At 39.9% G+C, this 72,089-nt stretch overlaps 1 protein-coding gene across 4 annotated transcripts; it reads left to right on the forward strand.

Moving 5' to 3' along the window:
* Nucleotides 1-1,219: 1,219 nt before the first annotated feature.
* GUCY1B1 (guanylate cyclase 1 soluble subunit beta 1) lies at nt 1,220-53,592 on the forward strand. 4 transcript variants are annotated; one of them, XM_043902271.1, is made up of 14 exons: nt 1,220-1,425; nt 2,045-2,118; nt 20,224-20,324; nt 22,078-22,196; nt 35,698-35,895; nt 39,778-40,008; nt 40,461-40,577; nt 41,304-41,437; nt 44,540-44,737; nt 47,699-47,936; nt 48,959-49,099; nt 50,480-50,634; nt 51,130-51,256; nt 52,393-53,592. In XM_043902271.1, exons 1-14 carry the CDS (start codon nt 1,423-1,425, stop codon nt 52,414-52,416), a joined length of 1,860 nt encoding a protein of 619 aa, XP_043758206.1. In that variant the 5' UTR covers nt 1,220-1,422; the 3' UTR covers nt 52,417-53,592. The 4 variants fall into 4 exon arrangements, with proteins under 4 accessions (XP_043758206.1, XP_043758210.1, XP_043758208.1 ...); XM_043902275.1 differs by lacking the exon at nt 1,220-1,425 and adding an exon at nt 1,716-1,802; XM_043902273.1 differs by lacking the exon at nt 1,220-1,425 and having other exon boundaries at nt 2,045-2,122.
* The last annotated feature ends 18,497 nt before the right edge of the window (nt 53,593-72,089 follow it).

Consider the following 72,089-nt stretch of genomic DNA (forward strand, 5'->3'; position numbering starts at 1 on the left):
CCTCTTTCTGTGTCATTATGTGTCTAGCTTTTTCATGATTGTATGCAGTAGTGGTCTATTCTAATGGTTAAAAATTAAGTTAATATTAAAAAATGGTTCAACATCTTAATAATTAAGTATGAAAGCTTATATGTATGAAAGCCTCTGATTTATAAAAATTCCACCACTAGTAATAGAAATGAGTATTCTACAGGTTATTCTTCGTCTTGTTTGCTGTTTAGTATTTCTGTATCAATTGTTTCAACGGAGGCCTCTGGTAACAGAAACCAGAACAACTTTTATTGTGTGACATTGTTCTCTTGTCTCTTCATAGAATCTCATCCTGGCTTCTTGGCTCCACTGACATTGGTGACTGGAAGCAAGCCTTGCCTTTCCTTCCCACTCTTGACCTAACCCCAGTCAACCGTGTCCATGCACTTCGGACACAGAGTTCTCATCAGCAGACAGTTCTTGCTGGCTCATCTTTTCCCTGTAGTGGGGCTCAGGGCATTAACTAACCCAAGTACCTGGTAGAAAGGAGACAGCGAGCTATATAGTTAAAAGTCTGTTCCTTCGGTACTGGGCCTTTTTCCAGTTCAGCAGTTCCCTCTGAGAAGCTTCAAGAGGCCAAATTATGTCTGGCCAACTTCCGACTCCCTGAGTCGCGGCTCCCCGCTGTGGAGTGGGGTCAGGTATTCCATCAGGATGGAGCCCCTGGACCTGGCAGGCAGTTGAGTGAGCGGCAGAGCTGACTTAGACAGGCGCTCACCCAAACAATAGTACTGAAAATTTTAGTTGGCTCACTCAGCTCGTCTCATTGACGAAAAGTGAAATGTGCTAAGGGGAGTATTATTAGCTTTCAGCTTGCCGTAAACTGTTGAGGGAACAAGCCACAAAGGAAATGTTCATCTGCAGCAAGATGATAAACAGGAGGAGGATGCCGACCACGAGGGCGTATTCCTTTTAAGGCTTGTGCGTTGCAAACGACACACTCGCGCACACACACACGTTGCAAACGACACACACACGTTACAAACGGCGCACACACGCACGCACACACCCCTCCTTAGTCTGTGCTTCCCCGAGGGCATATCTTTGCATAACAATACATTTGGTGAGACCACAGCAGCTGCGTTCTCCCCGCCCCAGAATCGGTGCCCGAGCCCGGCTGCGGCCTCTCCATCGTCACTGCTGCGGCCTCAATCCTCGTCACCGAGGCGGGGGCGGGGGCGGGCAGGCGCGGGAGCGCGGCGGCACCCGGAGCATCCGAATTCCCTCCGCGGCCGCCGATTGGTCAGGAGCCGGGAGGCGGTGGCAGCCCCTCGGCTCCGCTCGCGGTAGCTGCAGGGAGGTGGCCATCAGGGCGCGCCGGGCCGGGGGCGCGGGCTGGGTGCGGGGTCGCCGCCGCCGCCTGGGTCCCTCGGCCGAGCCGGCGCTGACACCATGGTGAGTGGGCTCGGCCGCTCGGACCGCGCCTCCCGCCAGCCGGGCCTGGCTGCCCGAAGGAACCGGCTGAGCGCCGAGGAAGCGCGCTGGGGGCCCGGGAAGCGCAGCGCTGGCCGCGGGGCGGCCTCGCGTTTCGCCTGCATCCAGAGCGGGGAGGCGGGAACGTCGGGGTTAGCTGCAGGGGCGGTTGGTCCCTGGCTTCCCGGGTGTCCGCACGGCGCGCGCCTTCCTGAGCTCGACGAGCTGCCTTGCGCAGGGGCGCCCGGCCAGGGCCGGCCCGCGTGTGTGGCTCTGGGCGCTGCGGCCGGAGAGGCGTCGGGCTCGCGTCCTCTCCGCCGGGCTCTCCTGGGGCGCAACCTGCCCTGGCGCGGGGACAGGTGAGCGTGGGAGGGGGTGGCCTGGGGATGGGGCGCACAGTGACGGAGAGGAGCTGCCCCAGAATGGGGCGGAGGTCGCGCCCTTGTACTACCCCTCCTTAGCACCCGGACCCCAAATAGAGCGGAAGCAGGGGGCAGGGTACCAGGTTCCCCAGCGCGGTGCCGGCAGCTGCCGAGGCCTGGCCCCCAATCCCCTTCCCACCGCAGCCGGTCCCTGACGCTCGGGTCTTCCTGTCCCGCAGTATGGATTCGTGAATCACGCGCTGGAGCTGCTGGTGATCCGCAACTACGGCCCTGAGGTGTGGGAAGACATCAAGTAAGTGTAGGGTCCCCGCGCCCCGCTGCGCCCCCACTTCCTGCCCGAGGCGCGCATCTTCGGCGCAGCCGCGCTCCCACGCTCCCGAGCCCAGCCAGGGGTGGCGGGGCGGGGCGGGGCGGCCCGGGGGGAAGGATCCCCAGGGTCACCGCGGCCTCTCAACCCGGCCGGGCGTGGGAACGCGCTGCCCGCGCCCTGGCGGCTCCCAGGCTCCGAGCCCGGGAGGCTCCCACGCGGAGGGGCCCCGGGGACCGCAGAGGCCTCCGCAGAAACGAATGAAGACGGCTCGCTGGTCGTTCACACACTTTGCAGACTTGTACGATAAATGGGGAAGCCTTTTGGGTCTGCTGAAACTCACTTTTGAGACTGCCTATCGAGCAACTGTGAGTCGACCTCGTGTATTCGTCTGAAATAAAGTGAATCCCCCGCCCCGTTTATTTTTGGTTTCTATTACTGTGGTGAGGCAGGAGGGTATCCTAGTTTTCGTCTGGATCTGTGAGCCCAGTGCTTGGGATGTGAACGGAAATAGCGCAGCCACTGGGGGTTTCAACCTGCTGCAGTGACGGTCACCAGCTCTCCGAACACCTTGAGCATTTCAGTCCAACAGAGATCTCTTTTTCTCTCTCTCGCTCTGGTAGAATTTGCCTTTCACTTGTACGGTTGATCACAACCAAGCAGCCACATCAGAAGCCACCATTATGTGGACTTGCATTTTGGGACAACACTGTAACTGTCACGTTCAATTAGAGGGACAGAGAGTGGTACCCGGATGGACAGAGAACACATTGTTATTATTTACTCTCATTTCCTGTGCTCACTGATTTCATTTTGTTGTATAAAGTAGGTGATGCTTTCATGCTGTTTGTTCCTAAATATATTACAGTTGCAGTGAATTCTAACAGGCTCTATTATGAAGTTCCACGACAGTGATTTCTTACACAGATCTGTTTCCATGGAAATTACCAGAATTAAATATAGAGCAGTAGACTGCAACGTTTCCTTCTCTTGGGTCAGTATCCTTGAGCATTATTTCGTGTTCCCTGAGCCGTTTATGTTAAGACGGAGTACATCCGCATGCTATAAAGAGAAGTAGGGGTTTTGTGATTATGGGGTTCAATTAAATAAGAATCTAGGCACTAAAGCTTACTTTGGGACTTGAATTCTCTATCTACCTTATTAATACCTTCATAATTTTTATTTTGCTTGGCAGACAGTTACAGAGAGGCAGGCATCAAGAGAAAGATTTTTAACAGTGTAACCTATGTATAAGACTATTTTAAAGCCATTTTCTTTGTGAATTTATGAAGGTATCATGTATACCAACCATGTGGTAATTTCTCATCCGTAAGATAGAAATTCCCAAATTTCCTAGTGGATGTGTGATGACAATGAATATATTCAGAATTTTCAGAGCACGGGATGGCTCTTGTGGTTAAACAGTCTTATGCATAATTGGGTTTAGAACATGTGTGTTCCCCATTATTGATTTCGATGATGTCAAATACAGAAATGAAAAATTGTACCTCATAGAGAGAAGTGTAGGAGATTTAGAAATGAAATTATCAAGTGCTTCATTTATACTGGCCATATTTTCCACAGAGAAAGTCAGAAATATCTAACGATTTACAAATTCCCTTGATGTGAAACCTTAACTCTGCCAAATCACACTAAGAATGTTATTGCATTCTTTTTACAAACATATTAATTTTAGTTAAATATCAATATCTTCTAACCATGAATTTATTTTTAAGTTGCATCTAAAAGTATTCTTCATCTGTTTAAGTGCTAATAATTTAAATCAGATGAAACTTTTTTTTTTTTTTTTGTAAAATGGAGCAAACCATAGGAATCTTTTTCAGGGATCATGTGCCCCTGCAAGAGAAATGCTATTAGTTTTACTAGTGTTTGCAATTCAGGTATTAAGTTTGACTTTTTTTTTTTTTTTAATTTCAGCATCCCTCCTGGTAGAGCCCATTTTGTCTTGGATACAATTTAGTATCTGGATGAGAGAACCTTGCTGAGTTTTTTGCATGGTGGGCCTTAGAATGGTTCACTGTTGGGACCCCTTAGAACCACAGAGATCCTCATTGCCTGGGCCCGGATGGGAGACTTTGGCAGGGTTTAATTTTGAAATGCTCCCTAGGAGATTCTGAGTTCTCCTCTGACCTGACCACCTACTCCAGGGAGGATCTCTGTAGTCAAAGGTCCAAGATACTTTCAGTTGTACCTTTTTATGAAAACTGAATATATGAAAAACATTTTTTTTTATCTCAGTAAATACCAAACTCCACTAGCTTCCTTTTTGCACTGTGAAAAGCTATCTAAATTGATTACAAAATTTCATATCATACTCTTTTGGTTTAGGAGGAAATGGCCATCCATCCTTCTTCAGAAAGGATGCCAAACATTTAATGACAAGTAAAATCCAAACAGGTTCCAGACAGAAAATCCTAAATGGTAAGAGCCAGAAATGCTTCATTGTAAACTCCCTATTCACTTACACTCTTACCAACAATGTAACCATTTCACAAGAGTTTTAAATTCCACTGTAAAGAAAAAGAAAGTTTGTCAAGACTGAGGGTCAGCAAACTTTCTCTTAAAAGGCTAGATAGTAAATATTATAGGTGTTGCAGGCCAAGAGTCAATTTTGAAGATATTGTGTGTATCATCTTTAAAATGTAACCATTAAAAAATGTAAAAGCCATTCTTAGATCCCAAAGTGGCAAAAACCAGCAGTGTGTGGTACTTGACTCACGGATTGTCTTTGTCCCTCTGATCTAGATCATAACTGCATGTAAAAAAGCCAAAGAAACTTCTGAATCTACCTCAGATCCTGTTTTGTTGCTTTCCTTTCAGTTTTGAGATGGCCCTTTCTGGAAGCCACGGTTCCTAAGTGATGAGAAATATCAATCATTATTTCAGGAAAACATGGAGCCAGGATATATGTGTGTATATATCTAATATATATATGTATATATTAGAAAAGCACCTCAATATGGAATTTAATAACCATTTCTGTCACCTTGCCATTGGCCCTGGCTAGACTAACTTTGATTCAAACTAGTGGGTTCAGAATCTTCGTATGAGATTTGGAAAGAAACTAATGGCTCTGTTAGTTGATAAATATTGAAGTGCATTCCTGTAGAAGACTGTCAGGAAGATGATTCCCTTGTGTAAAGAATGCATACGGATTTGGTATGTTTTTATGTGATTTACCTATACAGGGCAGCATGCTTTTTTCATTCATTGATTCAAGTCTTCTTTCATTCTCTAGTTAAGCTTATTTTTAAGGAGCATAGTCAAGTGTTTGAGTAGTGAGGATAGAAAGTTTCTGATATGTTAGTTTCTACTGTACAGCAAAGTGAATTAGCTATAATTATACATATATCCCCTCTTTTTTGGATTTCCTTTCCATTTAGGTCACCGCAGAGCGTTGAGTAGACTCCCCTGTGCTATACAGTAGGTTTTCATTAGTTATCTGTTTGATGCATATATCAATAGTGTATATATGTCAATCCCAATTATTTCCACCCTCCCTTTCCCCCTTGGTATTCATGCATTTGTTCTCTACACCTATCTATTTCTGCTTTGCAAACAAGAGCATTTATATTCCAATAAAAATTAATTAAAAAAAAAAAGACTGAATAGAATCACCTCCAAATAGCAATTGAGAACAAAGAGTGGCAGGACTTCATGTTTTATGTATTAGTTTTTGTTTATTTTGGTTTTTCTTTTCTTTTTTAGCATTTTTAAATTGAAGTATAGTTGATTTGCAGTGTCATGTTGATTTCAAGTGTATAGCACAGTGATTCATTTATACATACATATATGCATATGTATATATTCATTTTCAGATTCTTTTTCTCTTACAACTTATTACAAAATACTGAGTATAGTTTCCTGTGCTCTATCTTTCTTTTTATCTCCTTTTTTTTTTTTTTACAAAGTAAAACCATGTTGATTTGGAAAGCTTCCCCAAAAATGTGTATGATATAATCCTTGCTTTCAAATACAGTTTAGAGATATAAAACTGTTTCTAATCTTATTATATCTTGATTTTTTTTGCCTGTAGCTAAATGTGGAAACATTTGGCTGTTGGATAGTATATTCTGATCTTCCAGTTTTGAAAATAATGCTTCTTGGTGAATTTGCTCATCATGAATTAATCATTATGGTTCATGTAAGCAGATGCTTGGCTGTAGGCTAGTTATATGTGACTTTCCCAGTTGCATAAACTTCCGAAGACTAAACTCTATAAGGAAACGGATAATAACTACTTCATGGGGTTTTATACTGAATGATGCCTGCAAAGTGCTTAACACAGTTCTTGATAAATAAGTGCTTAGTAAATGGTAGCTGTTACTTGTGTTACTCTAGAACCAGAGTTTTCAGGTTTTCCCTTCCCAGCTCCCCTGAAAGATAAGAAGCACCCTCACATGACAATAATTGACTGATTCTGCACACTATACCTGTTTAAGTGTGCACTCATCGCGCTAGAACAGGTAGTGACTTCTTGTCATTTCCCTTTCTCTTTCCCTTTCTCCATCTCATGCAGCTGGTACCTGCCCTTTGGATTTGAGGTGCTCTGAAATGCTCATCTTCTCCTTCTCAGCTCTGAGCACTTTCCCTTCTTACCATGATGGCCCCCATCAAGTTTTCTGCGTCTGACTAGTCCCGCTTCTCCCACTCTGCACATTGTGGGAAGACTCACTCTCATGATGCTGTTTTTCTGCTGAAGTTTTACTTTGGAATCAATCCTACCTTATATTCTTCCACCTCCCAGTCTCTATCTGTTATTTGAAGATGCAGTGTATGTTCTTTTTCTTTTTATAAACTCATTAGTTTTTAATATTTTGGATCCCATGTGTAAATCATAACACAGTATTTGACTTTCTTTGTCTGACATTTCACTGAGCATAATACCGTCCAGTTCATCCATGTTATTGCAAATGGCAGAATTTTACTCATTTTTATGGCTAGTAATATCCCATTGTGTATATGTTGCATCTTCTTTATCCATTCATCTGTTGATGGACACTTAGGTTGCTTCCATATGTTCTCTTTTGGTTTTGTTTTGTATTTTAGGCTGTACCATGCAGCATGTAGGATTTTAGTTTCCCTCAGGAATTGAACCTGTGACCTTTGCATTGTGGGGTATGGAGTCTTAAACACTGGACTGCCAAGGAAGTCCTCGTATGCTCTTAATATTCATTTTATCAAAACAAAACCAAATCAAGTACCACATTTTGCCTTGTTTTAATCAGATTTTCATATTCCTGTGGCAGTATAATTAAATTTTTATACCTTCCTGTATTCTTGCTCAAGTGGGCTTTAAAACATTAAGTCCTTTTTATTATAAAAGCTGTTTAAAATTTCCGAAGTCCTTTCCTCACTAATTTCACATGAGTGCCACAATACCCATTTGAAGTAAGAAAGGCCTTCCTAGCTCATTTTTTCCAACTTTATTGAGATATAATTGGCACATAACATTGGGTAAGTTTAAGGTGTTTTATGTATGGTTTAGACACATTTGTAAATTGCAGAATGATTCCCACCATGATATTCACTAAAACTTCCATGCTGTGGCATAGTGACTGTTTTTTTGTGGTGAGAAGGTTTAAAACCTACTCTCTGAGCAGCGTTTCAGTCTGTGATACAGTGTGAGCTGTAATCACCAAGCTCTGCACTGATCCCCAGACCTGTTCATCTTGTAACGGTTGTCTGTACTCTCGGAGCAACACCTCCCCATTTCCCCACTTCCAACCCTACTGAGCACTCTACACTGCTTCTCTGTTTGTCTGTTTTACTTTCTACATAAATAAGTGAGCTCAGTGCTCTTTGTTTAATGATAAAGTTGAGTCTCAGGAGGTGGAATGACTGTCTAAGGAATGACGTCAGAAAGCTGTAGATTCAGACCAGACTCTGTTCTTCTGATGGCAGATCTGCAGCTCCTTTTAAGATAGAAAGTATGAAAGTTGTTAGTTGCTCAGTCGTGTTTGACTCTTTGTGACCCCATGGACTGTAGCCCACCAGTCTCTTCTGTCCATGGAATTCTCCAGGCAAGAATACTGGAGCAGGTTGCCATTTCTTTCTCCAGGGGATCTTCTTCTTAGCCCAGGGATCGAACCCAGGTCTCCTGCTTTGAAGGCAGATTCTTTACTGTCTGAGTCACGGGCATAATACCAAAGTAGGAGCTAATGAAGTGACATACAAACATGAAGCCATATTCATTTCATCCCCAGAAACTTTCTCAGTACAAATCAATGAATACATTGAATTAAAAAATAGGTGAACCAGATAATTGTTACAATCAGGGCCTTTTTCTTTAGAAAGACCTGCTGGTCAACCTGGAAGGTGGAGGGAGGCCCAATGTATCCACTGGAAGCCACCTGTGCCTGTGGAACTGGGTGCTCAGGGCAGACTCCTTCTCATGACCCCCTAAGGAACCCGAGGTCCTTAATTCAGGGCTTTTCTTTGGTGGTCTGAAGTATCCCCCAGCCAAACAACCTGGGTCTTTATTTTCCTTACATCTGTCATCTTTGCAAAATTAAAAAAAATCATAGATGCATATTACTTAATTACATGTCAGAGGAGGAGCTTTGTCCAATAACATGAGCAGCTGAGGAGTGGCCTGAGGATCTGTGTTCCCCTCTCATTCCCAGACTTGCATGGACGAATACTGACTGGACCTTGGACCTGGTCCCCACAAACAATGTTCTTCCTGCCCTCGCTGTTCTCCAGAGTGAGAACGTCTTGCAAATGTTTCTCGTCATTGTGTCAGAAAGTGATGGTCATCGTTGATACTGTGCAGACATCACCAGGAAAGCACACTTAAGGAAAACTCTAGAACCGGCCCCACTCAGAGGCTGATGACTGCCAGGACATAGGGCCGGGGGGCTTTTCCATCGTTGCTTTGTCTCTTTGCTGATTCAACAGAAAGCAGGGGAAACAGTGTTTATGTCTGGCCAAGTGGAGTGGCTTTTTTTATACTGATACCGAGATTAGAGGTGTCTACTATATGAAAAAGGGGAACATTTTTTTTAATGTGTAAGAAATTTTATTGTAATACAGAAATTTTTCTCATAGGAATGTAGCTTGAAGAGTAGTTTAAGGTATATAGAAGGATTTAACTAGAAGGATATTGATCACAGCCCCTTATAATAGCAAAGTAGTAAGAATAGTGAAACTAATCAAAGATAGAGAACTGTTTATTTGTATACTGGTTTTAAAAGGTGTTTCAGAGAAATATGACTTTATATATAAGTCTTATATATAAGGCTTATATAAGACTTATATAATTATATAAGAAATATAAGGAAGAGGTGATCTGACAAGCGTTTTAAAAGGAAATGGATCAGTATTTCTTGAGAGGTCCAACAGATTTTTTTCATTGAAGGTTTATTAATGAAATTAATTCAAAGTTGAAATTAATTCAAAGTTAATTTCATTGAAATTACTGAGATAATTATAGATGCAAATGCAGTACTAAGAACTGATGGACAGAAGCTGTGAACCTTGACCTTCTTTCCCCTAGTGTGTTTCAAACTGTAGTATAATGACATTAATACATCCATCTTATTCATATTTTTCAGTTTTACTTAAAATCCTTTCTGTGTATCTATTTGATTTTATCACATGCACAGGTTCACATATCCACAACCACAGTCAAGATACAGGACATTTCCATCACCACAAGGATCCCTCATGTTGTCCTTTATAACCTGGAAATGGAAACATTCTGACATGTTTATTATTCCTTTTTGTTACCGTGCCTTTGGTTGTGCTGGGGATTCTGATCTGTTGCCACTTATTGTTGAATCATGAAACACTACCGTGTTCCTCTGTTGAGATTCTTGGTGGTCAGTCTTCAGATCAGCCAAACATGGGAACGTTCAGCCCTCAAACCCCACTTGCTCTCAGCACCCTAGCCTCGTGGGCAGGTTTTCAAGCCAGTTTTCAAGTTCCTCAACCAGGCTGACCTTTGCCATCCAGGGAGGGTGACACCTGTGCTCAGAAGGGTCTCACTCCATGCTCCCCACTCCTGCCTCCCCATGAAAATATTTCCTAGCCTTAAGAAAGTGAGAAAAAATCTTACTTTTTTATTTTTTGCATTTTTATTTTTAAAATCGAGGTATAGTTGCTTTACAGTATTGTTTCTGCCGTACAACGAAGTGAGTCAGCCATGTGTATACATGTATCCCCTCCCTCTTGGGCCTCCTTCCCTCCCGGACCCCTGCCATCTCGTCACAGTGCCAGGCTGGGCTCCCTGTGTGGGCAGCAGCTTCCCACTGGCCGTGGTTTACATATATTGGTGTAGATATGTTAATCCTACTGTTTCAAGTCGTCCATCACCCCCAACCCGTGTTCCCGTGTCGGTTCTATATGTCTGTGTGTGTGCTCAGTCGTGTCTGACTCTTTTGCAACCCCATGGACTGTAGCCCGCCAGGCTTCTCTGTCCATGGGATTTTCCAGGCAAGAATACTGGAATCGGTTGCCATTTCCTACTTCAGGGGATCTTCCCAACCCAGGGGTTGAACCTGGGTCTCCCACATTGCAGGCAGATTCTTTACCACTAGCACCACCTCTACAAATCTTACTTAAGGTATGGCTTCTTTCACCTCCAAAAGTATACTTTTCCTTCATAGTACATGCACACGTTTATAATTACTTATTTGTACTGTCATTTGATTGCTCTCTGTCTTGTCTCGCTAAACTGTGGCATTGATAGCTAGCAGAAGGCCTCTATGTGTGTGTGTGTGTATAATATATGTGCATGAATTATCTTTCTGATTTTCAGAGAATAGAGCACGTCTGTATGTGTCACACATATTTCTTTCCTGTAACAAGGATTTATTATGTCAGAATGGTGACATCTTCAGCTTCTTTTTAATAAAATATAAGCTCTGTTGAAATGGGCATTTCTTATATAAGCAATGACAGAAGATATAGCAGTAAATTATAACATCTCTGTTTGGAAGGGTCAGAGTTCACACATGGATATAATAAAAGGATTAAGAACACTGCTTTTGGATTACCAGTTGCATAAACCCCCAAGACACTGGGTTGGATTCAGGACAAGACTGACTCCTTTAGCAAATGTCTCAAAGGCAGGCCTGTGCGGTGCTGTTTGAAGGCCATGTCTAGACTGTAGGTGGGCTTCCCTGGTGTCTCAGCTGGTAAAGAATCATCCTGCAGTGCAGGAGACCTGGGTTCGATCCCTGGGTTGGGAAGATCCCCTGGAGAAGGGAAAGGTTACCCACTCCAGTATTCTGGCCTATATAGTCCAGAATATAGGACTATATAGTCCATGGGGTTGCAGAGAGTCAGACAGACTGAGCTACTTTCACTTTCACTTTCAGACTGTAGGTAGATGTTTATGATGCCGAAAGTAAAATTTGAAACCAGATGAGGATGTTCCCCATGACCTACAGTATTGACTGTAACAACTCATGTACGTAGGACACACCATGTGTTCCGCAGTCGTGGTCCTTTTTAGGCTTTGTACTTGTTAACTCACATAATCCTCCCGCCCACCCTAGAGGACAGATTTGTTCTTTATTCTTATTTTAGAAATAAGGGAACTGAGGCTTCATGACTAACTCCTACCTCAAGCCACCCATGTCTTAATCATCAGAGCAGAGTTTGGGGCACAGGTGGGCTTGTAGTGATAGTATTATGTGCTTTCCTGTAAACACGAAGGACTCTACAACCTTCTCTTTTCCAAAGACAATTTATAAAGCATGAGGCTGGGCAGCATACGTGTGTGTTACTACTACCGTCTTTGTTTTCCTGTACTTTTCACATGCTTGTCCAGGTGCGTGTGGCTGTTATATTTTTAAAGGTGTTTTACTCAGAGATAGGGCTTCCCAGGTGGCACTAGTGGTAAAGAACCCACCTGTGCAGGAGACAGAAGAGACTTGAGTTTGATCCCTGGGTTGGGAAGATCTGGAGGAGGGCATGGCAACCCACTTTAGTATTCTTACCTGGAGAATCCTCATGGACAGAGGAGCCTGGCGGGCTACAGTCTATAGGGTCACGAGGAGTCGGACACGATTGAAGTGATTTAGCGCTTACTTAGAAATAGAACATCTACATCGACAAAGAAAATCAGAGACTCAGGACTTTTGAGCAATTGACTTTTGTGCGGTTTTGGAAACACTCTGAGCTGTGGTGTTGTGAGGAGAGGTCAGGATGAAGGAGGCACAGGGCTGAGGGAGTCATTTGTTCTTATGAAGCTGCTGAACAGGTTTGGAATGTTTGAGATTGTGTTTTCAGAACTGGGACAATTTACTTAGGAGATTCTCTTGTGCCACCACTGGACACAGTCAGAAAAAATACCGTTATGTATCCAGAGTGGGTCTTTCGTTAAACCCATGTTACCTGGGAAAGGATGACTGTCACCACTTACAGGACTTGGGTGAATGAAGACCTGGCCTTGGAGGACTGACCTTCAGCATCTGGTGAGCAGTCAGAGCAGAAGGCCTCTCTCCTCCAGATCCCCCCCAAATTAGTGTCTTCTTCAGGGACTCAGACTTTCTGGGAATCTTCAGATCGTGCTATTGAAAATCAAGGGGCTGTTAATGCTTCACAACTGTTCCCCAAAAAGCAATGTAGATTTTTAATTTGTAAATGTCATAAGTAGTTATTATCTGTGCTTCATGGTGGGAGGGTTTTAATTTTAATGATTGGACACAACCCAGCCTTGAGAATGTCCTTACCTCTCAGTAAATTAGACAGACCATTCTGGGATTTATTGTCAAGACTCTGCATACTGTCTTTAAATACAGCCTGTGGTGGGATAACAGTGTTTACAGGATCAGCGGCCCTGGGAGCTGTCATGAGTTGGGTTGATTGATATGAGCTGAGTTTTCTGCCTGAGACCAGACTTTGAGACTCCTGTATTCAAGACGCCTGTGTTTAGCCTCTCCTGTATTAGAATTCCTGTTCTCACACCTCCCTAGGAAGCTTCTTTGCCTACTTGCCAGCAGTTTCTGTAGTATACTCAATTTACCTGAAAGGTTTATAATAGCAGGAACTCAGCGTCCGAATATGAATTCACTTTCTGTCCATTCACATCTCTTAGGCAAGGAAAATCCCTTAGGTATGAGTTATGAGAAATGCTGCCTGGATATTTCTCACAGCTTGTATACCTACTTAAAAAAGATAAATAGTAAAGACATTCCTCAGTTTGAGAATAAACTGGACTTCTGCCAGTAATGTTTGATTGTTTGATTTTTGGTAGGAAGTTTTGGAACGTGTGGAGGATATTTAATTAACTCATTTCTTTTAAAACATGCACACATTCACTGAGTGCATGCTGTAATCTAGGCACCTGTGTTTAGGCATTAGTGATTCAAAACCAAAACCAAAACCACAAAACCAAAAAAATCCTACCATAATAAACATGCCCTTGTGGGAAAAGGTAATTTGTGTAAGTAAATGATCAATTTAAATTCCAGCAAATAGCCATCTCTAAAAGTAAGTAGGAAATCAGTTGCTACTGGGAAAATTTTTCATGGGTACAGGCTCAATTTTCAAATACTTTTTATGGCCACAAATGTATAGAATAGAATTGTTTCCTGTTTTGTCTCCAGGTGCAAGTCAGGACTTTATTTTTAAAGCTCTTTGGAGAGATGGAGCTTGCTTTGTTTCAGCTGCCTGAAGTCATGCATTCTGTCAGCTAATGACAGATCGCGTACAGCTTTGGTTGAATGGTTTGGATGCTGAGTGGACCCTCCCCCCTCCTTCCACTCGCTGTTTCCTTGTCCTCCTGCTGCTCCCGCCTCCTTCTTCCCCACCTTCTGACTCTTGCCAGCTAGATGTTTGGGGCATTGAGTGTGTGAAGAGCCCTCTCCCTAGATTGGTTGTGCATCTGTTGCTCGTTTCTGTCTGTGAGGGGTGAGCTTGCGCATCCTCTGGGGACATGGGGTGAGCTTGGTCCTTCTTCCCGCTGCTGTGCAATGGAAGGCTGTGACCTGGGATGCAGATGAAACCTGGTCAGCATCTTTCTATCTGGGTTTACTTGGTTAAAGAAAATGCCCTTTTACCTCATCTGGACTCACTTAGGCCAACTTAAAACTCTCTCTAAATATTTATCACTGTCTGCAGATTTCTTTCATAGAATAATGCATCAACCAGAAAGAGCTAATGCTTAACCCCCAAACAACTGTTAAGTATACAGGTAAAGATAACACACCCTGCTGTCAGTCACACTGGAAATTGTGGAAACATATTTGTTTGGGTTTATCCGAGGGATTTTTATAATTATAATGGGAAACAGCAGAATGTAATCACACAAACCCAGATCGTTTGATGATAGCAGTTTCATTGGTTGCTATTTGATAGATGAACAGTATTGAATACATTTTAATCCAATTTGCCTATGGCTTGATATGGTATTTTTTTGTCACCTAAAAATCACTGGAGGAAAAAAAGTCTTTCATTTTCAGGAAAATTTTCTATCATATTTCTCAGAGAAGCCTGTGTTTTCCTCACTTGTAAAAAATGTATGCTTTAAAATGTATCAACATATTAAACAAAATTGGTGCTCAAAAATATATTCTGAATAATGAATGAGTCTAGAAAATTTGGTCAAGGTATATGGCTGAATTTGGGTAACAAGCACAAAAGGAACTCTACGTGTAAAAAATAAATCAAATATTGTTAGAAATGATGTACCTGTATATTTGACTGATCCTTTGCTTTTAATGAGAAAAACACTTGGCAGTTGTAAGATGAGAAAGTGAAGGACAGAGAATTATAAGGTGATATTACCTGGATTATGGACGTTGTTAATGTGATCTGAATAGTAGCTCACATCCCAACTTTTCCTACATTTGTTGGTCACCCTCTGTGATTCTGGTTAGCTGATGAAAACAGATTTTCTTCCCTCAGAAATCAGGTATATCTGAGGGATTGTTGTTATCACATCTGTGCTCTCTGGAGGCCAAAATGTTTGGCAGAATAGAGTCTGAACAAGCCTAAATTTACATTTAAGTTAGAAGAAAAGCAGTGCTGAGAATTGAGACATTCTCTCAAAATGTCTACTGGCTCCAGTGGCCAGGTTGCTGGAGAGTAATTTTTTGGATATTTACTTCTTTTGCACTGTAAATTCTGCTCAGTTTAATGGAGGAAACCAAGTATCAATGAAATGTTTGTAATATCCTCAATTAGCTTTTACTCCTAAAAGGAAAAAATTTGAAGAATGGGCTACAGAAAGAATTGAGTTGGGTCTAGAGAGATTAGGTCCTAGACGTATGTGGCCTCCTGGAGCCTCTGCTTGGACATAACTTCAGGATGCCTCACATAGTCACTGCATACCCTTGCATCCCGCCCCTCCTCCTACATCCCCACTTGTCCCTTCAGCCTGATCTCATAATAAATTATAAAATTTGCATATATATTATGAAAACATAATAATTTATACAGATTATAATAATATATGACCATAATAATGTATGCTTATTGTTTGTTTCCACCAGCTAAAGTGTAAACTTTAGGAGGGCAGGGATCTTTATGTTTCATTCATTGATATGTTAAACATGCTCAGAAGAGTGCTTGGAGCATAACAGGTATTCAGTTATTTGTGGCAAGACTTCTCCCCCAGGGGGAAAAAAGAATAATTAAAGGGTGCTTTCTGAGATGAAAGCAAATAAGGAATACTAAGCTTATTGAATAATTTATTGGAATTCATTGTGAAATTTTTGAGAAGGTGATTATTTCCTTTCATGTACTACTCTTTATACTTTAGGCTCCCTCCAGGGAGCATGTTGGGCTGATTATTCCAGGAAGTAAAGCTTAAAAGATAAGGGCGCTTATTTTATTAAAGCAAGAGAAAGAAGAAAGAAGAGGGATGCATTGACTCTTGGTTAGGGGATTTCTAAGGAAATGGCCGTTTCTCTGCTTTATGCAGAAGAATTTTGTATTCTGTTTAAGAGTTATGAATTGATGACTTTCTGAAAATCTAAGTGCATTACAAAAATTTATGTTGTTTGATTTATTCCAGTTGGAAGAAAAAAAAAATAGGGCATAGTGAGAGCATGAGTAAATTTGTTCTTTATTATATATTTAATTTAAAAATTTTTGTATTTTATTAGAATACCCTAAATCAGAGTCTTCAGAATTCCAGTGTGTTGACCAATGCTGTTTCATAATAAAATGTTAGTTGTAAAATGAGAAAAATTAGACTCTATATATCCTGCAAATCAGCAATTCCATTCCTAGGGATTTATTCTAGAATAAATTAGAATTTAATTCTAAACCTAGAATTTTTACAGAGAAATAGAAGTATTAGCTACAAAGATACTGATTGCAAGATTTTGTTTGGACTTGTGAAAAAAAGGTATTTAATATCAACTAAAACTTCAGCATGCCTAACCAATGCAATTTTATGTAGTCAAGGTATAGAAATATATTTATTGACATGAAAGGATGGCCATCAAATAGTAAGTCAAAAAGGAGGTTTAAGAACTGTATGATCTGGTATGTGTTATATACAGTTATTTTCAAGCATAAACAACTTGAATATAATATTTGCAGTGAGTGAGTGAGTGATAGTTCCTCAGTTGTGTTCAACCCTGTGACCCCATAGACTGTAGCCCGCCAGGCTCCTTTGTCCATGGGATTCCCCAGGCAAGAACACTGGAGTGGGTTGCCATTTCCTTTTTCGGTATTGGCAATGTAGACAAATAATGCTTCAGGAGCTTAGAACATACTTTTGTATTCTCTCTACAGCTGTGGAAGGAGGGTTATATTATTGCTTCCATTTTAGAAGAGAGGGATTTTAAAAAATTTATTATATTGAAGTATAGTTGAGTTCGGAGAAGGCAATGGCACCCCACTCCAGTACTCTTGCCTGGAAAATCACATGGACAGAGGGGCCTGGTGGGCTGCAGTCCATGGGGTCGCTATGAGTCGGACACGACTGAGCGACTTCACTTTCACTTTTCACTTCCATGCATTGGAGAAGGAAATGGCAACCCACTCCAGTGTTCTTGCCTGGAGAATCCCAGGGACGGGGGAGCCTGGTGGGCTGCCGTCTATGGGGTCGCACAGAGTCAGACATGACTGAAGTGACTTAGCAGCATAGTTGAGTTACAATGTTGTGTTAATTTCTTCTACACAGCAGAGTGATTCAGTTATATATATATAATTTCCATTCTGGTTTGTCACAAGCTATTTTTTTTTCATTTATTTATTTATTTATTTTTTTAATTTTTTTATTAGTTGGAGGCTAATTACTTCACAACATTTCAGTGGGTTTTGTCATACATTGATATGAATCAGCCATAGATTTACACTTATTCCCCATCCCGATCCCCCCTCCCATCTCCCTCTCCACCCGATTCCTCTGGGTCTTCCCAGTGCACCAGGCCGGAGCACTTGTCTCATGCATCCCACCTGGGCTTAGTTGGAGGCTAATTACTTTACAATATTGAAGTGGGTTTTGTCATACACTGACATGAATCAGCCATGGAGTTACATGTATTCCCCATCCCGATCCCCACTCCCACCTCCCTCTCCACCCGATCCCTCTGGGTCTTCCCAGTGCACCAGGCCCGAGCACTTGTCTCATGCATCCAACCTGGGCTGGTGATCTGTTTCACTATAGATAATATACATGTTTTGATGCTGTTCTCTCGAAACATCCCACCCTCACTTTCTCCCACAGAGTCCAAAAGTCTGTTATGTACATCTGTGTCTCTTTCTGTTTTGCATATAGGGTTATCATTACCATCTTTCTAAATTCCATATATATGTGTTAGTATGCTGTAATGTTCTTTATCTTTCTGGCTTATTGAGTACAGTTGCCTGTGCTGTACCATAGGACCTTGTTTATCCATTCTGTATAACATAGTTTGCATCTGCTAATCCCAAACTCCTACTCCATTCCTCCCTGGAGAGAGATGCTCACGGGCTTTCTGTGATTTGTCCAAGTTCATTCGACAGGTGAATCCTGGGCTCTGAAATTCACCTCTCTGTGCCCACCAAAATCATGCATTTCCCCCTACATGTACTGTTATGTGGAACTGCAGGTGTATACAGGGTCCACTCTGCAGAACACACAGTGTCTGGGGGAATCTCCATCCTACCTGAACATCAGCTGTCCTACTGTTTGGGGCACACACCGTGTCATGGCCACAGACCGCTGTTGTGACAGCCCTGCTTGGAGGAGGAGAAGGCAGTGAGGCTGCGGGGTGCCATGGAGGAGCCATCCCAGCCTCTGAGGTGACAGTTCACCCAGTTTCCTTCTGGAGCTTCAGGGGCTGAGACAGCTGGGTTGGGAATCAGAGGTGCAGATGCATGCTCCGTCTGTGTTTGTGCGTCTCACCCAGACAAGGTGTCTGACCCCTCAGGACACTGAACAATGGATTTTTCCTCCTCTTTAGATGCTGGTTTGAGAAAAATGGGCTTCCCTGGTGACTTAGATGGTAAAGAATCCTCCTGCAATGCTGAAGACCTGGGTTTGATCCCTGGGTCAGGAAGATCCCATGGAGTAGGAAATGGGAATCCACTCCCCTATCCTTGCCTGGAGAATCCCATGGACAGAGGAGCCTGGTGGGCTACAGTCTATGGGATTGCAAAGGATCAAACATGACTGAGTGACTAACACTTCACTTGAGAAAAATAATCCCAATCCTATCAAAATAAATATATAATCATGACCACTATTCAAATGATAATTCTGATTTCCTTTCACTAACCCCATGTGCATTTTGAGCTGCTGCATTTATTATGTGATGGATGTAATGGAAGATACTGTCTCTCCACTGGGCACCTCAGACTCACATGTTTAATATGAAGCTCTGGATCTTATCTCTTGGTCTGCATCCCAATGTGTGTCCCAGTTCAGCTCCTGGTGACTGCAACCTTCAGCTGCTCCGGCCAAAACCTGTGTCCTCTGGTGTCCTTCCCTTTCGTCCTGTGTCCAGTTCATCAGGAACGTGTGGAACCTGTCTTCAGATTCACTGGGGTCGGGGCCACTTGCTCCCTCCACTGCTTTCACTCTGAGTCCCGTCATCAGTCTTTCTCACCTGAATGTCCCAGTGGCCTCCTAGCTGGTCTCTGTCGCTGCTCTGTTCTTGCTCTGTCCTTTCTCTGACCTTGCTCTGTCTTTGCTATTACATTGCTATGACCTTGCTTTGACCTTACTATGTCTTGCACTGACCTTGCTATGACCTTGCTCCATCTCTGATGTGATCTTGCCCTGTCCTTCTCTGACCTTGTTATGACATTGCTCTAACATTGCTCTGTCCTACCTTGCTCTGACCTTGTTCTGACCTTGCTCCATTTTATACGCCTTCAGTCCATGCCCAGTGCAGCTGGAGGGTCCATCCCCTCATTGAGGCCTCCGTGGTTCCCCCCACACCCTGCCAGCGCTTTGCACCTGGGAGTTTCCCGGCCTCTCAGGGCTCCCTGCAGAGATGCTTCACACCTGTCTCCACTGCCAGCTTCTCCATGATGCTTCTGGTTTTGTGCTTGAGCTCCCCCTGCCCCCCACCACCTTGCTCAGCTTTACTTTTCTCCAAACTAATTACCATTATCTATCATCTATCTGTCTGTCTATCATCTATCCATTTATCATCTGTGTATCTGTCCATCTACAGTTCAGGATCTCAAAGAGTCGGACACAACTGAGCGACTGAACTGAACTGGACCTCTTTATCTAATATATATCTTAGCTTTATGCTTCTTCTGTCCCCTGTTCTAGAATACATTTGTCCCATGAACTCCCTACTTTATCCCACTAAAGGGTGAATCTCTAGGGCCTCTAACTGTGCCTGGGACACCTAGGGACTCAACACATGTTTGCTGACTGTTTACTTAATCGAAAACTATTTCTTGATTATATTCATTATCAGGTATAGTTTTGGGCATTAGAGTACTATACAAATGTTATTCTTGTTAAAATTACTCAAATATATCATTTTTAATTTGGGGAGGGAGATGTGAAATAAGATTTTTTGATAGGTGTGTGTCATTGATTTGAACAAATTTGCCAATTCTCTTTCAAATAAAAAGTCATTTTTATATGATCCTTGTAGGTGTCACATCTGTTCTTTCCTTTCAACTTTTCACCCTGTCTGCCTTGTTTTTGTTTTCTAGAAAAGAGGCACAATTAGATGAAGAAGGACAGTTTCTTGTCCGAATAATTTATGATGATTCTAAAACATATGATTTGGTTGCTGCTGCAAGCAAGGTCCTCAGTAAGTTGAACGTGACTTTCTTTCTTTGGCTAAGCTGCACATCGATGTCCAAGGGCATGCATGGTCCAAGGTCACATTGTATAGTTGCACAGGTTGTGCATTGCACAACCCTGATGGGAGGACAGTCACATATAGTATTAGGCTCAGGTTACACTAAATCATGTTATTCTTTTTACAGACTCTTTAGAGAATAGAGGAGCTCTCTGCCCCTCCCCACAAAAAGCCATGTGTTGAGGAAGCAAAAAATTATTGATACTTAATGTAATAAGTTAATGATGTAATAATAACTTAATGTTGCCATGTCAAGATCACAATAATTACAAAAACATAATATGTAGAAAATCTTATCTCCAAATCCCTTTTGTAAACACAAGTTTTGTTAGGTAATGGTGAAAGAAACAAGAAACTGAGAGCTACATGAGACAAAACTCATGCAAAGAAGGCAAAGTAAAAAAAAAAGCTTCACTGGAAAAAAGTTGTTCTCAAAGTAGTATCTCTTATCATTGTAGTACTTAATTTATAGTGAGGCTACAGTTTGCATAGACTAGATGGATGCTTTTTAGCTTTGTCAAATATAGCTAGAAGAGAAAATGCTACCTCTTGTAAAATACAAGAATTACCATAAAAGTATGGTAAATTATTAATAATAATCATAAGAAAAATATCCAGCATCACTAGTAATCAAAATTGACACAAATATGAAATAATTTTTATATAAATTTGACAATTGGCAAATTAAAAATCTAGTGTAGTCAAGGGTAGAGTTAAAGGGGAAATCATACACATTTAAAATCTGATGGGAAAATAAACTGTTTTGCAGAATAATTTTGCATCATCAGTCAAAGTCTGTTTAAACATGTTCAAATTTTAGATATATTTAGAAAATTTTCATAAAGAAATAATTAGATTTATTTGCATTAAGATGTATGTGTATTTTCATTTCAGAGTTACTTATATTATCAAAAGTTGTAAAAACCTGCATTTTGAGCAAGTGGGCATTGGTGAAATGAATTGTTGCATATCTGTGTTAAACAAGACTGATTAAAATTGATATTAAGAAAAATTTTAATTTTAGGAAATAACAGTAATTCAATATTAAGAAAAAGGCAGGATCTTAGGCTATATATTATTTGTAACCTGGTTATTAAATATGCATGTTTTTATAAAGAAAAATGATTTTGCACCCAAATATCTGCCTGGTGGCTCAGACGGTAAAGAATCTGCCTGCCAATGTGGAAGGCTTGGGTTCAATCCCTAGGTTGGGAAGATATGCTGGAGAAGAGAATGGCTTCACACTCCAATGTTCTTGCCTGGAGAAGTCCATGGACAGAGGAGCCTGGCAGGCTATAGTCCATGGGGTCACAAAAAGATACAGCTGAGCAACTAACACTTTCACTTTTCATCTTCATGTGCATTCTTGATGATTTTAAAGATCTTTCTCTTATTTTTCAGAAAAAGTAAGTTATACCTTACATATAAGTTTGAAAAAGCTCAAAGTTTTGTCACAGAACCTGAGAAACTGGTTGCTTTGCTTTTAAGTACAGATTTAGACTGTTAACGTGTCAATATGCTGTCTTCTCAGATTTCATTGTATTTTCCTGGCCAGATATTTTTCCTGTGATCTGTTCACTGTGCAAAGAAATTGAGGATATTTAACATTTTTGTCATGCACTTATCTTTATTCCTGCCTCTAATGATTTTCTACCTCTAATATGTTTTGTTTCTATTGTTGCCTCTCAAATCTATAAACTAGATCTCAATGCTGGAGAAATCCTCCAAATGTTTGGGAAGATGTTCTTCGTCTTCTGTCAAGAATCTGGTTATGATACAATCCTGCGGGTCCTGGGATCTAACGTCAGAGAATTTCTGCAGGTGAGCAGTTTGAGGTCCTGGTCCAAAAGTTCTGATTTTTTCTTCTCTCACGTGGGCTCTAGAATCCCTTTGTTCAGTTGGCTGGATGAGTGTCTAGCTGCTGAAATGAAATCATAGGGACATTTTCCCTAATTCACATAAAATAATAAGTATTAGATGGTCTTGAGTACATTTTAGCATTTTTCCTTCATATTTTTACTTTAATTTTTGGTTCTGACACTAAACATTCAAGTTCTAAGCTAGTGGTCTCTGAAAGTCTCAACGTGTTGTGATCCATTCAACTGCCTTTTAAAAAATAAGTCTTTGTGCTAGTAGCTCTGCTTTTAGGTATATAACCTGGGCTTGTTTTCTAAGTCATTCTGACTTTAAGTAATTAAATAATTCATCAGTATCTGTAAAGTTCTACCTGAAGCTCATTGTTTCAGGGAAAGAGCTTGTCACCAAAACAGGTTTAAGAATCATTGCTCTCAGTTACATATTAGTTAATCTACTCTGGAGAGGAAAATAGGAACTCTTCCAGAGTCAGTCTCAGGTGAAGTCAAGATAAATAATGTCACCAAAGGCTTTTGTTTTCTTGTTAAAACTACTTAATTTTTTTCTTTTTACTAGTGAATGACACCATCAGGTGGGAGACTATTTTGGGATCAACTGTCCTATTTTAAGCACAGGCATTTTTGAGACTCTCCTCTTAAAATGTGCTAACATTGAACATTATGTGGTTGTTTGTAAAGAATATTTCTAAACTGGCCGCTGAGAGCAGCCAGATCTTGCTGGAAAATGATGTCAGTGCAAGACCAGCTGAACTGGAGCCCAGCTTGGAGGGAATGTAAACGACTTTCAGTCCAGCTGCGTTATTGATTTAACAGCCAAAATAAGAACTTGAGTGTTTAATCAAAATGTCTGTTGTTTACATAGTGACATTTTTCTTATAAACTTAAAACAGCATTAAATCAAGATGGAAACCGGTTTCCAGTCTCTGCCATGGATTTACCAAACTACTGGTGTCCAAAAAAACTGCCACTTCCAAAGGAAGTCACTGCCAGGAGATACTTAAATTAACCTTTAACAGGCTGTATTTAAATGAATTATTTTACATGGATTAAAGTTTGAGATTTAAAAATATTTTGAGATTTGGGGGGTTAGAATGCATTCCCATTTTTAATATTTCTGTTGACTCCTGGTCGCTTTCTCAACTAAGTTCCAGTTGCAATTTCTTTCTCTTAATTTTATCTTTCTCTCTCAATGGTCACATCTGTGTTGACAAAACAATCATGCAAATAGTTTACTTTTACCTTTACTCATTGTGACTGTCTGCTAAGTGTCCAGTGGCTCAGTTGAGGACTGGAGACTCCTGGTGGTTTCTCCTGGTTCTAGAACTGTCCTGACTGCAGACTCGCCTCTATGTGACTAGGGTAAAATGCACAGTGGGCTTCAAAGAGAATGCAGATAACTCGGGCCTGTTTCATATTGATTACATGGTAAAATGATAACGTCTTGGGAATACTGAGTTATATAAAAATGTATCATAAACATCAATTTCACCTGGTTCTTTTCCCTTTTTTAAATGTGGCTACTAGAAAACTTAACATATATGACTGATGTTTGTGACTTGCTTTAATGGCTCCTAAGTCTTTTATTTTCACTGGACAACATTGTTTTAAATAGTTCTGAGTCCATTTTCATCAAAGTCAATAGGCAGTTTTAAAATTGCACACAATTTTATTTTATTACTATTATTATTTTTTTGGTGCAAGTATGAACACTAAGGAAACTGTAAAGTTAGAATACTATAAAGTTTTCATCAATATTGTTTATATTTGAATTTCTTCCTGGTTTTGAAATTGAATATCTTGATGGCAAACTGGTTGGATTAGCATATTGCTTTCCTGAAAAGTAGGTATTTATGGTATGAGTAGGCTAATTTCAAATAAATTAAATGGACTTTTTAAAAAAAGTGCCTATGAGATAAAGCAACTGATTTTCATAAAGTTTTTTAAGATTCTAGTTCACATATAAAAATTGACACTTTTCATTACATAAAATAATAAAACATTCTTTATGGTAGACATCAATCCTTTGTAAAAGAGTAGGATAAACTGGGCCTTATTTTAAAGATATTTAAAACATTTTTTTGAGTCTTTCAACACTTGACTTTAACTAATCATTGAGTCCTTAGAGTCTGTTTCCTAAACACTGAATTTTTCAGAATCCTACCACTTGTCTTCATTTCCCCTAGCCTTACGTGGAACATTCCACTATTCTCTACAGAATGCATAGGTTTCCTCATCTCTCTGCATGACTCCATCTCCTCGCCATTCTGTAACTAGTGATTTTTCTTAAAAGCAAATATATCTCATTCCATCATTTACTTGCTTAAACCCTTCAGTGATTCCCAGTTGCTCCTTGGAAATGTAAAAAGCAATTAAAATAATTGAAACTACTTACACCCCCATCTACCTCTCTTTCTCTCCTGCAGCTCAGTCAAACAGAATTTCTTTCAGACTATATTTTTTTCTAACTAGCTTTCTCCATCTTCTGAGCTTTTGCACCTGCTCTTCCATTTGTCTGGACAGTCTTCCTGCTCCTTTTCACCTGGATTGACCTTCTTCCTTCTGCTGGTCAGATTACTTCTTCCGGGAAGGTTCCACTCCTCTGTTAAGCCTCTACCCTGTTGGAGTCAGGGAATTGACATTTCTCACGTTTTCATAGTGTGTGTATCTCCCTACCCACAGGAGTTCTCACTGTAGATCATTTCCTGTTTGGGACTGCAATGTAAATCCCATGAGGCTGGGGGTTGTGTGTAGTCCCTTAATGATAGTATCATCACAGATACTATCTGGGAATGAAAAAACATATTTTAAAAATGAATAGTTGCTGTTTATACAAAAATAGGAAGCATATACCCCAAAAGCTCAAGATTAATTCTATTAAGGGTAAAAAAAAATTCATTTTGAGTGAGACTATATAACTTTACTAAGAAATTCATTATAGATTGAAATATAGAAGAGTAGACATGCTCTAGACCAATTTCCTTTTCATATGGACATAGCAAATTACTGTTTATTAATAAATATGCAACTAACATTACTTATATCTATTGAAATTTTCAAAATGTTTACCCTGACATTTCCATCTGAAGCTCTCAGGTAGCAATAAAATAGCTACTGAAATTCCAACATGGGAAGCCACTGGCCATGCCTTGGGCCAGGCACCTCTGTTCACTTGCATCCTTCTGAGGGGTACTTCCTTGGGGTTGTCCCAGCCTCTCAGTTGGATACATTATTAAGAATTACTGTATTAAAATACATATCTTTTGCTTTTCTCGAAATAATTTTTGTGTTTTCTGAGTACCAGGCACAGTATATAGCAGGCGATCAATAGTCTTTGAATGATAGAATTAGTTAATTCTGAGTTATATATATATATATTTTTTTTATTTGGCCACTAATAGGTTATTTTATCTGGTTAATAATGCCATTCCTTTATAAAAATTTTATAATCAAGGATATGCTGTGTAGATAGTATCTGTAGTTCAGTTCCAGAAAAATATTTGTTTCTCACTTAGCTTTTGTCATTTCCTTTGATTGGTGTATTTAAACAATTTGACAATTTAAACAGCTTAAATAATGGACAATTCTCCTTTGAAAGGTTTTGCTGCCAATATAAAATTCCTGGTTCTGTTTACCCAATCTCCCTGTGTTTTCAAAGTCAATTTAAGAATTTTTACATCATGTCTATTTTTAATCTACCTCAAGACTTTCACAAAAAATAGCTAAAAATTCTAAGTAGGTAAAGTAATAAAATATAAGAAACATTTTTAAAGGAAGCTTTTTAGAAAATTACTCTTCTCTAGACATTACACAATTTGGAATTGATTTTTCCTAAATGTCTGTGAGACCATCAGTTTGTGGACTGCTTATAAAAGTAGATAATCCTTGCAATTAATTATTATCCTTTTTCTAACTTAATAACCAGAAATATGATTTATTATAAAAAGATAAACAAAAGTAAGAAGACATTTTGATTTAGATTTTTGAATTTTATAGATTTTTTCCTGGATTTCTTGTCTTAAAGGTTAGACTGTATTTCACAAGAATTTTTTTCTCTATTTTGCCACTTTCTTATTCTTGAATTAGGAATAAAATGTGGTTTCTTGTTGCTGCTGTAGTAAATTTCTATGTGAAAGTTCTAGTGTATTGATTAAAATAGTGCAGAAAATATATCAGATTTGAAAGCTCAATAAAACTGCTGGTAAGAAATGTCCAGTCTGATGGTATTCCACCCTAATCACGTTCACCTTGACTTTTGATATCCTATTGCATTATTGCAGGTTGTCTTTTCCAAAAATTGCTGCAATATGATTGTACTTCTCCCCCATGACAAGTTAGAGCTCCCCCATGTCCCCCATGACAAGGTAGAGCTCCCATCCCTTGGATCTGGGGTGACTTTAGTGATTATTTGATCAGAAGAGTGTAGCAGAAGAAACATTCTTAATACTTCCTAGGCTAGTTCATAAGAACTCTTCAAATTTTCGTGAGTATCTTGAAGCACTTGCTCTTGGGATGTTCCCTGGAGGTACCCACCATGAGATGAGATGCTTCAACCACAGCAGCGGCGCTGCTGACTGAGCCCTCGTGTGTCTGGGTGACCCATCCTGGGAATCAGCCTGGTGGAGCATTATGGTGACTCCATGGCAAACTTCCATGTCACCCCACTCTGAAACCTTCCCACTCAGTCCAGATAACCCACAAAAACATGAGAATGATATCATTGTGTTAAGCTAATAAGTCTGAGGTGCTTTGATACATAGATAATTGGAACAGTATTCTGTGTGCTATTTTCCCCTTTGTTTTTTGTGTCTGTGTTAGTAGGTATATGTACATATGTACACATATTTAGAGAGAAGTTGAGCTTTGATTAATCTGGGTTTGAAAAGATAAGATTGCATATGGTCTCTGGGACTGGAATCTATGAGTCAGTTCATATCAGGGCTACTGATCCACTTTCAGTGGTGTTATGTTATTATCATGTAATATATTCTTTACCTCCCTAGTAATTTTACAGATATAAAATGAAGCCTAGATGAGCGTGGAAAGCTGTCAGGTTGACTACTGAAAAATAAAGGAGTCATATATAATCTTAGAGGCCAGTTAGGATTTAAATTATGAACCTGCTTAAATAGAAATAGGAATCTCAGTAGAAAAGCAAGCAAATACTATCTAATCATTAGCTGGAAACCTCAGTTTCTTCCACTTTTACTGTGGGTTTGGGGGGCTGTTTCACTCACTCTCCCAGTTCATATATGTCAGAGTCTTCTGCCAGGGCCTGTGTTCAGCCTGTAATGGGATTTCCTTAAATCTGTGTTGGCTCTAGGTTTTGGCTTCTAACAGAAAACACTGTAATTTGGCCAGCCTGCCAGGAGCAATCTGGAATTGATGGCCCATCTAAAATTCTTAAATGTTTGTGCAAAGTGTTATTTTGGGAAAGCTGAGGTTTTTTCCTGAACAGCTGTGAAATTCTAATACTTCCCTAAATTATTTATAATATTTTTTAGAAAAAAATGCACCATTCATTTTATTTTTAACTTTTGAATTTCAAAAGGAACTTTTCTCAACATCCAAATGCCAATTTCTGTAATCTGTATCTACTTGAAGAAAATGCACAATGTGAGAGCCACAAGTTGAGTTTAATTGGTGTCTTACTGAGGACTATGGCTGGGGAGACAGCATTTCAGGAGCCTCTGAGAAACTATCCCAAAAACATGAGGGTGGAGGTCAGTGTGTGTGGGGTGTTGGCAGAGAGGGGCGTGCAGTCAAGCACACATCTCCGTACAAAGCTGCTGCTGGTCACAAAGAGCAGGTATCATAGTTAATGTTTTTGGTGCTTCTCTAAGTGTGGAAGATGCAAGAAGCCAGGTTCATGAAAATTTTCTCCTGAAAATATCTGAGGGCCTGTTCTAGCAGTTCCCCTCATTCTTCATCCTCACCCTGACTTCTTTCCTGGTGTATTGAAGGTCAGCAGCTATAGGGCTCAGGGACTAAATTCTTATAGAACATGGTGGCAAGTGACATTCCTTAGTTGGCACATGAAATTTTAAAATTTGATAAGTTAGAATTTTTAAAGGAAGATAATATTTTAGAATTTTAAGAATTTTTCTTTGAATAATGTATATATTTTCACAGTTTTGCAAAATCCAGTCAAATGAAAATAAACGAATTTTTTTTTAAAACATGAATTTAAAAGCAGTATAATGTGAAATGGTTTACACAGGTAATTTTATGACTATTTTCAGTTTTTTCTTTAATTACAATTTCTCTTGAGATGATGGTAATAATAGGTAATTTTAAAAATACCATTTAAATAATTTTAGTGACTCAAGTATAATTTCTTTTTAAATAAATCCTTATGCTAAATTGATTCAGTCATGTCAGACTCTGTGAACCCACGGACTGTAGCCCACCATGCCCCATGGAATTTTCCCGGCATGAATACTGGAGTGGGTTGCCTTGCCCTCCTCGAGGGGATCTTCCCGACCCAGGGATCAAACCTGCGACTCTTGTATCTCCGGTACTGGCAGGTGAATTCTTTACCACTGGTGCCACCTTTACATTATTTATTTTAGAAAAGAGTCCCTGTATCTTTTCAGTTGGAAAGCTACTTCTCAAGGAGTTGCTTGAAGCAGAAAAGACAAAAGTATCATTAAACTTTGACTCTTGTTCTGACCTCATACGACTCACACCCTGACCTTGGCGTTTCCCACTATGTGGGGGTGAGTTTCTGCTTTACCTAGGTCCTGCTTGTTTCAGTTTTTCACATTAAAATTCTGACATGACATCTTTCTTAAAAACTTAAAGAATGATTTTCAAATTACATGACTCTCACAAGTAAATACTTGTTGGTCTTGCTTTTCAGAAGTGTGAGGAATCAAAAGAAAGGAAATACTGTGCCACATTCCTTTCCTTAAGTGCAGAGAGATTTGCAATGATTGATGTTTAATGCTTTTTCCTGGTATAAACTTCAGTAATGCTCTCAAATAACACAGATGGCTCCCTTCTCTCCATCCACTAGAATAAAGATTCATTTTTAAAAATTGATTAATTTTGGGAGGGGCTGTGCTGCTTGGCTTGTGGATCTGTTTCCTGTCCAGGGATTCAACCTGGGGCCACAGCAGTTAAAGCCTGGAATCCTAAGCGCTAGGCTGAGCCTAATCACCCCTAAGGGACCTCCTTAGAATAAGGATTCTTTAAAAAAAATTGTTTACTTATTTATTTTTATCTCTGGCTGTTACTGCAATGGCTTTTTCTAGTTGTGGCAAGCAGGGGCTACTCTTTTGTTGCGGTGGTGGGCTTCTCATTGCAGTGGCTTCTCTTGCCACACAACACAGCCTCTACAGGGCTCGTGGGCTTCAGTAGCTGTGGCTCACGGGCTTAGTTGCAAGTGGAATCTTCCCGGAACAGGAATTGAACCCTCTCTCCTGCATTAGCAGGTGGATTCTTAACCCCTGGACCACCAGGGAAGTCCTAAAGGTTTCTGAAGACTGAAAAATCTCTTTCTCAAAACTTTTAAGGCAAGGCCTTACTACACTTGTTTATGTGCATCATTTAGGAATTTTTAATTAGATACCCTGGAAGCAGGGGAATGATGTATTTAATTCTCAGAAACTTTTCCTCTGTACTTATATATGTGTGTATATATATACACACACACACATATATATAAAGCTTGTTTGCCATATTAGAAAGAGAAAATTTGCGTTTATTTTGAAACATTCCAAAATCTTTAAAAATATGAATCTTTGGAGTATTTGTCAAAGGACTAGTAAATCTCTTTTGTGTCCTAAATCTGTGGTGTGTACTAAATGTAGAACTTGTTTCCTAGGATGCTAGCATTGGTTTTTCCTCTGTAAATGACAAAGCTAGGAGACTTAGAGTAGCAGAATTCCTGAGAAACAGTTCTTTCATCTTGCATGTAGAAAAAATGGTAAAATGATATCAGAACATTAAGAGAAATGGAATGAAAACCTCAGACCAGTCTTTTAATATATTGAGGCAAAATAGATGAACAAAACTCCTCTTTATTCCCTTCCTGTTTTCTAGTGTCATAAGCTAAGAAGAATGATGTGAAAGCATATTTGAGGTTGGCTTTACTGTTTCCTGGGAATCTACTTGTGCTGAAATACATGTGTTGCCATTCAGCTCTTTTCTTTGTATACCCACCTCCATGGGTATATTTAGAAATTAAAGAATACCAGTTCCAATGTGAACTCTTGTTCTTCAGAATATATTGCTACAACCATGTGGATGAATAATTAGCTTTGTATGGATGGTATTATAAAGTGTAGACAGACAAGGTTTTCTCTTGGCTCTTTTGAGTGTCTTTTCTGTGACTTTTGAGGTTGCTGCAAACAATTGGAGTCTGTGAAGAAAGCACATTTTTGGCAATACTAATGTATTCAGTTGGAAATAATTTAATTTTTAATCATGAATTCTTTTTTTCATAATAGACAGGCAGTGGTAATAGCTTTAATTTTGAGAGATTAAAACTCCGAAAGGGAAGCTGTAACTAAAGAAATCCCAAGAGTATTTTTATGGTTAGATACTATCTAAAGAAAATCAATATTACATTAAGTGGTGTTAAATCTTTTATGCTCCAAGAAAGCACTTTAGTTGTCCATTTAATTAAGAGCAAATTCAACAAAACAGTCAGTCTCTGGAGAATTGGTTACCACAAAGACTTAAAAGATTAACATTTGACTTCGTGCGTTTTGGTTTCCCACTTGCTTTGAATTGATAAATTTAAGCAATGTTTTATTATTAATACCTCAGTACCATCAATAACTTTATTTAAAGTAAGTGTTAAATTAAAAAGGCTTTATGTAATTAAATTATTTAAATTAAAATGGCTCCACATTTAGGGAGCAGTGCCTGTCCCTACGTGGCTCCTGACCTGAGTTCTGGGCTGTTCTGGTCCATCTCTCACTTTCTTTAGCATCAGTGATGCAGAGAAAGTAAATGGTACCATGGTTACCACCTCCTGCCGTCTGCTTAGCTGCACATATAAATGTGCACATAGTATATGACAGAAGATGAAAATAGATAAGTGTGAAAATGATATGGGCATACTGACCTAAGATACACTGTATTTGAATATTTCATAGAAGAAAAAGTAGAAAAGAATTAAAATGTATATTTCAAGTTAGTGTTTGACTCATTAAAAATTTTTTTTTCTGTAAAATGAGTCACAATCCAGTAGTTGGGCCTGACTACATTAGGAAATTTCTTAAGGAACAAGAGCAACAGCTTAATTTAGCAGCAACAAGCTGAATTTTGACTTTGTGGGAAACAGAGATATGTATAAAACCCTTCTGGTGATTTCCTTTCTCACCAGATTTTCTCTGACAGCATTTTCTGCAGCATCAGCAGAGCAGTGAGGGGTCTGGCAGGGTTATGAAGAGCAGGCCTCACGTCTTCCCTTCCCAGGAAAGGATTCCCAGGGGAAGAACTTGTCATAGGAAAACCCGCCGTGTTACTTACCAAGTGGCTTGAGGCTTCTGTAAACTGACCATCCTCAGAGCCTGCCACGTCGAGTTCCTTTCCCATGGCAACAGCAGCCTCTGGAGTCAGGACCACTTGCTATTTGAGTTAAGAATTGGCCTGGCTTAATTAGAAGAGGTGTAAATTGAGAGAAGAAAACAAGATCTTAGCACTAAGCGTGAATGCATTTCAAAAAGAAACCAGGGTCACCAGTTGAGGAGACAAGATGTTTATCTGAGTCAGAATGCCAGTCTCTGAGGCCTCAGCTCTCACCTATGCTCTGCGTCTTTGGCCCCGGCTTCACCCTGAGGTGTTGCTCCCTTTCATGCACCCAAAGCCACTCTGAACGTTGTTGGGTGATTTAAACCATGAACTGCTTACAGTCAGGGTCTGCGTCGTGCGGATCTGGTCCAGCTCTGTACCCTGCCCCCGCCTGCACCGCACACCCTGCGAGACATGCGTGCACGTGCTTTATACAGTGGGTGTGTGGTGCACGTACAATGCACATACAGTGAGTAGATGGCATGAGCACGTGGCGGGGGCCAGGCTGCAGTGCCCTGATGGAGTCATCTTGTTCCACACTCGCTCCACCTCCGTTCTGATGCCTTGCTGGATCCTGTTTCCCTAAACTGGCCCCTTTGAGATGTTCAGAATGCAAACCATCCTTCATTTGAGCCCATCTCCAGCACCTCCTTTTTTCCCCCAAGAACACCATGGATGTGTGCATGCTAAGTCGCTGCAGTTGCGTCTGACTCTTTGTGACCTATGGACTGTAGCCCACCAGGCTCCTCTGTCCATGGGATTCTCCAGGCAAGAACACTGCAGTGGGTTGCCATGCCCCCTCCTCCAGGGGATCTAACACCCCAGGGATCGAACCTGAGTCTCTTATGTCTCCTGCATTGGCAGGCAGATTCTTTACCACTAGTGCCACCTGGGATACATCCCCAAGAACACCATAACAAATCTTTATTGCAAAATTGTACTTAAATTAAGTATCACATTTCTTACTGAAATCAACTCTTATTACGAAATTTACAAACCATTTAAATATGAGTTTGAAATCTCTGCATACTGAGTAATACTTACGTGTGAAATATATATGAAATGATATTATTTTTCCCAAACATATTCTTTATCTTTATTTCTGGCATTTAATCCTAGTTTTAAATGCCTTTTCATTTTAAAATTATTCCATCTTTTTAAGAGAAAATCTGAAAATTTGATATTTTATTTCTGTTGAAAAATCATTTTCAAGCGTAACTCGGGCGAGGGGGGAACTTTGAGTGCAGGTCCAGCTTGCTGCCTTCTGTCAAAAAGACCCCAGAACAGAATCCTGTCCCCATGTTCCCCTCTGAACTGGCCCCCTGCAGAGGTGAGAGGAGTCTTTTGGGGTATCAGGTGTGCTCCTGAGGCCTTTGGTATTCTGAGATCGTTTGCTTTTCCCGTTCTCTTTAGCAATAACCACCGGTTGTTGACAGATTACTATTTGATTGGTGAATTAGTTTTTTTATTGTTACAGTAACAAATTATCACATGCCTAAGTGCTTAAAGGAACACAGATTTATTATTCTATAGTTTCCTAGGTTGAGAGTCTAAAAGGGGTCTCCCTGGATTGTAATGTAGATACCAGAAGGACTGGGAGGTGGGGTGGCATTTCCTTGCTTATTCAGGTGTTGGCAGAATTCAGCACCATGTAACCATACATAGACCCGTGGACCAGTTTTCTTACTGGCTGTCACTGGGGTCTGAGTAGGGCCCCAGAGGACCACCCCCCAAGGCCCTGCACAGGGTATCCTGCACCTCAAATCCTGCTTCCTTCTCAGTTTTCATCCCTCCTTGTAACCAGGAAACATTCTTGGCATCTAAGACTCAGTCACTCATGGAATTAGGCTGGGTCCACCCTGGTAATCCAGGATAATCTTCCCAACTTCCCAACCCCACTTTGCCACATGAGGTAACGTATTCAAAGAGACTAGATCTGGAAATCTTTGGGCCAATATTATTTTGCCTACTATACCTGAATGTGCTAATGTTTTATATACATCATTTTAGTTATTTCTATTTTATCAGAGAAAATCAAGTCTTAGAGTTGGGTAAATTGGCCACATTATCATGAGATGACACTTGTTCAGTCGCTCAGTCGCGTCCAACTCTGTGACTCAATGGACTGTAGCACGCCAGGCTTCCCTGTCCTTCACCATCTCCCAGAGTTTGCTCAAACTCATCTCCATTGATTGGATGATGCCATCCAACCATCTCATTCTCTGTTGCTTCCTTCTCTTCCTGCCCTCAATCTTTCCCAGCACTGGGGTCTTTTCCAGTGAGTCAGCTCTTCGCATCAGGTGGCTGAAGTATTGGAGCTTCAGCTTCAGCGTCAGTCCTTCCAAGGAATGCTCAGGGTTGATTTCCTTTAGGATTGACTGGTTTGATCTCCTTGCAGTCCAAGGGAATCTCAAGAGTCTTCTCCAGTACCAAAGTTCAAAAGCATCAATTCTTTGGCACTAGGCCTTCTTTATGGTTCAACACTCACATCTGTACATGACGACTGAGAACAGTGGCATGATTTAAATCCAAGTCTGCTTGATTCTAAAGCGACCTTCCCCATGACTCCAACACTGTGCTACACTGTGTGTGTGTGTGTGTGTGTGCTATATATGTGTAGCACACACACACACACAAACAAGTTATGAATGTGCTGAAAAGCCAAGTCAAAAGTATAGTTTGCATCATTTCTTCTGGTGATCTTTAAACAAATCTGTTTTTTTTTTTTTTTAAATATTAGAGGGTGATACTAGATAGTGGGAATTTGGGATGTTCTGAATTAATCACAAAGCTATAAGAACAGAAAATATTTATTTGCAAATTTATTAGTTTTCCAAGACTTCAGTTCTGAAAGGTTTAATTTCACAGGTTCGCTGTGAGGCTGTACCTTGATTGGAAACTCTGAAGAAATTAGACTGACTTAATTTCCAAAATATTATTTCACAAAAGAATGTACTAACATTTTCATATCCTTATAATTCTGATACAGTTTTTTGAATTAATAGCTAAGGTTTAGTATTGTTAGAGAAGCAAATGGTAATATGTGATCACTTTGGGAATTCCATACTATTTATCATAACGTAAATATACAGCTGCCCAAACTCCTGTAAATATGCATTTCTTTGCTTTAGCTCATAACTGTGTTTCTTTTTTCTGCTTCAGGCATCCTTTTATATCCCCCTTGTTTGTTTACCCTTCCTTAAAATATTTCTACTGTAACAATCAAATGTTTTTCCTTTTTTAAAGTCTACTTTAGTGAAGTATAGTTGATTTGCAATGTGTTAATTTCTGCTGTACAGTAAAGTGATTCTGTTATACATATATATTCTTTTTCATTATGGTTTATCACAAGATATTGAACATAGTTCCCTGTGCTATTATATAGTAGGACTTTGTTGGTTATCCATTCTGTATATAATAATTTGCATCTGCTAATCCCAAATTCCCAATTCATCTCTCCCCCACTCACTTCCCCCTTATTAACCACGAATCTGTTCTCTAGGTCTGTCCTCTATGTCTCTATGTCTGTTTTTGTTTCGTAGATAAGTTAGTTTGTGACACAGATTGGATTCCACATTTAAGTGAAATCACATATTTGTCTTTCTATCTTCCTTCAGTTAGTCGGACCATCTCTATGTCCGTCCATGTTGCTACAAAGGCTGAGTATATTCCATTGTACGTATTACCCTACCTTCTTCATTCATTCACACAGATGCTTTTCTTAATTGCATTACCTTAGTTTCAGGCTCTCTGGGTTCTGGCCTTGTCAGGATGCATCCAGGGAAGGGTGTGCCCTGGGAGCGTTCATGTGACCCGTCTGTCTGCCCCCAGACTCAACTCTGAGTCTGCTCTCTCAGCCTTCTCTCCTGAGAGTGACTGCCGCGCAGAAGCAGGATTTACTCATCACCGTTTCCTCTTCCCTGCAGAACCTTGATGCTCTGCATGACCACCTTGCTACCATCTACCCAGGCATGCGGGCACCTTCCTTCCGCTGCACCGATGCGGAGAAGGGCAAAGGACTCATCCTGCACTACTACTCAGAGAGAGAAGGGCTGCAGGATATTGTCATCGGAATCATCAAGACAGTAGCTCAGCAGATACATGGCACCGAGATAGACATGAAGGTAATGGGCAGTAACGGGGGCTCCTCTGAATGCGGGTGACATATTTGGAGTGTTAGCAAGGCTCCCAGTTTACCCTTGGACATCGCTGTTAGTGGACCTCAGCAGAGGTATAGATCGGCCATACAGTGGTGGCACTGGCGATCTTCTATGCTTGGCCTTGGAATGCATTATACAGGAGAGTTTTCCTTGTGGGAGCAGATTTTTCTTTCCATTTATACATTACTTAAGGCAATGGGAAATTTAATTTGCATTTCCTGGGAGCCATACTTGCTGGGAAGCAGGAGAATCTGTGACTGGCTTAGCCATGGCCTTCAAAATACAAAAACCCATGGACACATTCTAAAATAATATGAAGTATTATTTCACTGTTCATGGCTTCTTTGTGAATTTTTTTTGGGGGGTCCATCCCTGAAATGTGGCTAGAATATCTTGTTTTGTGAGCCGAAAGTTTTGCTTTAAAAAAAAAATTAGACTGTTTTCTAAAAGCCTGGTCTCATACTTGCTTTGTTATTGATGATACCCACTGTTTTGAGTGATGATTTTAAGGTATTGATACAATAACTGTGCAGTAAAAGGAACCATTGTTTTTCCATATTTCTGACCTAGAGAGCTGCTCCCAGGCAGCTATGTTTTGTGTGTCTTCATATTTAAACACAAGAGCCACTTTTTAGTAGCCCTAAATTTGACAAAAGTGGGGAGAGGGGTGCCCTATTACTGTTTAGTTTTTTCACAAATGATAACATTTTATTATAGAAAAAACACCCCAAATATAGGATTTTATAAACACTGGTAGGTGAACAAGTGCAACTTTAAACATAAATACAAAGTAAAAAGGCAAAACCTACAAGCCTTTTGCTTTTTAGAGAAATGTCATGTTCTTCTGCGGAGGTGGTCTCACCAGACACAAATGCGACTCCATCTCCTATAGAGGCTTCAGGTTCACTTTCTGAACAGTCTGACAGTTTCAAAATGATGGCAAGAAGTGGCATGAATAAATCACTGAGACTGATTCTTAACTTTCTCTTGACTTTTACTTAGTAAAGGCTCCCCATCACACTTTGACAATTTAAAGCCTCTGCTCTGGTTGTGTTTATTCACAAAAGGACCTCCTGGAATCCTAGCCATCCTTCCTATGCTTACTCTAGAGTATTTTCATAGACGTGTGTACATTAGTTCAAGATAATACTGGCTGTTGCACATTATGCAGTAAATCCAGCTACTTTCTTCTAGCTTCCTTACCTTTTTTTTTTAACTGTCATTCTTTCTTTATGGAAAGTCTAATAGGCAGTGTACTTTCTCACATATACAGTTACATTCTAACATATGTGGGAAGCCCAAACTTTAAGTATAGTATTACACAAATAAAACTTGTAGCATTTAGGTTGATTATATTAGGAAAGCATCCTGCTTATTTAATCTAGTAACACTGCATTACATTTCAGTTTCTTTTTTTCTTTTCTGGAGTTTCTGTTAGTTCTGACATGATTCCCCAGGTGCATTCTTTGTTTTTCTACTACTAGAAAGTGGGAAACATGGAACATGATGTTATCAAATCCAGAGACATTGAAAAATTAAAAACTTAGGTAAAGGATTGAAATTCATCCATGATTAGGAATCTCACTGGAAATCAATTAAAATTCAATATGCCTTTCATTTCCAACTTTGGATTCTAACACCAAACTAACACCTCATCTCGAGTGAGGGAGCCTGTGTCAAGGGGGTTGTAACACTGGTCTGCTCTTGGTTTGTTAATTACTTAGCCAAGCTGAGCAAGAAGCAGGTACACAGAAACTTCAGGAAAGAAACATTAACTGGGGCACACTTGGAAAGTGCAGTTGCCATGGTGATTAGAGTCTTTGCTTGGGAGGTTGATAGCAGTAGCACTTCTATATATACAATTCAAGTTTTTACTTAGTTGTGGTAATCACTTATAGACACTTTATATAATATGGGCTGTTCATTGATTCCAGTACTCCAAAATGGATGTCTGAAATATTTGTATTGGGTATTTATATTTGGTGTATTTAGTTTTTTCAAGGGCAGTGTTTTAATTTCCTGAGGTATTCCTCTTTTAATTAGTTTATTTTTTATTGAAGGATAATTGCTTTACAAAATTTTGCTGTTTTCTGTCAGACCTCAACATGAATCAGCCATAGGTATACATATATCCCCTCCCTTTTGAAGCTCCTTCCCATCTCCCTCCCCATCCCACTCCTCTAGGTTGATACAGAGTCCCTCTTTGAGTTTCCTGAGCCAGAGAGCAAATTCCCCTTGGCTATCTATTTTATGTATGGTAATGTAAGTCTCCATGTTACTCTTTCCATATAGCTCACCCTCTCTTCCCCTCTCCCCATGTCCATAAGTCTATTCTTTATGTCTGTTTCTCCATTGCTGCCCTGTAAATAAATTCTTCAGTACCATTTTTCTAAATTCCGTATATACGTGTTAGAATATGGTATTTATCTTTCTCTTTCTGACTCATTTCACTCGGTATAATAGGTTCTAGGTTCATCCACCATCCTGAGGTATGCTTAAGTCTGTAAGTCTCATAAGTCTGGAGCTACCAGATAATTTAACTACTTAAGAAATAGTAGACCATGTCATGAAGTGATAAATGAAGGATAGGTTACAAATATAATCAGAAAAGCTATTTTGCAGATTTAAGCAAAGCAGAAGAGTAGAATTGAGGAATTCGTAAACTTGGCTTGCATATAGTTCAGTTCTTCTAGCTGAAATGGAAAGAGCAAAACATCAAAATTTTTAGATTGCTTTGTGTTGCTTTGGAGACTTTAGGGAATGAGTTTTCTTGGGGCAAAATTTTCCCATTATAAATGAGAATACTGATCTTTAACCAGTGTAGATTGGTGTGGCAGTTTTAATAGTACTACACTGATTTCACCATGAAATAATATGTGGAAATATATATACAAGTGTCCATATTAATTGCTATTTGTTCCTCAGTGACTGAGTTTGGTGCAGTGAACTAAGGAAAAAGGGGGAAAAGAGCAGTGCTTCCCTTATTTAGCTGCAACTGAAGAAATACTCTCCCAACTGCCTCCCATTTTGATCTGGCTGCAACTTGAGATATGTTTTTTCCTTTTTAAGAGGACATGTTGGTTGCAGTTTCTTAAACTCAAAAGAAAAAATCTTTTTTATACCTTAAGCATGCTTGTGAATAATATTTAGAAATGTAGTTATTTTTTAAATTAGAGAGTTTCGCTCATAATCAGGATTACTCCCATAGAATAAGCTTCTAGATTTGGAATTAAATCAAAGAATATAATTTGGGGAGGGGGATTTTTATGCATATTGTCAATCTATCCTTCAGAAATATTAATCAAAATACCCTTCCATTAGTGGTGTATGAAATGACTCTTTTTTTCTGTTCCTACCTAATATGGCATTGCAGTTTTATATACTTGCCAGTGATAGATAAAAAAGACATCACATATATTTTAAGATATGTGCTTCTGTCATTTAATTTTCCTCTGTTTCTACACAGCATTTTTTATCATATTAAACAGCACTGCTCTGTCTGATGTATAGGTCGTTTACCGTACATGTGTGCCTGGCTTGAGGGGGTGCTGAGCCTATGGGGACAGGGGGTGCTTTGCTCCAGATTCTACCAAAGGGGCTGCATGAACTACTAAGGGACTCGTACCACATTTGCAGTTTTACTGTGAATAATTATTGTCTTCAAATTTCCTAAATCAGTATCCAAAAATAGTTTTCTATATTAGGCATATATAGTATTTGCATATTTTAAATTTTTAAAATTAACCTTCTAAATGCGGTTCTCATGACCAATTTCTTAGGTATTTAAATATTGTAACCAAATGGAAATGCCAGACAGTTAACACCATTTACCTCTTTGGCATCCAGGTTATTCAACAAAGAAATGAAGAATGTGATCATACTCAATTTTTGATTGAAGAAAAAGAGTCAAAAGAAGAGGATTTTTATGAAGATCTTGACAGATTTGAAGAAAATGGTACCCAGGAATCACGCATCAGCCCGTATACGTTCTGCAAAGCCTTTCCCTTTCACATCATATTCGACAGGGATCTTGTGGTCACTCAGTGTGGCAACGCCATCTACAGAGTCCTTCCCCAGGTAAAGGACATTACATTCCCTGGGAGCCTGAGATGAAAGGCCACAGAAATGCTACTGTTTCACGTGGCCACTCGTTCACTTAACCTTTGTTTATCTGTCAGGGAACATGGAGCACTTGGTACATCACAGAAGTCATATAACCGTAAACTCAGTATGTTTGAGCATACTGCAACTTGGCCTAGGACAGCTGCTTTTTTTTTTTTTCCTTTTTTAATCACAAGAGCAATGGGAGAATTTTGCAGGAATAGTGGACTTGTTTTCATGAGAAAATGACTTTCCAGTAATGATCAGCTTTCACTTAATTTATTCATCATTGAGCAAATAGTCACTGTTTATCTGCTGTCTGAAAATAATGTTCAAAATCAACCATTGACACTTTTAGGCAAAAGAAAGGAATTTAAAATACACCAAAGTGCTAATTAAGTGCCCTTTTCTTTTCATCTGCATTTTAGCTCCAGCCTGGGAACTGCAGTCTCTTGTCTGTCTTCTCCCTGGTCCGTCCTCACATTGACATCAGTTTCCATGGAATCCTCTCACACATCAATACAGTCTTCGTGTTGAGAAGCAAGGTAATCAAGATGTTATTTCACTCAATGTGAGGGAGTAAGGTCTGTTACAGATTAGAAGTGTTCCACAGGGATAATTAGCTATGAAAACATTCTGTGAGATTCAGAAGGTGTAGAGAGAGCAAAACCAGACCCTGAAGGGAGTCCTGTTTCAAAAGCAATGGTGCTAAATTGGGGGTTGTCTGAGGAGCAGTGGAATTCTATTCACGGATTAAATGAACAGAAGTGAATTTTGAAAATGCCTTGCCTGGATGGGCCAGTCACACGTGCGTGAACCAGTCATGCTTAGTTGCTCAGTGAGGTCCAGCTGTTTGTGACCCCATGGACAGTAGCCTGCCGGGCTCCTCTGTCCATGGGACTTATCAGGCGAGAATACTGGAGTGGGTCGCCATGTCCTTCTCTAGGGGATCTTCCTAACCCAGGGATCGAACCCAGGTCTCCCACATTGCAGGCGGATTCTTTACCGTCTGCTCTGTGGAAAATCAGAAATGAGAGTCACAGAGGCTTTCCGCAAGGATGTCAGAGTAGCTCAGCTCCTGTCTTCCTGGGTTCAGTTTGCATTTCTGCAGTGATGTCAGGCTGTCTGGCTGTTACCTGGCAGACTCTGGTGAAAGGCCTCTTCTGTTCTGCCTGGGTCCCTGTTCTCCCTTATGGTTTGGTGGGAATGAGGTCCCTGTGCCCTTCTTGGGAGGGATGCTCATGTTGACTGTTGGGTCTTGCCTTTTCTAGGAAGGGCTGTTGGATGTAGAGAAATCAGAGTGTGAAGATGAGCTGACGGGCACTGAAATCAGCTGCTTACGGCTCAAGGGTCAGATGATCTACTTGCCTGAAGCAGACAGCATACTCTTCCTGTGCTCACCAAGGTAATCACTTTTGGATGAATTATGATGGATATACGCACCCATCTTTTGCTAAAAGGAAATCAGTAACATTTTATTCAATTGTTTTTACAAAGTATACTTAGATTTTACAACTCTTCTTATACATCTCTCTATAACAAGGATAATTTCGTTGAACTTACATAATAACTCAGAAGAAATCATGTATTCTCTTTTATTTGCCACATCTTAATCAATCTGTTGGGTGTTTATGCCTTTAGGTCAGTGGATATGTAATCTGAAGTTAGCTAATTCTGTAGTTTTGTACCTTCCAGAGAGTCATCATGGAGAAAATGAGTCTACAAAGCATTTATTAATAATACGATGGCGTAAATACACAGGTGTATTTGGCACCAAGAAATTACTTTTCTAATGATTTCTGGATTTAAACTATTTTATGTTAAAAACATTTTTCTACTTTAACTGAGATATACTATGCACAGTGCAGTATTAAGTTAAAATTTATCTGAATTTTGTGACACAGTAAACATCAGAGGGAAGTACAACTGTAGGCTGGCATTTTTACAGGTTGACAAAGCACTTTTCTAAAAGATGTATGGGAATTCAGAGTAAGTAATGTGTGTTTAAATTTATGTTAGAACAGTAGAAATAGATAATTACAAAACTTGTTGTTAGGTGATATTTTGTACGTTTTTAATTTGTATAGCCAAAATGTATGCATATTATTTAGTAACAGTTGACAAAGCATGTTTTGCAGGGCTATTGATTAAAAATTTAAAGTCCAAATGATCACGTTTCACTTGAAAATATTGTTTCAAAATTTCTGAAAAATTTAATGGATTTTGTAACAGCCTTCTTTAAAATTATTAAAATTTTAATAATTATTGATATATTAATATAATATAAAATAATATAATTATTATTATTATAAAAAATCTGGTATTAAAGACTATATAAGACTAATGATGGGGTTTTTCCCCTGAGAATATATATTTTGATAATAAGAGAGACAAAATTAGGGAATATAAACTCCTATTTTTTATTAATAACCTCCATTGATCAAACTGTATTTGCATCTGCTATCAATAAATGTCTTTTCCTTCTGCCTTTTTCCAAGTTGAGCATTGGTAGAAAGATAACTTCTAAATAAAGACAGTTCTTATTCATGGAGACAACCGTTTCTTTGGAAGTACAGGCAGAGATTTGGAGTCTACTTGCTACTTATCGTATGCAGAAATAGGATACATAGTAACATAATCACCAATTATTATATGGGACTTGTGTGTGTGTGTGTGCTCACCCAGTCATGTCTGACTCTTTCCTGCCCTGTGGACTGTAGCCTGCCAGGTTCCTCTGTTCATGGGATTCCTGAGTAGGTTGCCATTTTCCCCTCCAGGGGATCTTCCTGACCCAGGGATTGAACCTGAGTCTCTTGAGTCTCCTGCATTGGCAGGTGTAGCCTTTACAACTGAGCCACCTGAGAAGCCTTCTTATATGGGAACTGCTCGTGTGGTACTCACATTCCATCAGAGATCAATTAAAAGCACTTTAACTTGTAAAACGTATAGCTCCAAGAGGATAGGATAGTTTGGGGCTTCCCTGGTAGCTCAGTTGATAAAGAATCCACCTCCAATGCAGGAGACCTGGGTTTGATTCCTGGGTTGGAAAGATGCCCTGGAAGAGGGCATGGCAACCCACTCCAGTATTCTTGCCTAGAGGAGCCTGGCAGGCTACATACAGTCCATGGGGTTGCAGAGTTGGACACAACTGAATGATTAAGCATACAGCTCATTAAAATAACAATAAGTTTTTTGAACAATGACATGATTTGATTTTCTCTCTCAATATGAGCGTTTTAATGATTCATTTTCAGTTTAAGCTTATAGACATTTTTTTTTTCTCTACTAATTGGCCAGTCTTGAAACCACTGGTGGATGATCTGGCTTCTTTCCCCAAGGGTATGTGTTAACAGTAGACTCTGATTGTTTTATTTTCCTTGCTTTTTTAATGGACATTCTGAGGATATATTTCAGGGAGACATTTTATTAATCCAAAATTCTTCAGTAAATTCACAGCACAATTATGTCACTTTAGAGAAATTATTATTATGAATGACTGGAAATAATTATTTGGCATTTAAATAATTAAAACCAATAATGTAACCTTAAGATATTTTAACCAAAGGCTAAATTGTTTAAAAACAGTCAACTCTTTATTTACCAGATCTTCATTGAATCAATAAATATTACATTTTCTAAAAATGACAAGTCACAAAGACGCATAAAAATCTGCAAAAATAAATAGATGAAACAAATTAGCCAAAGAAAATAAGAGTAACAGAAGAAAGTGGAGTCAGAAATTAGAGTAGTGTGTAAAAATACATGTTAGAAGTCAAGAGTACAGGATATTCATGTTGAAGATGGGTCATAAATCAGGTGTCAACCTCCAGTCATCATGCCTGAAAGAGAAAACAAGTAGTTACAAGAGTCATAGATCCCATAAGATGACAATCAACTAGTTTTGTAGAAGAAGCGTTATTATCCTTATAAAAGAGAGTAAAGATAACTTTTTTTTAAAGTTTTTTTTTTTTTTTGATGTGGACCATTTTTAAAGTCTTTGTTGAATTTGTTACAACATTGCTTCTGTTTTACATTTTGTTTTTTTGGCCTCAAAGCATGTGGGATCTTAGCTTCCCAACCAGGGATCAAATCCACACCCCCTGCACTGGAAGGTGAAATCTTCACCACTGGACCGCCAGGGAATTCCCAAGATAGCTGTTTCTTCATTTCTTTATAGTGAGGAAAACCTCTGGTAATAATAAGTAACAGCCTTGAGATAAAAACCTGAGTGGGTTTCATAAGGCAACTTTTCACATTATCTTTCAATTTAGGCTGACGGCATAAAAAAATGCAGTTGGGCAAAACTGCATTTCACGTTCACTTCTCTTTGATAGATGTTTACATGTTAAGAAGAATGAAGTCATATTCCTCTTGCTTTTATCTGAGTTTTCTTCAGCCTGAGCTTTTGAATGGCAGGCAGTGGCAGGATTAGACTTCTTGACGGAAACCAGGGTGGTGTTGCTATGGGAGCGTGGGGTCTGACTGTATGTCCTTCTCCTTGTGACAGTGTCATGAACCTGGACGACCTGACCCGGCGAGGGCTGTACCTGAGTGACATCCCTCTGCACGATGCCACCCGGGACCTCGTCCTGCTGGGAGAGCAGTTCAGAGAGGAGTACAAGCTGACCCAGGAACTGGAAATCCTCACGGACAGGCTGCAGCTCACGTTACGAGCCCTGGAAGATGAGAAGAAAAAGACGGACACGTAAGAATGGAACCTGTGGTTACAGATGACAGGCAGGGCTCTCCTGCATGGTGGATTCGGCGGCTCTCCTGCCAGACTGTGACTGGGTCCAAGCTCAGATTACTTGCCACATGACAGGCCAGTAAATCCAGAGATGGGGTGTTGGGACAAGGAATAGACACTTCATTATGAAAGCCAGCAGATGGAGAAGATGGTGAACTCATGTCCCAAAGACCTGTCTTGCCCGAGTTAGAATTCAGGCTCTTTTAACTGAAAGGGGAGGGACTCAAGCCAAGCGTTTCCCAGTTCCCAGCAGCGTCCAGAGGGGATGTGTTCATTTCTTCTTGCCTGCAGCCACTCAGAGGTGGGCCTTGTCAGGACATTTCCTGTGAGCTGAGTAAAGATATTTTAGCTTAATGCTTATCACCTGGGAGGCAAAGTGCCCAGAAATGGGACATTACATATAATTTAGGCTTCGAGGCAACATCACTTTAGTGATTAAATAGTAGTAGCATACAAGGGTTCTTTTCTGTACAAAGACTCCGAGTCGTGGAACCTGTCACAGTTATGGAGTCCTAAATAAACTGTTCCATGTCACTTAAATCTGTCAGGCACACAGAAAGAAATCAGTCGTAATAGTAATAGGGATATGTCTTCTAATTTTACAAACCAAGCTGGAAGAATATACGACAAATCATGTCTCTGCAAATCATTAGAATAACTCAAGTGTGGGTTTCAAGTCTGACTGCCCATTCATCCATTTCTTCATGCAGGAGTGTGTACCGAGCATCTTCTCTGTGCCAGGGCTACCAGGTGCTGGGGTACACTGAACACTGAGCTTAGATTTGGCCATTATATTTTCAAAGAGTTCTTGAACGCCAAATTATTTTAGGATTTGGCAGATATGAATCTGACAGACTGTAGTGTCGTCTATGATGACAATGATTACATCTGTAATTTGATTCATGAACCAAAGTATCAAAATACAAAACTATATAAAACTGAATGGTGCTTTAAATTTTGAAATAACGGGTAAGTAACATTTAAGATGGTATTTCGTTTTCAAGTAATTTATTTAAACAAATACACATTGTGCATACCACTTGGCCTTGCTTGAAGAATAGAGATATATTAGAAGTATATTAATTAAAATTAATTAAAAGCTTGAAATCACTGACTTCCATAAGAGAATTTTACCCAGGGTCTTATGTGTTCATTTTTAACATTTGTATGATAGGAAGCAATCTTAGAGAATTGACCTGACCTTCCTTCCTGTAGGACTATTTCACTCTACTTGACACCATAGCATTGGTAGCGGAATCACTTCCTATTATGTCTGATGTCTAATCAGACTTTCTTGCACTGATACATGTATTGTTGCCCATGGGTGGATGCAAGGTAAACATGTCAACCGTTTGTCAACAGCATAGATGGATGGAGAATCCAGGTGAATGTCTATCTTCGTCCTTAGCCTCTTCCTTCACCTTTCCTACTCTGTATAATGAAGATGAAAATGATAGTTTATTGGAGATCACTTGACTTTCCTTGAGGCCCTAACCCCTTAGTCTTTCCAGGTATTTTTCAAATCTCCAGAAGTATATGGGATGAGGCAGGTACTCAAATCCCTCCTACTGCTCAAGAAACAGCTCAAAATTGTATATTTTATTAGTATGTGGAACAGCTTCCTTCATGAAATATAATACATTGTGAGATAGGGCTTAAAACTGAGGCTCAAAGTCGTCTGGATTTGTTAAGTTTGAGTTGCTCAGATCCTGCTCGGCTGTTAAATTGGAAAATCACCTAGGTTTCTCTCTTTGTTGATACTTGATTTTCAAAGTGATTTAATTATAAACGTTGACTACTAATTTTCGTTGAAACAAAGTCATGCTACTGCGCACATGTAATATTCAAAACAGCCTTAAAGCATTTCATAAAATGTTCTATGTTTGAGAGAGAAAATAAAAGACTGAAGAAATTCCACTGAAGCTAGGGAAAAAATGAGACCTCGGCTTCTTATACCTAGCCCCGAGTGACAGCTGGCTTCCGGGAGAAATAGGCCGGGAGGTGTCGTTTGCTCCTCTGGTTGTCTAGTCCAGGACACTCTCAGGCCTCAGCTCTGGCCTCCTGTGTGCTTGCTCCTCTCCTCCCCACGCCAGTGTCTTCTTGTGCCATCGGCCTGGTCTCAGGACTGTCAATGAAAATGAGATCTTTTCTTCTCCAGACCAGTTTCTTACCTGCTTTATCAGTTTCTTCCACAGAGAAGTGAGGCAGGAAGGAAAATCTGTTTTCCTTTCTTTCTTCCTTCTGCCCTTCCTTTCTTTTATGGAAGTCTAGTTGATTTACAGTGTTGTGTTAGTTCCGGGTGTCCAACCCAATGATTCATTTATCCACATATATTCTTTTTCAGGTTCTTTTTCCTTATAGATTATTACAAAATGTTGAGTATAGTTCCCTGTGCTGTACAGTAGGTCCTTGTTGGGGAAATCTGTTTCTTTTCATGTCAGGTGACAAATGTTGAGGCAGACAGCTTGTGCCCGAGAGGTGAATGTGTCCCTGGGAGCCCATAGTATTGCAAGAGTCAGACACGATTGAGTGACTGCATCACCACCACCACACCACAGAGCTAAGTGCTGGGATGACTTCTTTCATCCCGTGAATATCACAGTTAGAGGGTTGAAGCACAGGGTACATAGAACAACTTCAGCTTCCTGGCGTCTGTCCTTTGTTTTGTCTGTTTGTTTTGTTTGGCTTATTTTGATACACCTTGAATTGGTTTGGATTGGGAGATGTTTGGATTGGTTTAAAACAAACCAATTACTTATATTTTCTAGCCCTGACTTATAAATGTAGCTAATGATGAGCATCCTGGCAGAGCCTTCACTGTGCTCATGGCATCAAAGTCTCTAAAGTGGGCAGTAGAAGCGCTAAAGCAGCTCTCAGCATCTCTCATGATGATGGCTCTGTCCTGATCCCTCTGGACAGGTTGCTGTATTCCGTGCTTCCTCCATCTGTGGCCAACGAGCTGAGGCACAAGCGTCCGGTGCCTGCGAAGAGATATGACAACGTGACCATCCTCTTCAGCGGCATCGTGGGCTTCAACGCCTTCTGCAGCAAGCATGCGTCTGGGGAAGGGGCCATGAAGATTGTCAACCTCCTCAACGACCTCTACACTAGATTTGACACTCTGACGGACTCCCGGAAAAATCCATTTGTTTATAAGGCAAGTCCACGCCCTGTCGGAATGCAGTTCCATTCATTACTCTGAATTTTCAGACCCTGTCTTCCAATGGTGCAGCAGTCCCAGTCCCTGACTGTAGCCCTGCAGCCTGGGTACAGTCAGCTCTCATGCATTCATTGTTTACCATTTTCTTAAATAATTACCTCTTGTTCTAAAATAGTCTCTTCCCTGTAACTCAAATAAATGGAGCAGATGCTTCCCTAGTTAAAATGTTTAGCAACTTATTTGCACTTACGTGAATAAATCTTTACATGTGGTTTGTCACACATAATATAAACATAGCATTCGTTTCAGTGCTCTGCAAGAGATGTTTTTACTGAAAGGTATAAATGATTTGCACAGTAGAGAAGTCATGGAGCATAGGAAGAATGCCAGGGACTCAGACCTGCTTTTAGATAACATCAGCTGGAAATAAACTTTCATAAGGCATTTCTGCCCATGGTTTCAATTAGAAAAAAATTATAATATTGGAAAAATGAAGTCAGTGGAATATTGCTTGGTAAAGGCAAGAATGTGAACCAAACCATCCCTAGGCATCTGGAGTCATAGCAATGCCACAGGGACTATTTATTTTTACCGTCATTTCCTGAGGAACAAGGTAACATGGTGTGAGCACATCATAAAAAGAAATGGTTAATGACCAGGATGAACCACTGAACTTAGGGAAGTTGGCGCTTTGGCCCGTCAAACCATCACTGTTTTAAGGGGAAATAGGATCATAAATTATTCTACTGGGTTATAAGGATGTCTAAGGTGAGAAAGTAGGACTTACTAGAAGAAAAATAATACTGTGTTCTGTCCCCTGCCTGTAATCAGACTTCAAGTGCCTGGTGTGTACATTTTAATTACTGATCTGTTTTCTTGTTGGAATCGAATATATTAGAATTTTAAGAGATTCAGGGGAGGAAAGTTGAAAGTTATTGATAGCAATTGGAAAAGCATGTTTGTGTAAGGGTGGCACATGAGTCAGTCATGTTTGTACTAACCAGTCTGCGCCCGACCAGGTGGAGACTGTCGGGGACAAGTACATGACGGTGAGCGGCCTGCCAGAGCCGTGCATCCACCACGCACGGTCCATCTGCCACCTGGCCTTGGATATGATGGAGATTGCTGGCCAGGTCCAAGTAGATGGTGAATCTGTTCAGGTTAGTAGGTAAAACACATATTTTAATGGTAGTAGGCCTTTTGTACAACTGATTTATATTCTTGACCAGCTAGTCATTAATTATGCATAAGGAATTGCATCTTGACAACAAAGATGAAATATTTTTAATGTTTTTTTAATTGAAGTATATTTTACAATGTTAGTTTCTACTGTACAGCAATATGATTCAGTTATATACATATGTATGTGCATTTTATTCATATTCTTTTCCATTATGGTTTAATGCAGGATATTGAGTAGAGTTCTCTGTGCTATGCAGTAGGTCCTTGTTGTTTATCTATTTTATATATAGTAGTGTGTATCTGCTAATCCCAAACTCCTATTTTATCCCTCCTCCACTCCCTTTCCTCTTTGGTAACCATGGGTCTGTTCTCTATGTCTGTGAGTCTGTTTCTGTTTCATGGATAAGTTCATTTGTGTCAAATTTTAGATTCCACCTATGAATGGTATCTCATGATATTTGTCTTTTTCTGACTTACTTCACTTACTATGCTGGGTCCCTCCATGTTGCTGCAAAGGGCATTATTTCATTCTTCTTATGGCTGAGTAATATTGTATTGTATATATGTACTACATCTTCCCTATCCATTCATCTATCAGCGGACACTTAAGTTGCTTCTGTGTCCTGGTTATTGTAAACAGTGCTCCTGTGAACATTGGGGTGCATGTGTATTTTTGAATTAAAGTTTTCTTTGGATGTGTGCCCCGCAGTGGGATTGCTGGATCATATGGCAGTTCTATTTTTAGTTTTTTAAGGAACCTCCATACTGTTCTCCATAGGGGCTGCACCAACTTATATTCCCAGCAACAGTGTAGGAGGGTTCCATTTTCTCCATACCCTCTCCAGCATTTGTTATTTGTAGACTTTTTAATGATGGCTGTTCTGACCAGTGTGAGGCGATACTTCATTGTAGTTTTGATTTGCATTTCTCTAATAATTAGTGATGTTGAGCATCGTTTCATGTGCCTTTTGGCATCTGTATGAACAAAGCCTAATATTTTATTGAACCTATTATACTACATTCTTCCATAGAAATGGGAAATCTGTCCACCTATTTGAAATTACCTTCTTTATTCCGTGTGCTGAAAGTCATGAGGATGAGAAGAACCCCCTCTCCCTTCTGATTTATTTTTAAAAATCTCTTTCCTAAATCTAATGTAAGTGGCCAGATTCATACTTTTGAATCCTTCAAAGAATGTTTCTCTTGAAAGTCAGATTTTGTGAGGGTTTTTGTCTGTAATATGTTTGGAGTTCTAGAGAATTCTTATGATTTTTATATGATGACTCTGAATTCTTTAGTATAGCGTGAGCAATGCTTCCTATTATTGAATGTATTGAACCAGAGCTTTGATTCTGCAGATTACGATCGGAATCCACACAGGGGAGGTAGTTACCGGAGTCATAGGACAGAGGATGCCTCGCTACTGTCTTTTTGGAAACACTGTCAACCTCACAAGCCGAACAGAAACCACTGGAGAAAAAGGGAAAATAAATGTGTCTGAATATACATACAGGTCAGAGAACACATCTAGGTATCTACTGACTTGAAAAATGTCTCCTTGCAGCTGCTTTAATTCCCTGGGTGATTTTATTACCTTTTACAGCTATCAACTCTGCTTTTAGGATTACTATTATTTTTCAATTAAAAAAAAAAACTGGTGTGTTTTTCTTTTTTTTGGTCACACCATGGTATGTGTGATATTTCCCCAACCAGGGATCAAACCTGGGAGTCCCAGTATTGGGAGTGTGGAGTCTTAACCACTGGACCACCAGGGAAGGTCTTGGGATTATTTATTTTTTATTTGAGAAAATTGTGTCATTACTTCAGTTTTAAATGATTTTACATACTCTTAGGAATTTCTGCTGTGGTGTTGTTACTAAAGCCTCGAGGTGCCTTTAAATAATTTACTGTGTGTCATTCCTATCTCCATTTATAATTTTGATGTATGTTACGTTCTCTGTGTGACCATAACACCAAGCTTCTCTGCCTGTTCCCTGTCCCCTTTTAGATGTCTCATGACACCAGAAAATTCAGACCCGCAATTCCATTTGGAGCACAGAGGCCCCGTGTCCATGAAGGGCAAAAAGGAGCCAATGCAAGTTTGGTTTCTATCCAGAAAAAATACAGGAACAGAGGTATGACTCATCAGAATATAATTCCTTTTTTAAGACTGGGTATGAATATGGGGAGCTAAATTGTAATCTCTGAAAATATGTTTCATTTGCAAAGAATTCTTGCTTACATGAACTTGTAAGCACAGCAGCGGAAACGCTGACCCATTAGTGAGCTGGTTAGAACAATGCAGCTTCTAGGGGAGACCTGATGGCTGACGGTTTTGTCCTCTAATGAAATTAAAACCAAAAGCACTGGAGAGAGAAGCCCGGGTTTTGGTTCTTCTGCTGTCATCTGGCTGGAACCCCGCAAGTGAGTGGGCAGTGAGGGGCGTCCCTGGCCCCCCTCCCCAGTGCCCTGGGTCGCCATGTGATCACGGCCAGGGCTGAGACACGACCGTCTTCAAGGGTGGTTTCCTAACCACGATGCTCCAGATCCTTCTTTCTAAGGCCACGCCATCGCCTCGTGGAATGTTTGGGGATCTTTGGACATTCTAGTCTCTGGTGGGTCTCTCCTGGAGAGAAGAGTGATTTATGCGTGTCCAGAATCTAAATAATTCCTCATGGAAGCCATAGGTTCGCGCTCACGCTATGGCTGTACTCCAGCCAGAACCCATGTGCTGGGGGGTAGCACTGGGGTTTGCTCGGGGGTCCTGTGGCCCACCGTGGTTCACGATACCAAGGTCCCGCCAGCCTTGCCCCTCTCTCAGTGGGCTGCATCAGAAACAAGCCCGGTGCTCTATGCCCTGTTGATGTACTGGTTCTGTAGAGGGGGAGAGACTCTTTGACTATATGTATTTTCCTGGATGTGCACATTCCCTAAAAATGCTTTTAGAATAGAAGTCGTAAAAGGAATGAAATGCCAAGTTGTGAAATATTTATCTTTATCTTCTTTTCACTGTTTTCACTTTAAATAATTTACTTCTGGCACTTGCACGCTTCCTGATGTTCTTCTGATAAATGAGTTTGCCGGAAGCGTTGTTCCTTTTATTTGGGTGGCTCTGTTTCAGCCAACCTGATGGTGGGAATGACTTAAAAAAGTGGTAGATATGAATGCAGATCAAATTTTATTTTTAAAAAAAGAAAGAAAATATTTTGAGGAATCCTACAAGCTTTCTTATCACTGAAAATGAATCCCCTATTTACTTTACTTTTTACAGGAAACAGAGCAGGATGAAAACTGAATCCTGGACAGTGGGGTTAAGACCACAGGGTGAGGTCCAGTCTCCCCCTAACAGATGCTGGGCCCGGGACCAGTGATGGCCTCGGTCCTTTTCATGGTTCCCCAAGCCTTTCTCCTGTGTATCTCTTTCCTTGTTTATTATTCAACTTTAGCTCTGCTTTTGATTATTTTTGAGGTTTAATATGTTATCTGAAGTTTGGCTTTGTGTGGCTGATGTGAGCTTCACGTGTCTTCAGATGGACTACACATCCCCTGGCATGGTGGTTTTCAAGTAGTGGGCACCCAATAAGTATTTGGTGAATTTAATTAAATGAAACTGAACAGTATTCAGCCATGTGTATATATGTCATGGTTTTCCACTTCTGATCAGTGTCTCTATATGTGTATATTTTAATGACTATAACATATAAAAAGGTTTTATTGTGTTGGTGCATATCATTATAGAAATCATTTTCTAAAGGAGTTAATTCAGAATTTTAGGGGAACAATGCAATTTATTTTCAGACTCCCCAAATAAGAATATATCATGCTAAGAAAAATAGTATCTATTTAGAATTATGTTAGTTTCCCTTCAGAAATAGAGAATATACGTCTTTGCTGTTAAAGTATCAGGTTCTTCATTCAGATCATGTGGCAATTACAGTTCCTCTAAAATGCTATCCTTTTCGTTATAAATCTCATTCACCCCATGCAGCTGTTGGTGAAGGCAGCACTGTCTCACAATGAGCTATTGCATTAGTTTGGAGTAAACCTCAGGGGCTCTAACTACATCCAAGGATGAAGCTGGAAGCACAGCTGGGGTTTCGGTTGGTCAGAGCCCCTCTTGGCCCTTTCTTCCCAGAAATGAGCTCCTTTGTCTTAGCTCACGAGAACTTGATTCTATCCAGGGTGCCATGTTGAGAAAAGTTACTTTAATTTCAACATAGAATGCATTCCTGTTGGAATCATCACCTGTTGTTCTTCATTATCTCTGATAATTTATTAATATCTATCTTTATAAAATACAGGACCACTACTTTTGTGTACAAATGTTTGTCTTTAAATTTAGCATTTCCTATCAGCACGTTGATAACTTGTATAAACGTTCCATGTTCATGTGTAAGAGAACCTGTAATAAATTATTTTTTCCACTTGTCTCTAGACGGTTTTTGATTCAATAAAAATGTGAATGCTCTTACCGGTCTTTTAACTAGTGCCGTTTTTGGAAATACGTCTTATCATTTTGGCTCTGATAGACTTTCATTTTGGTTCCCTGCTGTTATGGTAAAGCCGAGTGGCTCCTATTCCTCAGGACTATTCCTATAAGATATTTTTCTTTAGGATCAACACAGTGACGGCAGCAAGACCAGCACTGGGTGGTAGGAGTGGACAGACAGACATGTGTCAAGTGGCATCAGCTCTTGAAGAGCTCCCCACATTTCAGGAGTGAAAGACATGTATCTAAGTAACTAAACTATTTGATATTCATAGTGATTTTATTGTTCAGTCGCTCAGTCGTGTCCAACTCTTTGTGACCCCATGGACTGCGGCACACCAGGCTTCCCTGTCCTTCCCCATCTCTTGGAGTTTGCTCAAACTCATATCCACTGAGTCTGCGATTCATATTGATAAAACATATTCAAGACACAGAAAGAATACTTAGAGAATGAGAACCAAGAGGGATCGGAGGGAGGAGGAAGGAAGCAGCTGGATTTTGTGATGGTTTTGTCTAAAGCTGAATGAATTCATCCCTTCTCTGTGGTTTCCTTCTGTTCAGCCCTCTTGTGTACCACCAAAAAAAAAAGAAAAGTTATGTAAAGTTCCTCACTTTGAATTGAGGATATATGTCTATGTTTTTGGGGGGGAGCTTACCAGGAGGCCCAATGGTAAAGAATTTGCCTGCCAATGCAGGAGATGCAGGAGACTTGGGTTCCATCTCTGGATCAGGAAGATCCCCTAGAGGAGGAAATGGCAACCTACTGCAGTATTCTTGCCTGGAAAATTCCATGGACAGAGGAGCCTGGTGGGTTAATGTTCATTGGGTCACAAAGAGTTGGACACGACTGAGTGACTCAGTCAGTCAGTCAGTTCAGTCACTGAGTTGTGTCTGACTCTTTGCGACTCCATGGACTAAGCACAGACAAATGTATTTTGGAACCAATTCATTATTCTATTTTATTTGCATCTATGATGCTCCTCTGTCCCTGTGAGGGGAGCAGGTTTGGAGCTTAAATCCTATCCAGGCCTCTGTGATGAAGCCTCCATAAACCTGAAAGGTTTGAGAACTTTTGGGCTGGTGGGCAAGGGGAATTGCTGATGGGTGTGAAGTTCTGTGTCTCTTCCATCAGGCTGTTTCTGAATCACATCCTTTCATGATAAACCGGTCATCTAGTTGGTTCCCTGAGTTAGTTTCTCTCTAGCAGAATAATCAAACCCAAATAGGGAGTGTGGGAACTTTGGCCCTATAGCCGGTTGGTCGGAATCACAGGTGACAGCGTGACTTTGCTTTGGTCTCTGAAGCGGGGGATGTCCTTGCAGGACTGAGCCCTTAACATAGGGAATTGGATGTGATCTTTGGGTCGACGGTGTCAGAACTGAGTTGAAGTGTAGGATATCCAGCTGGATTCTGAGAATTGCTCTGTGGTGTGTGAAGAAAACACACCCCACGTTATAAATGGGTGCAGATTCTTGAAGGGGAAAAAGGAACCAATTCTCTGCTCATCTCTTAAGATTTCCTTTTGCAACCTCGCTAGTGGCTCTCAGAACCGCTAGAGGGCAGCAGAGGATGCTGTTTAGAATCTAAGGGCCGGATGGGGGCGTGAGGATACAGGGTCTCTTACAGGAAGTGCTGCTGGCTCACCCTCTCGGCTCTGCACTGAAGGGCACTTCCTGTGTGCAACCTCGAAATTTTCCCTCCCACCGTCCTTTACCCACAGTCAAAAGTATATCATAAAAATAATTGTTTCTACCCCATTATGACCATTCGTGTAGCTTGAAATCTATTCACACGTATCATGGTCAAAAATTTCACCCACAGTTTTCATGCTAATTCTGTAGGAAGGTGTGAAAATTTGTTAAAACAAGCAATTTGTTCTAGAAACTATAATTTCGTGCAGAATCATTTTAGGTGAGCTAAGTTGCATGTGGCTCATGTTAAAATGATTGCTTCTTGCTCCTTCTACCATATTGGTGAGATGACATAATAATAGGGTATATTTTTAAAACCAAACCAAAACAAAAATCACTGTTCAGAGAGTTGAGAGCCTATATCCAGTTATGGCAAGGCTAACCCTGTGATCTTGCCACATTCTCTAACTTCTTAAATTCCTGATCTGTGAAAAGAGCTGGTCAAGATGATGTCTAAAGTAGATGCTTGCTCTGAAATTCCAACATTTCTTTGGTAGAAGTTCCAGAACAGGGATGCTGTGATTTTGGCCTGACCGCTGGGGGATTCTCAGAAAAACAATCCAAATTCTTAACTGAAATCTTTTTAATAGTCAAGGAACAATGAGGAGATCAACTGGGGGGCTTTAAAGCTAATTTCTAAGAAATAAAGAGCTCTCTGGAAAACACTTGCTGGAGACTTGACTCCAAGCTAAAATCACAATGACTAGGTCATGTTAGTGTATTTGTATTAATGCATATGTTTCTATTATAAGATAGCCCTGTAATATTTACCTAATACGGTTCAAATTCTTTAATAAGGAGTTGAACTTTTGATTTTTTAAATATAAGGGGAGAAAATGTACCTCTATTTCATGCAGAAATCCTTTTGAATAGAAGATAACCTCTTAAAAATTAAAGAAGTGTCAATGAGTGGTATATATAGAGGTTTTTATTATTACCAATAATATTTACTGCCCATTTAGTACTAATTTATAAAACATTCTCCAGTAAAAAAAAGAACTCCATAGCCAAGAAAGCCTTCCTCAGTGACCAATGCAAAGAAATAGAGGAAGACAGTAGAATGGAAAAGACTAGAGATCTCTTCAAAAAAATTAGAGATACCAAGGGAATATTTAATGTAGAGATAAAGAACAGAAATGGTATGGACCTAACAGAAGCAGAAGATATTGAGAAGAGGTGGCAAGAATACACAGAAGAACTATACAAAAAAGATCTTAATGACCCAGATAACCACAATAGTGTGACCATTCACCTAGAGCCAGACATCCTGGAGTACAAAGTCAAATGGGCCTTAGAAAACATCACTACAGACAAAGCTAGTGGAGGGGATGGAATCCCAGCTGAGCTATTTAAAATCCTAAAAGATGATTCTGTTAAAATGTTGCACTCAGTATGCCATGAAATTTGGAAAACTCATCAGTGGCCACAGAAATGGAAAAGTCAGTTTTTATTCCAATATCAAAGAAAGGCAATGCCAAAGAATGTTCAAACTACCACATAATTGTACTGATCTCTCACACACTAGCAAAGTAATGCTCAAAATTCTCCAAGGGAGGCTTCAAAGGTACGTGAACCAAGAACTTCTATATTTTCAAGCTGGATTTAGAAAAGGCAGAGGAATCAAAGATCAAATTGCCAAAATCTGTTAAGTCATAGGAAAAGCAAGAGAATTCCAGAAAAACATTTGCTTGATTGACTACTCTAAAGCCTTTGACTGTGTGGATCACAAGAAACCGTAGAGAATTCTTAAAGAGATGGGAATACCAAAGCATGTGACCTGCCTCCTGAGAAATCTGTGCGCAGGTCAAGAAGCAACAGTTAGAACTGGACATGGAACAACAGACTCGTTCCAAATTGGGGAGGGAGCATGTCAAGGCTGTATATCGTCACCTTCCTTATTTAACTTATATGCAGAGTACATCATGAGAGATGCTGGGCTGGATGAAGCACAAGTTAGACTCAAGATAGCTGGGAGAAATAGCAATAACCTCAGATATACAGATGACACCATCTTTATGGCAGAAAGTCAAGAGGAACTAAAGAGCCTCTTGATGAAAGTGAAAGAGGAGAGTGAAAAAGCTGACTTAAAACTCAACATTCAAAAAACTAAGATCTTGGCATCCAGTCCCATCACTTTATGGCAAATAGATGGGGAAACAATGGAAACACTGACAAACTATTTTCTTGGGTTCCAAAATCACTGCAGATGTTGACTACAGCCATGAAATTAAAAGATGCTTGCTCCTTGGAAGAAAAGTTATAACCAAACTAGACAGCATATTAAAAAGCAGAGACATCACTTTGTCAACAAAGGTCCATCTAGTCAAGGTTATGGTTTTTCCAGTGGTCATGTATGGATGTGAGAATTGGACTATAAAGAAAACTAAGTGCTGAAGAATTGATGCTTTTGAACTGTAGTGTTGGAGAAGACTGTTGAAAGTCCCTTGGACTGCAAGGAGATGAAACCAGTCAATCCTAAAGGAAATCAGTCCTGAATATTCAGTGGAAGGACTGATGCTGAAGCTGAAGCTCCAATACTTTGGCCATCTGATGCAAAGAACCGACTCATTGGAAAAGACCCTGATGCTTGGAAAGATTGAAGGAAAGAAGAAAAGGAGACAACAGAGGATGAAATGATTGGATGGCATCACCAACTTGATGGACTTGAATTTGAGCAAGCTCTGGAAGTTGGTGATGGACAGGGAAGCCTGGTGTGCTGCAGTCCTTGGAGTCACAAAGAGTCGGACATGATTGATTGACTGAACTGAACTGTGCTATACAGTAGGACCTTGCTTATTCATTTTATATATAACAGCTTGCATCTGCTAACCCCAAACTCTCAATCCATCCCCCTCCCATATCCTTCCCTTTAGGCAACCATCAGTTCATTCTCTATGTCCTTGATTTTGTTTCTGTTTCATAGATAGATTCATTTGTATCATTTTTTAAGATTTCACATAAAATGAGAAAAATTAGTTCTACCAGAGATTTTTAGGAAAATATTTAAGCAATAAGAAATTGGACCTTTTTACAAGTTACTAACATTTAGTAACGTAATGTTTTGAGATGATAAAGGACCTTTCATTTTCACATGATCATTCTTTTGAAATTTTTGCATAAGAAGCAATTATGAGGCACAAAGCAGCAACTATTATCTTCTGACAAATCTAAGCCTCTTTATAAAGATCGAGTTCATCACTCAGGAACCACCCACACTCCATTTCTCCTGTTCATTTGTATTCCTGTTAAAGACTGTTCTTTCCCTGCCAACCTCAAACTCCCCAAAACTGCTATTTTTTGCACTGACAAGAATATTACCCAAGTATTAACTAAAAATGAATCATGCAAAAGACAGCTAATAGATGTTTTGCACACATATGTACTTGAACAGTTTTTACTTTGCTTGTGCTCAGCAAGTGGTCCCAGAACCATAGGGACTCTTCAGACTTTAGTGGGAGTAAATGTCTCTACCACACTGACCACAAGCCCTTCTCTGGGATTTTTGTCAAAAAGCAGCCCTTAGTGTATGAGTTTTTGAGGTTGAGAAACTCTTTAAATACAGCTCTTTGCATTTCCTAATATGTAAAGCCTTTTTAAAGGGAGTTCTTTTAAAATGAGTTTTTTAAAAATAGTGTCAACACTATAAAAGTTACAAACTCATTTTTAAAATGGAATTTCTTAAACTGTTGTCCATATTGTAACCACTAATTGAACTTAGAAGACAGGAACAAGCTGAGATGGGGGTGATCATAACTCCTGCTGTCCTTGAAGCGCACAACAAAATTTAAACCACCAGGTGGCAATCGGGGCAATACTACAATCACTACAGAGCACCCTTGTCCGCAGCATTGTTTAGAACATCTTGCATGTGTTGAATCCTTGTAGCAACTCATTAAGTAAATATCCTTGTTATTGCCTCCATTTTATTTAGAAGGAAACAAGGGCACATAAAGTTTGAGTTCCTCACCTGAGGTCAGAAAATGGTGAGAGAAGAGCCAGTAATTATACACTCTAAGTAGACACAGAACCTGAGCTTCCAACCAGTATCCTCTGACATATTCCAGATTACAGGTGAGCAGAGAAGCTGGCAAGTGATGAGTTTTCAGAGTGTGTCTTAGAGTTAGATGATTGTTGGTCAGGTAATGAAGTTCTACTTGGACAGATGGACAAGGAGTGTGAGATGTGACAGGTGGTTTTGGCCTCAGATCTGATGACGAGCACTGCAGAACAGGATTTGGAGGCCTGTGGCACAGGCAAGGGACCAAACAGGTCTGGAGGAGGGGCACAAGGCAGTAATCACAGGATAGAATAAGAGAATCCATATGATGTGCACCAGGAGAAATGTCCTACTAGTGATGGGCCCCTCTCTGCCCGAAAACCAGATTGCCCTGGAGCTTTCAGGGTGTGAGATTGACTAGTTCCAAGAGTGAGCGGTGGTGAGCTGTGGGAGTAGAGAAATAGCATCATTAGCTGCATGCTTCATGAAGGCACCTGCTCAGAGTGCAGAGTGCAGCCTTCCAGGGGGTGGCCACATTGGACTCCTGCACTTTTCTCCAACATTAGTGTTTTCCCTTAATTATTTTCTGTTGAATTAAGCAACTACTTGGGGATGAAAGTGAAAAATCTGGTGAGTCTTAGTAATAGATCTAAAATGAAATCAGATTAACTAATAGATACCCAAAGCTAAGATATTCCACATTTTTGGCTAGGAATTTTGCTTCACTGTAAAAAGTAATTGGAGTACTTAAAAATAACTCACTGTATTATACTCTACTTAGCATAATAAGAAATTTCATTTTTCTCAAAATATGCTCAGGGAAAAACACTATACATGTATTTATAGTATATTTCCCTTTTATTGTTATATATCTTTGTATCAAATATTACACAATGCTGTGTCTAGCATACTGTATATTTGTTCGAGAGACTTCTCTAGCTTGTTGGCTAAAATTATCAGATGCTGAGTCTCTATGTTCTGTTTTTCATATTCTATATGCTTAACAGATACCCAAGTTTGTCTTCTCACTAAGTCATTGTATAATAAAATTTCATGTATTCTTTCACAATATTCGAATATTGTATTGTTGTTGTTTAGCTGCTAAGTCATGTCTGATTCTTTCTGATCCCACGGACTGTAGCCTGCCGGGTTCCTCTGTCCGTGGGATTTCCCAGTAAGAATACAGGAGTGGGTTGCCATTTCTTTCTCTAGGGGATCTTCCTAATCTAGGGATCGAACCCAAGTCTCCGGCATCTCCTGCACTGGCAGGCGGATTCTTTACCACTAAAGAATTCTTTGCCGCTTCCAGCAGGGAAGCCCCAAATATTATATACGCTATTTAAATCTTTGAGAACTTTCCCTTATCTTTAAAAAATACAGAGATATATCATCAATTCAATTTAACAAAATTTTAAATAAGTTTATATCCATTTTAAGCCATTACAAACAAATAATGTTTTAGTGAGCCTTGTAACTGTTTGTGCTCATTTCTTATTATTTTCAGAGCATACAGTCAGGGAGAACAATTTCTTGATAATAAATAATGTTTCCTAATGTATTCCAAGTTACTCATCAGACAGAGAGTGCTTTAGGAGACTGTTTATTTTCCTGTCTATGACAAATTGTGCTGCTAGTGTTTTTACATTGACTGAATCTTCTGGCCCTGAATTCTATCTCACAATTATGTAGTGAGTTTTATTATATGCATTATTTCCTGGAATTCTTACGTGTCTCTTCCTTGGGGAAGGGCATATTTGTATTCTTTGGTGTGTTTATGGATAGGATGTTTGTTTTTATGGGTACTTTGGAGCACACTGCAACAGAGATATTAGGACTCTGTTAATTCCCACAGCACTTCCCTCTAATTTTCATTTCCTCTTGTGATGTTGGTTTTGGTTCAGCATAGTATCCTGAGGTGGATTTCTCTTCCTTGTCCTTAGATATGTGACACCACTGAACTTGTAGAGTCATAGATCTGTATAGCAGAAGTATTTTCTGTGCAGTTTTTGTCTCTGGAATGCACAGTTCACAGAGATTGCTTTCTTTTACAGTTGTCTAAATCATGCTTATAAAACCACATATGCCCAGTGTGCATGCAACTGTGTGCACATTCCTTCTCTGAAAGTGAAAGTCACTCAGTCATGTTTGACTCTCTGCAACCCCATGGACTATACAGTCCACTGAATTCTCCAGGCCAGAACACTGGAGTGGGTAGCCTTTCCCAACCCAGGGATCGAACCTAGGTCTGTCACATTGCAGGCAGATTCTTCACCAGCTGAGCTACCAGGTAGGCCCAAGAATACTGGAGTGGGTATCCTATCCCTTCTGTAGTGGATCTTCCCAGCCCAGGAATCTGAACTGGGGTCTCCTGCATTGCAGGTGTATTCTTTACCAGCTGAGCTACCAGGGAAACCCTTTCCTTCTCTAAATCGAATTTTGAAACGAGTGCTGTAGATATCTTTAAAAGAATCAAGCCTGAGATTAGAATTATGCAGTCCCTGTGTCGTAGGGGTAGGTACCTCCTTTCCTTTCCTTTTTTACTCCCTTCTTTCTTTCTTTCTTTTTTTTTTCTTCCCTCACTCCATCCCCCCTTCCTTCTCTCTCTCTCCTTTCTTCTCCCTCTCTCCTCCCTCCCTCTCAAAACAAAAATAAGGCATTTTATTGTAAGAAAGCTCCCTTTGGCCTCAAGAGGATAAGGGGAATAGCTCCAAGGTGATAGTGACTTGCTCTTAACAGAGACAAAGACTTTGCCAGCACTTTAGAAAGATGAACTCATTTACTCAGAATATTTGATTAGTCACTGTAGAAGTCACTTTTAATTGATGGTTCACTGTGGTTTGGGGCTTTCCAGGTGGCTCAGTGGTAAAGAATCTGCCTGCAATGCAGGAGATGTGAGTTCGATCCCTAGATCAGGAAAAACCCTTGGAGAAGGAAATGGCAATGCACTCCAGTATGCTCGCACGGGAAGTCCTATGGACAGAGAAGCCTGGCAGCACACAGTCCATGGGGCTGCAAAAGAGTCAGACACAACTTAGCAGTCAAACAACAGCAAAAACAAATACTGCGGTTTGTTAGCACATGAAAAAAATTGAATGCCATCTGAAGCTTACATTTGAGTTATCTGAGCTACTCTACCTCTTTCTATAGGTATGAACTTAATGCAAATGTGTGAGAACATGAAATAATGAATTTGCTTAAATGTTGGCATTGTGTGAAAAATAACTCACCATTTTGTAAAAACTGTTGAGCCACTTTGGCAGTGCTCAATCTTCTTTTCCATTTTCTCAAAACCTCTAGCTTTGGAAAAGTTGGTGTCAAAGGGCTCTTTTTTCTTTTTCACTTTTATTAAAGTAGAGCTGATATACAATGTTGTGTTAGTTAGGTGTGCGACAAAGTGAGTCAGTTATACATATAAATACATCCACTCTTTTTAAGATTTTTTTTCCCATACAGGTCATTACAGAGCATTGAGGAGAGTTTCCTGGGCTATAAGGGGACTACCTCATAGTATTGTTAGTTTTTGGCTGTCTAGTTTAAGTATAGAAGTATGTATATGTCAATCCCAATCCCCCAGTTTACCCCTCTCTTTCCACCTTTGGTAACCATAAGTTCGCTTTCTACATCTGTGACTCTATTTCTGTTTTATAGATAAGTTCGTTTGTACCATACTTTTAGATTCCACATATAAGGGATATCATGTGATGTTCGTCCTTTTCTGTCTGACTTACTTACTTCAGTATGACAATCTCTACATCCATCTCGAATAGGATTTGTAGATTTAAGTCCCTTTTTATATGACTTGTACTCCTGCTGTTCCCCATTGTTTGTTCTGATTTTGAATATAGACATTCCAATGAGTTCATTTTTATTCTTGCTAAGGCTCACATTATAATTTGATGGTAAATACAGCATAAGGGGGACTCTGATTTTCTTGCTGCTGCTGCCTGTGTGAATTGTTACAACAACATCAGATAGCAATTTGACAGGAGACAGTCAAGGTGGAGAAGTATGTTCTAGAAAATCCCAGAAATTTCACTTCTAATACCAACCTGTATATATGTGTGTGTACAATGAATCACTTTGCTGTGCACCTAAAACTAATACAACATTGTAAATCAGCTATAAAATAAAATAAAAATTAAATTAAAAAATAACCAAAAGGGGTGTACAGACTTTCATTGCAATATCTTTACTATAGATAAAGTACTGAAGTTATGTGAATATGAATTAGTTGGGAAAAAATAAATAAATCATGGTATATTTACTGGTAATTTTGTGGAATAAATAAACTAGATCTTCATATGTTGACATGGACACAGAGTAAACATGTAAAATAAGAAAGCAGGCTTTAGACTGACACATATAGCATGATTCAATACATGTAAAACCTGAAGGAAATAGGGCAAAATGTGATATTGGTCATATTTGTTATTAGTTAAATAAATATTGCTGTTTATCTTATTTTCTTAAAATTATCAGTTTTTTATTATATTTAATAATCACAAGAGTGTCAATTGCATATGCTGTTTTCTATGTTAATTTCTATATATTTAATTATCTTATTTAACTACTGATTTATTACAACATTTAAGTAATTTTAACATGTGTGCTGATTACATGTCTTACCATATTTAGACAAACAGGAATGAAGTAGAGATCGAAGTCTGGGAGAAGCTAAATAGAGAAGGTGTAACACTGAAGAATGGAAAAGATTGCAGAATTCCCATGAAAAAAGAATATTGCTGTAAAAGAGGAGAGGATGAGGAGAGTTACTGAGGAACAAATCACCATGGAAACTTTGTGGGACAAAGCTGTCCTGAATTAAAAGGACCAGAAAGAATTAAAAAACAAAAACAAAAACGATGCTGACCATGTAAGATGGACAGCTTGCAAAGGGTGATGGGAAGTTGCAAACAGTAAAACCATTTGAGGTGAGAGGAGGGGTCACACTATGCCGTGTTGTCATATAATAAACTGTTGAGAGGAGGTGTGGAATTCCAGGAGAGTATTTGATTGTCTGGTTTCTGCACTGAAGGCCTCCATTAGGACAGGGACACGAGAGAAAATGAGAAAGGAGAGAAAATGTCCAAGGAGAACAAACAGGATTTTGTGATTAGAGGTGGAACACACACTCAGCAGAAACTGAGCATTGTCGGAAATTCAGACACAGCAAAATCAAAACCTCCAGTCGATAAATAGTACATAGTAACAGTTTAGTGGGCAAACAACACCTCGAGAACTGGGAGCTTTACAAGAAATAACCTGGTTTCACTTTCGTTTGTGAGATGAGCTAGATTCCATTTTGCTTAAGTGGCTTTAATGGTTTTCTGTCTGCTCTGGGAATTCTCAAATTTGTATAGAATTTTTTTTAAGGTTTTAAAAAATGTAGGTCATTTTCTTAAAGTCTTTATTGAATTTGTTGCAATATTGCTTCTGTTCCATGTTTTAGTTTTTTGGCTGTGAGGCATGTGGGATCTTGGGTCTCTGACCAAGGAGCCAATCCGCACCCCTTCATTGAAAGGTGAAGTATTAACCACTGGACCACCAGGGAAATCCCCATTTTGTATTGAATTTTTAACAGTGTTCATGCTCACAGCATTCAAGAGTCTTCATGATAGCCAGGAATTGTTGCCAACGTGCCCCAGACACTCTGCTCTCAGGACATGTGCAGTCATGTGAGGCCGTGGTGGCCTCCAGTTCTGGGGCTTCTCCAGCTTTTATTGCTTGCTGATCATGTGGGTTCTCAGGGTTTGTGACTAGCTCTTAGCTCCAGGGCAGCTCAGGAAACACCCCCAACAATGCAGGTGCATGTGTTTCCCATGACCCACAGTGCTTGGCCTAATTTTCAGTTATCTTGGTATGTTGCTGGAAGTTTTAACTTTTGTTTTAGGTTCAAAGGATTCATTAACAAAAGAAACCACTCATTATATACAAATAAGTAATTTCAATATTTAATAGAGAATCATCTAACTTGTTTTCAATATACAATCATTAAAAGAAAAGAGGAGAGTAATAGCACAAACATCACCTAATTGGGGCCAACTAACAACCAGGTTTAAACAGCGCTTGGACTTTCCGGCGTAACAGCAATCTGGAGTTCCCATTGAGAAAAGGTCCCAGGCAGTGCATCTACCCCACTGGTGGGACTTCAAAATTGCAGTTTTGGGGGTTCCCACTTATAATCTCAGGCCACAAATGGATATCATCATCAGTTTGCAAGCAAATTGCAGCTCTGATTTCACATTAATATTTTTTACAATGCTGTTTGTTTTATCTTGCTAGTTGCAGGATTTTGTTAAGACCCAAGCTTGTTTTGGCCAGGCCTCCTCCAGAGGTTCAAGAATTCCAAGACCCGCTCCCTATCTTATCTATATTGTCATTCATCTTACTGGTAATAATAGGTGTACCCGCTATCAGGTACACTGTTAGGACAGTGTCCAGGCAGGTCAGAAGCAAGGTCAAAGGCCTGCTCCGCTTTCTTGTCTCTGAAGCCTGAACAAGGCTGCTTCCATTTAATGTCCCTAACACTTTGCTCTGAGCCAAGTTGACTCCCATAAATCCCTTGAATTTTCAAGGTATTTAATCCTTGAGGCTGGGGGCGAGGCCACAGAACCAATCCTTTATTCTCACTTCCATCTCCTTGCTACGCATTCCCCAGGCATTGCTTGCCATTCTTACCATAGTAATTTCTATAATAGTCAACCCATATTAGCAGAGTAACTAAAACACTGATGACTGTCAGGTCTTGCAGCTTCCAGTGAAGTGCAGGAATTCCCTTTCAAAACATGCAAGCGACGACCACAGGTCTCACAATTTTTTTCTATTCCTTAACCACTTGGATTATCCATTTCCTTCCTTAATCCATTATTTTTTGCACCTTCCAATAGCTTTTGATAGAGGAATTCAACTGCATATGGTTACCCTTCCAAACTTAAATTTACTTCTTTCTCTGGCCAATTTCATGAGCTCTGACATTGGTGGGGAGTTTTAGGTTAATTCCTGAAAACATACCTTTTTTTTTTGAAAACATACCTTTATCCTGAGATTATAGTTTACTTAAGTGTCATTTATTTTAAGGTTTACAAGTAAATCATAAATCTTTTATTATGACAAATAACTGCTGTGGAGAACTTCAGATATACTTTATATAACACATCTCAGTTAACAGAAGGGCTTCCATGGTGGCTTAGCGGGTAAAGAATCTGCCTGCCACTTCAGGAGATTCTGGTTTGAGCCCTGGGTCTGGAAGATCCCCTGGAGGAGGAAGTGGAAACTCACTCCAGTATGCTTGCTCGGGCATTCCCATGGGCAGAGGAGGCTTGTCCACGGATTGCAAGAGTCAGACACCACTTAGTGACTAAATAACTCAGTTAATATTACAATGTCATGTCTCAAACTTTCCCACAAAGATCTCTTTTTATAAAAAATGCACTTCCAATGAACAAAGGAGTTACAGGAGCCCAGTGGTCACTAAATTTCAGGTCCATCTGGACTGCGGGAGCATTTCATACCTTAATCTTTAAGAAACAGATTTTCAGTGACACAGGATTCCAGGTATCATTTTGACATGCTGACATTCTGCCTTCTGACTCATTCAATGTACTGTGGGGACAGTTCTTTGGTAATTGAGAGTGCTCTGGCCAGAAAATTATTGTCACACTGTGGTCTGTGTATAGTGATGCTACAAATGCATCCCTCTATTCTGAGTCTCCATCACCCCTCACCACTGCACTTTGAAAAAATAATTAATACACTTTATTTTTTTGAGCAGTTTAAAGTTGACAGAAATACTGAGTGGAAAGTAGGGAATTCCCATACACCCATTACTCCACTACCTCTGGTTTACCTTATTATTGATGTTTTGCATTAATATGTATGTTTTGCATACATATGTTACAACTGATATACCTATGTTGGCATATTATTATTAACTCAAGTCCATAGTTTACTTTAGAGATCACTCTTTTTTTTTTTAACATTTTGTAAATTTTGACAAATGTCTAATGTGTCCACCACTACAGTATCATGCAGAATATTTTCACTGCTCTAAAAATCTTCTGGGTGTTACTTCCTTCCCTTCCCTGAATCCTGTAAACCACTGATTTTTCTTCTTACATTTTTGTCTTTTTCCAGAATGTCATATAGTTGGAACCATACAACATGTTGTCTTTTCAGATTTGTTTCTTTCACTTAGCAATGTGCATTTAAGGATCTGCCATGTCTTTTTCACGGCTTGGTAGCTTATTTCTATTTATGCTGTTGTACTTTTAACACAGTAGGTTTTATTGTAATCAAGACATTAATGAAAGATATAAACCTTTCCCCAGCATGGTTGGCAAGTACAATGCTCCACTGGTTTAGAGAAATGAATAGTGTATTATGTCTACACATAATACTCTCAGGCATCTTCCAGTAATGCCAGGACCACTTGGCTCAACACACCAAGTCCTATTTCCCAGGTACCTACTGTCTTAAGATGTTGAGATCAACATTATCTAAGCCACTGGTGACACTTTTACTTGTTATATTTTATGCATGTACATGAATAGTACCCCCCAGAGGTTGTGAGTTCAAACATTCAGCTTCTATGTGCAATTATTTCTGAAGATTCTTTGGGTGGCTCATCGGTGACCTATGGCTGTGTAAAAGCATCTGTGTGATAAGCATGACTTGAAAAATAAAACCCAGTGATGATTTCAACCTGCTCTTCATTCAGGCAGGTCACCAAGGGGTGCTGATGATACCTCTTCTGCTATGAACTCAGGTATAGTTTTTTGGGTTAACTTTATAAATAGGCTTAAGGTCACTTTTCCGTCTTAGAGGAAAAACAAATCCAGGGGTCTTTTCTGCCTGGATCATGAACTACTGCTGCTCCTGAGAGAATTAAGAACATTAATTCTTTCATGCAAAGCCCTCTCTCAGGGAAAGTACGACAGCATCCTTCCTGGTGTTATTTGTATTCACAAGCTCCTTTCCCATCTCCCAAGTCTCTCCTTGTCTGTTGTTGACCTATTTTAACTCAGACTTGGTTTTTCAGATTCAGTCAGACTACCCACAGTCAGGCAAGTAGCAGAAATCTCCTTTCTGAAATGTTCCCTTTGGTCCAGTCCTAAGGAGCACCTTCCAAAGGCAAGGCTCTGGGACTGTTGTGGCCATGAGCGGGGGGCCAGCATTCTGGTCAGTCCTAGGCAAGCCACACTGTGCATTTCTCTGTTCCCCTAGGGATATTTATACTTTCAGAGGAATTGACATTGTGGTGTCAATGGTTTGCACAGTGATGCTCCCCTCCTTCAGGACACACGAGTGCAACCCTTGATGAGTGGTGACTAGATCCAGGAAAATAAGGAAAGTATTTTGAGATGAGAAAGTCAGTGTGGGATCATAGCATCTTCTGCCTTCATTCTCATCCCTGTACTCTTTGGAAAGAAACCTTCTCAAAGATGCCCCTCCCCCACTGTCCCTCATAGTGTCAGCTCAGCTCTTCAAGATTCTATCACAGTCTCTGCATCTTTGAGTAAAAGTGTTTTGAGTCCAGTTTGAAGGTGGTAGGAAATATCGTAAGACCAGACAGCATTAAGCTTCTCACCGTTTTGGTGCGTTGACAGCAGTGATGTGTTACTTTGGTCCATGAAATGTAGTGGGTAGAATCAAACAGAAGCACAATCTGTTGCATCAAACCCTTAATGATGAGACTGGCTTCAGTCAAAGGGTAATACAGCCCAGGATAGAAATCATGCCTATTCCAGTCAGAACCACTTTGAAGCCACCAGGGTTACTGGTAAGGATTTTAACAATCTACCTGCTAGTGTTTGTCCTTAAGCATCTTACCCAAAGCCTTTGAAAGCAGTTCCTTTCCTCTCAGTCTTTTGGACTGTACCTGACCACATAGGAAAGGAATACACCAATTTCCTACCTATTTTTACATAGCTGGGACATTTCTGTGCTCATTTACATTCATTTGCCAATTAACCAGCTCCAGGGCCAGAACAAGCAAGCCTCAGCCTTCATATCCCATGCTCCCTCTGAGTCAGCCATGGGGTCTTCCAGGCGGGCATCTTATAAGCTGTTCTGATTCTCCTTCAGAATTCTGACAGAGATTTCCAAAATCTCTGAATTTTGGATTTCCCTTCCTCATTGAGAGAAATTCCTAATCGTCTAATTATTGTGGGCCCATGTGACTGGCCACACATATCTATAAATATCCAAGTATTATTCTGGAGTGGGAATCCCAAGGGTCAGTCTCCCGAGTGCTGCTAAGTTGCTTCAGTCGTGTCCGACTCTGTGCGACCCCATAGACGGCAGCCCACCAGGCTCCCCCATCCCTGGTGTTCTCCAGGCAAGAACACTGGTGTGGGTTGCCATTTCCTTCTCCAATGCATGAAAGTGAAAAGTGAAAGTGAAGTCTCTCAGTCCTGTCCGACTCTTCACGACCCCATGGAGTACAGCCTACCATAGGATTTTCCAGGCAAGAGAACTGGGGTGGGTTGCCACTGCCTTCTCCATCTCCCCAGTGAGCCTTCTGTTTTCCCATTGTGTGGACTCGCTTTTACTTTCTGCAACCAAAGTGTTACCCTCTAAGTGTGAAGGGAGGCTGGTTTCCAAACTGACTCTCAATTAAGAATTTTCCATCAGTACCTCAGGCATCTTGCTTTGCGATAGCAGAGAGGGGATTGTAACGTTTAGGGCATAGAGCAACAGGAGCTGGCCATTGAGGAGATTTTGTTTACTGGCTTTATTTTTTTACTTGTAATATTTACTTGTTGAGTCTCAGAATATTAAGTTCTGTGCATTGTTTTTATATACCATGTTCATTTTTAAATTAATTTTTGTTGGCATATAGTTGTTTTATAATGTTGTGCTAGGTTCTACTGCACAGCAAAGTGAATCAGCTATACATATACCTCCTCTTTTTTGGATTTCCTTCCCATTTAGGTCATGATGGAACACTGAGAACAGTTCCCTGAAATTAGTTATCTGTTTTATACACAGTATCAGTAGCATATATATGTCAATCCTAATCTCCCAATTCATCCCACTCCATCCCCTTACCCATCTTGGTGTCCATATGTTTGTTCTCTACGACTGTGTCTCTACTTCTGTTTTGCAAATAACATCATCTATACCATTTTCTACATTTCATATATGTGCAACAATATATTTGTTTTTCTCTTTATGACTTATTTCACTCTGTATAACAGTCATATATATATCCATTTGTGTCTCTGCAAATAGCACAATTTTGTTCTTTTTATGGTTGAGAACTATTCCACTGTATATATGTAACTTCTTTATCCGTTCCTCTGCTGATGGACATCTAAGCTGCTTCCATGTCCTGGCTATTGTAAATGGTGCTGCAGTGAACATTGGCATGCATGTTTCTGAATTGTGGTTTTCTCTGTGTATATGCCCAGGAATGGGATCACTACATCATATGCAATGTGTATGCTCGGTTCTATTTTTAGTTTTTTAAAGAACCTGCATACTGGCTTTAAATGCACAGCTACAAACTGGTTTTGGATACAATATTCTTCTTCCCTTCCCTCCACGTGCTCCAGAGTCACCATCAAATGCCCTCGCTGAGTACCATTTCCGTTCCATCAGTGACTCTGCTGAGTTGCTCTGTCTTTATTGAAAAGTCCTTCTGATATTGCAGTTATGAGGGGACTTAGATGTCTCAGTGGCAGGATATATCTTCAACAAAACCTGGTAACACATGAACAATTGACTCCTGAAAGAATTCTAAGTAGTTGCTGCATGTGGTGACTGACAATCCTAAATTTTCAGTATTTTATGTTGAGATTCGATATTAGATTTCTACCAAAGACTCTAATCTGCATATATCCATTTTCTGATACTTCCAAAAAGATTCTTGCTTTAATTAAAGTTACAGTAGTCACTGTGGATGGAAATTGGGCAACTCTAGAGGTTCTCGAATTAAAATGGAGCAAAAGGTGAAACTGACTTAAATGATAAGCCACTAGTGGCAAAGCCCTCTATCTTATGTGATAAATACATCATTAGATGACTTTTCTTTCTTGCTCCCCAACCCACAGTTTCTTGTTCACCCTAATGCCTTCCACTGCAGCAGCACTGCATCTTCCAAGCTGTCCTTTCAGCTTCAGGATGTTGCCTTCCACAGCTTCAGCTTCCTTTATGGCTTCATCCCTTCTCAAGAGGAGGTTTGTATTAGGGACTCAAACCTTTATCTGCATCCACCATCACTCTCTTCAGTGTTGTACCACTTGAGGGTGACCCATTACTGGCTGTCATGTCACAAACATGGATTTGCTTGTTTCTACAATATTTAAAATGCTTCAGAAGGACTAGTCTTTTATTTATTTATTTTTTTTTGGCAAGGGGTAGAGTTATAATTTTGACTTTCAAAGCAAAAAATCTCTGTGTGGCTACAATCCCCAAAGAAGTAACACTCATAAATTAATATTCATCTCAAGGACTCTTCTCCATTTCATTCTCTTCTCCATTCCATTGCATTTACTCTCTGACTATTTGCCCTTCATCATTTAAGCAAAGAAATGAAGAAAACAGCTTCCCAGATGGGTGATGTTACCTTTCAGACACATGGTCCAACTTCTACCTGGCCTATTACCATGTGCTGTTTATTTATTTATTTTTGAAAATTTTAATTTAGTTAGTTAGTTACTTTTGGCTGTGCTGGATCTTCGTGGCTGCTCGGGCTTTTCTCTAGTTGTGGTGAATGGGGGTTACTCTCTAGTTGCAGTGGGCAGGCTTCTCATCGCGCTAGCTTCTTTTGCTGCAGAGTACCGGCTCTA

Source organism: Cervus elaphus, chromosome 5 (genome assembly GCF_910594005.1).
Source record: "Cervus elaphus chromosome 5, mCerEla1.1, whole genome shotgun sequence".
In the NCBI taxonomy this organism is placed as follows: domain Eukaryota; kingdom Metazoa; phylum Chordata; class Mammalia; order Artiodactyla; family Cervidae; genus Cervus; species Cervus elaphus.

Bases quoted from the DNA above. Each gene is read 5' to 3' on its own strand.
- GUCY1B1 (XM_043902271.1), top strand. The intron at 20,325-22,077 runs GTAAGTTGAACG...TCTATAAACTAG, and splicing joins TGCTGCAAGCAAGGTCCTCA to ATCTCAATGCTGGAGAAATC. The intron at 35,896-39,777 runs GTAATGGGCAGT...TTTGGCATCCAG, and splicing joins GCACCGAGATAGACATGAAG to GTTATTCAACAAAGAAATGA.